Source organism: Ambystoma mexicanum, chromosome 8 (assembly GCF_040938575.1).
Source record: "Ambystoma mexicanum isolate Mex_15411 chromosome 8, UKY_AmexF1_1, whole genome shotgun sequence".
NCBI classification, from domain to species: domain Eukaryota; kingdom Metazoa; phylum Chordata; class Amphibia; order Caudata; family Ambystomatidae; genus Ambystoma; species Ambystoma mexicanum.
In genome coordinates, this window is record NC_090929.1 from 1,118,638,341 (window position 1) to 1,118,710,429 (window position 72,089).

Sequence of the window (72,089 nt, forward strand, 5' to 3'; positions counted from 1 at the left end):
TTTTTAATGATTATGCTTTTTGTACAAATGGCAGGAAATTGCCTAACAGGCCTGCAACATGGTGCAGACCCTGCTGTTGTTATTTTCCCCATGATTAGCTGAAGCAGAATGTGTACACACATATATATATATATATATATATATATATATATATATATATATATATATATATATATATATTCTTATTGCCTTTACTGTGGTACACAATGCCTACTAACAGCCGGTGCGTTGTTATAAGTTTAAAGGCTAACATTTGCATAGCAAAAAAATGTTTTGCTTATTGCCACTGTAGACTTAATCAATAAGCAGCTTTCTTTGCAAAATCAAACTTGCAAAGCAGTCAATCCAACTATTTCAGTTCAAATAGCTTCATTCAATTAAAAACATCATCATTAATATGTTGACCAGCATGGACTTAAAAAAATTACCATTTAGAAGTCAAACGCGTTCTACCCCTATGCAGGGACTTCCTTAGGTGAAGTGAATCAATTTGTTTAGTGCAATCCTTCTTCTATTTGTACTCTTATTGGAAACTGATGTGATCAAAGTCATGTGACTTATTTTGGCGGTAAATACTGAAACCGCAGCACTAATTCTTGACAATCCTATAGTTGTTTGATATCACGCAGTCACTTTAGGAGGTATGATCATTATATCTACTACTGAAAAGTCAATTAAGGTGACTTAATGAGCTAACTACATCAGGTATGCTGTAGTATGCACATACCACTTTAAATTTAACTGTGAATTAGCCTGGTATGGCCAGATTGTGATACTGTATGGGACATTTTGTAAAGAAGTGTTAAGAAATATTGTATTTCCATCAATGCACACAAGCACTTTAGATGTTAATGCAATATATGGATATATGGCTCAAATAAGGTAATTTGAGCTATTGCAATGTTTTGCACTACATAAAGCATATGTCACTTTAAACAGAAGGATTATTTAGCCCACTTGGGAGTGACTTTTGATTTTGAGGTTATATTATCTGGGGCAAAGTTGATGGAATAATATACAATCATCATCCTATGCATTCAGAGCATCACACATTACTTTAAATTAATGTTTACCCACTTGGGAAGACAGAATTAAAGTGCTAATAATGATTAGGGATTTAAATGGGTGCTGCCACACCACAGTTTAGATTTATGGCATTATAGACTCTAACACTCAGTACACGCAGTACTACACTGTAGTGAATTAAATAAATATTTGACATACAGGTAGAGCGAACCAATAAAGCAGTACAATATAGTACAATTATGTTTACTAAAATGGGAACCACAAATGGTAGCCGTATGTTAGAACAGACAGAGCTATGTGCTCTTTACATGATTTTGTCCATAGGTATTAGTATAACTATACAGGTCCAAGATGACCGCTAGCATTTCAGCTAGGTAGAGGCTTGCCTCCAAAATAAGTCACATGCCTTTGATTACATGAGTTCCAAAAAGAGTACAAATAGAAGAAGGCTCACACTAAACAAATTGATTCACCTCGCCTGAGGAAGTTCCTGCATAAGGATGACGTAAATTGTATGGAGTTTCTCTCCTGAGTACTCCAGTTTGTTTTCGGTACTGGAGGACCAGAATCATTATAAATGTTCCACCTATAAGGTAGTAATTTTAAAATATTCATCTTTCTAATCTTCTGGTTTCAGTACCAAGACCCTTATTCGCTCCCACTTTCTCTTCTTCCTTTGAGATTTGATTCCTTTTCCATTCCCTCTATTTTCCTCTCCATATGCCTTGTCTTTCTCCTGAATGTAATCCTTAACACATTTCTCCACTGAAATCCCACAGAATATCCTCATCCTCATCCTAGAAAGTTGCTTGCCGTAACCATCTTTTGACTCTTCATGATTCTCTTCTCCTCTTGATGGACTTGCTCTCTCCTGATCTTCTTTCTTTTCATCTATGCATTGCTCTCCCCTTTCACTCACCGGCTCCTCAAGCCTTTGCTCAATCTTTGCCACCCTCTCTGAAACATTGTCTGCCTCTGCTCACAAATCTGCCAGCCAGTGCATGTACAATGGCACGGGGGCCAGAAGACCGGGAACAAAAGACCGACTTTGCGGAATCCAGCTAATGAAAACCGCCCCCTCGAGATTCGTCTTTTGTTCCTGCTCCCTTCTCTTGGTCTGTTCCATCCCCTCTCTTCTGCAGAGGCACGCTGCCCAGCTCCCTACCACTGCCCCCTCCACTTACCTGCTGGGGTGTGTGTGTGGGCTTGTCCTGCTATTGGATAGTGGGAGTTTCAGCTCTCACCTGTCTTTTAGTATAAGAAGAGGGCCTCTGCATCCCTTCTTCAGAAATCCTGGAGAAACCTGAAGGAGCCAAGTATCCTAGTCAGCTGTGAGACCCGCTAAGAGACCTGAGACCCGACTGAAGGAGGCCTGGCAACGACCTTCTGCTGCTGTCCTGGAGGAGCCCTGTCTTTCTCTTGATCTTTAGTAGTCCTGCGAAGGAGCTACGACCCTTGGAGTGGAGGGGTCGTCCATTCCCGACGTCTGCTCAGCGCCTTGCCAAAGCAAGCCAATGGCAGTGCCATGGAACTGTCCTGTGGCTGACCAGCTTTGTTTTTGGACTACTGTACTGCCAGCGTCACTGTACCAAGTTTCGGCCTGAGACTTGGAGGATCCTCAGCAGGCCCTGCAAGACTATCTCCTGCGAAATATTGGCGTCATAGCATCAAGGGGACCAAGATAGAAGGGAAAGTCTGACTGCAGCTGCTGAGTACTTTTGTGTCGCTGTGCGCAGTGACCACCATCGAAAATTGCTTGCCTGACCCGAGTCCAGGCTTGAGAGGGGTGCCAGATCAAGCTTTTCTGCATTATTTGACGAAGAGTCCTTGCAACAGTAAAAGACACCAAACGGAGATCAGCTCGAACCTGCAACACCTGGGAATCAAGGACTGTGGCTTTCAGTGGGAAAGCAATGTTGGACACTCCTCCTTTGTTCTGCCAAGTGTGGGGAAGAATCGGAGTACGGGACGGTAAGTTACAGAGTTTCTAACCTACTCCGATACTCCCATTATAAGTCAATGGGCTTATAATAAAGCTTATTTCTAACAGTTTTGGCTTTGTCATTCCTTGCTTGCACAAGACATCTGACTGCTGGGGCTACTTTTGGGCATTTGTCTAACTTGAACCCTAACCCTAAGAACCCTTTACTGGACCCCAGAGACCCTACCTGCATTTTATCCTGCATCCTAAATTCTGTGGAACTGTATCCCGAACTATTGGACACAAGGCCCTAGGCAATTTAGGGCTGGACAATTTTAGATAGGGATCATCTCTGTGGACCTATTTGTGCATAATACCTGTCTAACCTTTATTTTGCAGGAGTTTCTGATTTGTATTATGCCTCATAACCAAGTCAATGTATACATGCATTCTATTTATTTATTTATTTATTTATTTATATATTTGTATATAGTTCATAGAACGTTTACAACATTACATATTAAGATAGTACTTCATACACATATGTCATAACATAGGTCACAATTCAAAATTCATAAATCAGACCGAGAACCAGATCAAGTAAAAGAAACGAACACAACTTACAAAATATGCCTGCCAAACGAATAGCAGTGCCACTGCCCTATAGATATTAACCAGAAGATCAACGCCCAAAAAGCAAAGAATAAGCAAGGGTATATGTTCAGAGTAAACCAAGTAAACCACCCCAACACTCTTAAAATCTAAAAGTCTCTATTAAATAGAAATAGAAATGTTATTAAAAATGGCGAGGACACCACCTTGTGTTCCCTCAATAAATACTTCAATATAAAACCAATGTGGGATGGGAACGTGGTAACACCCATTAAATTAAGAGGCAAAGACAAACAAAAATTAGTAGCTCATTGTGTACCATTCCAGTCACTACCATCCAAACCCTCAGGCTAAGTTTCCTTAACTGACTTTTCACCTCTAGCATCAACGAGGCGTTTGGCCACCAAACACCATATATGTATTTAGTTTGATAGTGTGGTGTGATACATCTACCTCCTGTAGTCATTTTTCTAGAGTGTGTTTTGGGCATAATTAAATAACCTTATTTCTATACATCTGGTCTAAGTTTAATCTGTGATTCCCATTGTGTGATCTCATTGTGGACCCTTCACAAGCTCACCCCTTCTGAAAACCTTAGCCTAGACCGCCTGTCACTGCTACCTAAACTGGTTTGGCTACAGCTTCCCAGAGTTTTTCCTGTCACAATATGGCCTTCTATACCTCTGTCCACCAGGTCACAGTATAGAAAATCAGTCCTACCACCTGGCGGCCATTTTGTTTCATTTTGGTTGCAATGCCATCTCTCAACTCGAGAAAAAAATGCTATTAGTATTCCAGTACAACATGCCGGGGTACTAATTGCAATAGAACCCTCAGATGGAGGGGCATTACCCGTCAGGTAATGCCCCCATGGCTATGCTAAAGCAATCACTTTGCTCGGGCTTCTAACTATCACCCCAGGGGCATCACCCCAACAGTGATGCCCCCCTCAAGTTGTATTGCTTCGTACAGCCTGAAGTCCTTGGAGAAAGCCTGTGCAAAAGACAGAAAGCGGTATGATGTTCTGAGCCCCTAGCCTCCGATTGACATCTGCTGGTCTGTGGGGAGTTATGATGACTATTGCAGCTTATACAGTTATGTTCCAAGAGAAATCATCTGCGTTTGCTTGTGTTCTGTATAAATCCACGGGCGTGAAGGGATAGAACATATGCATTTATCAAGAGGATGTTATGGATGAGAAAATATATCAACACACAAGTTAAAAAGACCTAACCTCCTGGCATGGACAAAGTTGCCCACATATTATGACAGCAAACTATACATTTCATATTGTGCAAGCCAAGAAGTCAGAAACAAACACCACATTTTTGATGTATGAATGTAAGCGCAACAATATATACAAAAGTATTTTAATTGAACACAGCCAGCTAATCAGCCAAACCTGACATTTACGTAGTTAGTGTACACATACAATCTAGCGAAGGAATTTCGTATGTAACACAGGAACATATCAAAAAGGATATCATTGGTTTAGGTGCAATGTCAAGATAAGTTTCAGCTGCATCTTAACAGCAAGCTGCATGGGACCTCTCCTGGATAATGGTGAACATCGGATGCCACCGTAAAACTTAAACGTACAGAAAAAAATGATATGTGCATTGATATTGTTTAGGGCTAATCTTAAACTAGGAAGCCATGATTTTAAATAATTTAGTATTGAAACCAATGATCTTTAAAGCTTCTACTTAAGCAACGCATCATGTTTGTTTATTTAGACAAAGGATACTTCGTGTAAGTTACACGATGCTGATGAACTGTTTTGTTTAATCAAAATGAGAGCACATGTATGAAAAGTGCAGACCACAGATTCAGCCTAATATGGGTATTAGCTAACAATTATTTGTGTTTGCCTAAATAAATAGATAACCACTTGTGCATTTATAAATAATCCTGATGTAATGGCTTTTCTAAGCAGGCCTATTGTCCTGATACACAAGTCCACTTGCCCGCTCTAACTAACAGGACCTCAGGGTTTCTGCACATTTAAAGGGCTTTTAAAGGGCTCTTGCACACTTCTTTCTTGTCCCCAGCTGCTGTTCCATTTGTCTTGTCCCTCTCCAGCAGTATGTAGTAGTTACAACAAACTCCAAGTGGGGCTCCTACTGGGCCATGACCTTGTGCTCCCACCCCATTGCCATGAGGACACCCACATCAGATATTTGGAATTCCCAGCCAAACACTGCCTAGGTGCTATTCAGGTTGTAGTTAATGTAGTGACTGTTGTAGTTACTGGTACCCACTAACCAAGGGTTCCTGTCTTTAGATTGATCCCACTTCAGGCTCTTCTCCAGTTCTTAAGGTCTCCAAGACCTGGAAGGCTCGGCTCGAGCAGGATAGCAAGGCTCCTCTTTCTCTCTGTCTTTCCCTCTTACACACTCTTTCGCTTTATGTGTCTCCTTTTGGATTTATCCTTCTCCTTTTTCGTTGGTGGCATCAGGACTACCACCAGAAGTGTGGCTATAGTCTCCAGTAGGCTACTCAAAAGGATGTTCCACCTCAATGACATCTGGCGCCTGTTAGCTTTTGAGTTATAGTCCCCAGCAGGCTCTTTGTCCACATTGATCTTTATACCTAATTTTCCACTTGAACACTGCTATCTAGCTCAGCTGCCTGCTTGACTCTCCTCCTGCTACTCTCCCAACCATCACACCACCTCCTTTTAACACCACCCAAAGTTGCCCTCTGATGGCTGCTTCTCCCTACCGTTATGCTATTCAAATAGCTTAATAATATCACAGATTGGTTGGTTACTTTCCTTGTAATCTCTGTGTTGCAGGATTGGCTGTCACTTAGTGGTCCTAGCTCCCCTACATGCATTTCCTCTCGCTCTGCCATCTGATTAAGGTGATGAGGGCTTCGCAATGACGTGTTCTCTCTGAGGGGTTGTTTGATGCTGTCTTAGGGAGCTAAGGGTGCAAATTACTTCGCTGCCATCTGCTCTCTGTCTGTAACTGGCCCCTCCCTGTAATGTGCTGCATGCTTATTCTGCACTCTCCTCCCTGCACTTAAGATGCTTTACGTTCTCCGCACTATTGTTCATGAGCATGCCGCATGCCTGGATTCCCCAGCACGCCATGACAATCTTTTGCTCCATGAGTGAATTGTCTGATGCCTTTCGGGCAGAGGTGGGAGTCTTGCCTGCAGTGAACTAGTTCTTCTCAATATCTCAAAGCATTGATGTCCCTGGCCTTTCTGTCTGCTGATCCCCAACAATGTGTGTGCTCCTTCTGAGGGGAACTCCTCTTTTTCGACTGTGTATACATTCCATGGTAGTTTATAGAGTTAGGGCATTCCAGGGTGGATGTCTTTGGGTCTCCTGGGAAGATTGGCACGCGTAGCATGGGTGGATTCATTGGCATATGCCACCTAAAAGAGTCACATCAGAGCAGTTGGCTTCCTCTGGCCCATAGTCTGCACTTGTCTCTTCCTTTCCCCCCTCAAAAACACTCAGTCACTCACCCACCATTTGAACTTCCTTGTACCATGGAGGGGGTTTAGGCAGCAAGTTTTCCTGATTGTAGTTCTGGTGTTTGATTTTAGTGAGGGTGTTAGTGCCAAAGATGCATTTATTTGTTTACTTATTGGTCATGTATCATGTTCTGTGTGCAGTGCCTCAGAGTGCAAAGTGAGTAGAGGGGGTTGGAAGGGAGAAGGTGATGGAAGGTTATGGAACTAGTATAAAGGAGCAGGAAAAAGAGGGATAGCTATAAACACACAAACACAAATAACAGTAAGCATAACATAACATGACAGTTATATCATATTCTAATAAACTAATTAATGAAGGTGTCTTCAAATGTCTAAGGAAAGGCCTGGCTGAAAATAAGCTTTTTAACGTGGTTTTCTGAATTTGAGAGCAACATCTGTTGTCTCCTGGTAAGGCAGCATTGGTCCCCTTATTCCAGGTGTGATAGTGTCAGTGCTGGCGCTAACTCCATATTATTTTGAAGCACAAAATGTAATATGGTGTTCCTCAGAAGGTGCAGTTGGTAATGACCATTGCAAGGTGAGAGGATTGAAGTTAGGAGTGAATGATTATGTCTAAGGTGATGGCCAAGCTTTATACATTGTTGAAAAAAACACAGAAGAGTACTCAGCGAGCTGGCCTTGAGGGACAAAGCTTCAGGGGCTTATGCCTTGTCACCATTGAAGAATTAGTCTGTTTTCAATGATTCCCGTGTGGATGTTGTTGAAGCTGATTGCAGTGTTGGAGTTGTCAATGGATGGAGACCCTGTTGCTTCCTCCATAGGTTTCTAGATGTTTGGTGGACACAACGTTGTTGGGGAGCTATCTGTGGGTCTCCGTAGGATTCTGCTAGTGGTGGTCTTACACCTGGATAGGTGAAGGCGGTGCTGTGGATAGCGAGCACAGTCCATCACCTGTTTGAATTGTCCACCTGGTGTGCACTTATAGTCCTTTTTTGGGACATGGGCCATTGTAGAAATACATGTCCCGAAAATGGTACCATGCACGTAGTTAGTTTGTGGTGGGGTGTTCTATGAGGTACACTGTTGTGTTTATTGCATGTAATTAGGGGTGATCTATGAGGTACACTGTTGTGTTTAGTCCATGCAATTAAGGGGTGAGGTTTGTCTTAGTGATGTGAGTGGATGGGCCGTTTTGCTGGATGCTTGAACCGCGTGTCCCAAATACATGATCTAAGCATGCCATTGTTCAGAATGTTTGCAAGCATGAAGGACAGATTTCATACAGTTTGGCGGTGCCGTGGTGGTAGTGTAAGCTTTGGACTTTTTTTAACCTTGAACATGTCGACATCTTATTTTGTCATAATGATTCCAGGTATCTCAGCTAGATGGGAAAAGTGTCCATTAACTTCTCTGTTCATCTGGCATGAGTTGTTGAAGTAGAAGTGCTCATGGTCAGCATTTGTTATCTGACGTGGGGGAGAGGGCATGTGATAATGTGTCATTGGTGGACATGTCTTGGACAGGGTCAAGAGATCAAGAAAACTAGTTTATCTCTGGACCAATGATGCATAGTAGCAACAGCAGTAAAGTAGTACTGGTAGTAGGAGGAGGAGGAGGAGACACAGGAGGAAGGGCAGGTGCTATTTCCTGGTGAGGTCAATCAAGTTTGAAGTGACAAAGTAATTTTAAAGGCTAGCCAGTCAGGAAATAAAGTGTGCTCTGATCATTCTAGGGTTTGAACTGTGGCTAACCTGCAGGTGATTTTAGGTCTGCCTTTGAAAGTTGCTGAGCCATCTAGAAATATCCCTCGTATAGTTTGCAAGAGACTCGGCATTAGTGGGTTCTGTTGCAAGGGTGTGGAATGGTTGCTGGTACTAGGTTGACAGTGGTACTATGTGGTGGGCGAATTTGATCATGTGTCTTCAGAGAGTAGCTTATGAAAGGGCCTGTGTGTGACATTTTCAGAACTATCCATAATAGATTTTAGGTTTGATTGGCTGGGCAAGACCTTGTTGCAAACTCACTGTGGCAGACCTACCTAATAAGGATGGGCACAAAGGGCTTAACTAGCAAAAAGGAAACTTTGGCCTTCCACACAAAAAAGCTTTGTTGGTCTTCTCAAAATCATTTTGCTGGGGAAATACTCATGTAGGGTGTTGTCAAAAAAATCACAACAGTAGTACTACTTATGAATGCAGGCACGCTTTTCAAGTTAACTTTGACTTTTTCACTATGTTACCCCATTGAACATGCTTCTCAATGGGCTGTTTTCATCCTTTTCATGCAAGAGCAGACTTCTGCCTGTTTGTTTGGTAGTTTGCACTCTTAGTGCAGCTGTGTTCAGCATAATCAAAGGGTGTTGCCACGTGATATCTGTGTTACAGTATGGGAATGGAGTCAGTCGCAACCATAATGAAGCACAACAGCATGTTTGGCTGTTAATGTTTCTTTTTTTGCTTTGTGAGAACTGTGGCAAGGGACAACTCTACTTCCTGCATGTCACAAATGTGGGATTTAGCTGCAAGAGTAAACAGGATAAGAATATAGCCTGAATCAACTCAGGTGTGGGACCTTGCGAGCACCTTAGTGAGTGTGAGGTGTAAGGCAAGTGCCAATAATTTGGGAATAGGTAAAGAGCCACAGATGGCACTCCCTAAAGTGTGGTATGTGGGTCCTAATGTGGCTCCAAAGGAGCTTAGCATGTCCGGTCATGCAATATGATCAGCTACAGATTCTAGAACATGGGTAATAGTTAGATGGACCCCTCACCTGTGGCAATGATTGCTGGTCACTGTGTAAACCTCTGCAGGGTTTGCAGCCTTTGCAGGGTTCTGGAGTCCAATAGAGCTTGGCAAGTGGCATTTGTCTCGACAAGCAGTTTAACACCAGTATAGTGTAGGCACAAGTGGCACAAAACACATACACGTGTGTGATGTTATGCAGCTCTGACCTGGCCAAAAATGACAAATTTCTACTTTTATTTAGGGCTCTAAGACGGAATTTGTATTTGTATTTGTGGCAGCAGCATCTGCAGTCTCAAAGATTAATGTTACCTGAATTACTGTTTAATATATTCAGGAGAATTGCCATGCAAGGACATGTGAGCTGGGATCAGAATGGTGAACTTAATCCTAACCTGGATCGGGAGTCAATGCAACTTTCTCAAAACAGGGTACATGGCTGCCCTCTTGTTGGTGTTTGTAACAACCCAAGCAATATCATTTTGCAGAATGTGTAGCTGGCTGATTAAATGGTTTGGCAAGCCTGTATATAGACTGCTGCAGGAGTCCAATTTAGTGCCTATTATGGCTCTCGCTAAAATGGCAAATTGTCTACAGATATCAGGCGCCTTGTATGTCTCAGCATCATGAGATGGTAGTGTACAGAGCTTGACAGACTCCTTATATGGGAAGCTAAATAGAGTGAAAAGTCAAATATCACATCTAAACCATTGCTTGATCAGGAACATGAATGATACATTCAGATTCTTGTAGGAATAGAAGAAACCTAGGAAGATCTTTGAATAACACATAGGAGGATGGAATGAATAGTATTTCTGTTTTTGATTGGTTGAGACCCAGCCTATTAGCTGATATCCATCTTGCGATGTCCTGAAAGGTCTCCTAAATAAATGCCATGTTATCAACATATGACCCTGTTAGCTTAATAACTATCTGGGTGTCATCAGCGTAATTCTGAAAGCTGAAACCCCAGTTAGTCAAGAGGTTGTAAAGAGGTTTGATGTATATATTAAAAATCAGTGGTGACATGCAGAAGTCCTGCTGTACTCCACACATCTGCACCTCTGGGCCCAAGCATTAATCCTTAACCATAGCTCTAGATGTTCTATCAGATAGAAAAGATTTAAACAAGTTTATTACCAAATCTTAGAGTGCAGTAAACCCTCATAGGTGGTTTAACAATATAGTATGATATAAAGCATCAAACACAATGGAGAGATCAAAGGCCATCGATATACGAATATGTGCTTGATCTGATATCTTAAGAGAGTATATTTGCCATTCATTAGGCATTTTCAGTGCATTTGAGTTGGACTCTAACCAGACTGCCCATCACCCGGTATCATTTTGTTTAATAAGTGATCTTGAAATTGAGTTTTGGTGACCCTATCAAATACTTTCAATAAAAAAGGAACATTTGAGATAGGTCTGTAGTTCCCTAGATTTTTCGGCATCCCGAGAAGACTTTTTAAGAATATGTGTTACCCTTAATGTATCAGGCAACGTGGATGAATGAAAAGAGCTGAATGTAGAGAGGCAGTTGTACAAGTCATCTCTAGTGCCGGCCCCCTCACCTCCATCATATTGGAACAGCAACAAAAAGGTACTTTGTCCGATAATGGGCTGCATTTTGTAAATGAGATGTTTGAGCAGATAGCTCTTCTATTAGACATAAAGCACAAGTATTCATCTGCCTATCACCCACAGGTGAATGGTATCTGTGAGAGATTAAACTGATTCCTTAAAGAGAGGATAGCCAAGATCTAAATTACTTTGAAGAAGGGGTGGATACATTCCCTACACCTTGCTCTGTTTGTCCTGAAAAATCAGCATGGCACAGATCACCACCTGACTCCTCATGAGTTGGTTACTGGATGCCGCATGAGAGTACCTCTTGCTCCCCCCACTTGATTAGTAATGGATGCCCACAGTGTAGCAATAACATGAGGTGATGAGATGTATGATTATTTAACAAATTTGACCACTGGTGTTTCTATTATTTCCCAACAGATCCGAAGTCAGAGGGAAGGGTCGAAGAAGATTGAAGAAGACAGCCAAACAACTGATCCTATAGACTTGCTAAAGCAACCTAGTTTGTATCCTGAGGACTGAGTCTTTGTTAGGAGCTTTGTACGCATTTGGAATAAGCCCTGTTTTGTGGGACCATACCGAGTAAAGGGGCTCATGCCTACTGCAGTAAAAATCAAGAAGAAGAGCTTGGTTACATTTGAATGATGTAAAACTCTACAAAGGAGAGACCATGACCCCTCCTGCACCCGTTAACAGTGAAGCAAGAGAAGAAGTTCCCTACATGCAGACTAGATCGGCTGCCAAGGGCCAACAAAGAATGGAAAAAGAAAAGACAATTTGAACTTTAAAAAATTCCCAAGTCTAAGGGGAAAATAAATGAACTATACAGGAATCCATTGAACAATTCCTGTTAGGCTAAAGAGACAATCAGCCTCATTATGAGCTTGCCGGTCCAGATACAACAGTACCAGTAAGCATGCCGGTACCGTTGGATCCAGACCGGCAAACTCTGAGTTTTGATCGCAGGTGCCTTTCATTCCACCAGGTCTAACCTGGCGGAATGAAAGGCACCTGCGAGCACACCTGGCGGAATGAAAGGCACCTGCGAGCACAGCATGCCGGATGCACCAGCACCATTATAAACAGTGCCAGTGCCTCCGACCTCCTCATTCCCATTGAGCTCTATGGGCTCAAATGGGAATAGTGAAGAATTTTGTCCAGCGCCCAGGAATGGGCAAGTACCATGTCCGGCAAGGCCGTAATAACCCGGTAATTGCCAATTTCTTGGCGCCAGAAAAAAATGAATACCGGGGGCTACCGCCAGCCTCCTAATGCGACCCAAAGCGTTGTAGAAAAAAACACCGAGCTTGCACATGACTCTTTATGTTGCCTATCACAATAACATGGCACGCATTTCTGTATGCTGTTTTTACTTACATTTTTCGGTCTAACCAAGCTTTGGTGAGACGGAAAGTTGATATCACATTTTTGGGAAATCCTAAGAACTGTTTTATTTTCAGGATCATTATTGCGATCATTTTACAATTTCTATTGTAAAACGTGTGGTTTATAAAAGTGGCAAAAATTATACATTGTATTAAAGAGAATGCACATTTTCCAAGTTATAAGAGATACACTGCCAGCAAGAAGATCGATACGTTTATTTGGAATACTTATGGTAACCTCATTCTGTACAATGATTTATCTTTTTTTCATTATTATCATGGCATTTTGCCAAATGTTGACCAATGAGACATCTATTTTTATCCCTAATGAAATCACGAGTGATATTTTCACTGATATTGCCAAACAAATTATTCGACTTAAGAGGGATGCTGGAGACAATCATGAGGCTATAAATACATACTTTGATTATTCAGCCAATTTAAAGAATAACATGTGGTATCAGCATATGAAGGAGGAGGGGAGAAGAATGTCAGATGAGAGATGTTATGTGTGTTCTCTCATCCCTTATACCATGAGCACAGCCAGAACATGAATCACAAGAGAAAAACCTGTAAATGCTGGAAAGCGTCTCAGCCATCTAGCATCATGAAGGAAGATGGGCAATCCTACGATGGAGGGTTGTCCATCGTAGGATTTCTGTCCTCATCCTCCTCGATCTCTCTTCTGCCTTCGACACGGTCAACCATATCATCCTGCTCAACCGTCTCTGTGAAAACCTGGGTATCACTGATCAGCTCTGGCCTGGCTGACCTCTTTCCTTTCAGATCAACCCTCCCAGGTCCAACTTGGGTCCTTCCTTTAATCTATCTTCCTCTCTACCTGTGGTGTTCCCCAGGGGTCTAACCTCATGCCCTGGCTTTTCAACCAATACCTGGAAACTCTCGCCCACTGCATTGCCATTTTCAGCTCAAATTTCCAGTGCTATGCTGATGACACTCAACTCATTTTCAGGCTGCCCTCTGCCACCTCCTCTCCCTCTCTCATTTCTGATTGCCTAACTGCCATTCAAGATTGGTGTGCCGCCAATGATCTTTGTCTGAATGCCAGCAAGACGGAGATCCTCCTCATCGGCACACCTTCACCATCCTTTCCCCTCACTCTCTGGCCGGCCTCCCTTGGCCCTCCTTTGACTCCACCCTTTCCTTCTCCGCCCACATCTCTGAGGTCTCTAAAAAGTCAAATTTCTGACTGCACCTCCTCAGAGGTACTCTGCCTTTCCTCTCCTTCACCCAGAAGCTAATGGTATCTCAAGCTCTGGTTCACTCTAGCTTGGACTATTGTAAAAGCCTCTTTCTAAATCTACCTGCCTCTACTCTCCGCCCTCTGCAACTAATCCAGAACAGGACTGCGAGACTTGTCCTTGGCCTCAAGCCCTGTGATCTTATCTCTCCAGCTCTGAAATCTCTTCACTGGCTCCCAGTGGGTGCAAGGATTAAATTCAAAACCCTCTGCATTGTCCACAAGGATTTCTGGGGCCTGGGTCCAAAATACCTTCAGCTATCCCTCCGCAAATACCTCCCCTCTCGAGCTCTTCGCTCCTCTACCTCCAACTCACTCAGGGTCAGTCGTTTTTCTAAGAAATGAGCTGGCGATAGATCTCTGTCTTTGGCTGGGGCCTCCCTCTGGAACAGCCTTCCTGCCACTCTAAAACTTGAGGAGAACCATCTCCGATTCCGGAAGCACCTCAAAACCTTCCTCTTTTCTTCTGCCTTCGCTCCCCCTCTCCACTGCTGATCTGTTCTCTCTTGGCACCGTGCACCTGGCCATCCTCTGTATTTTGGGCCCAGGTACCTGCTCATCCTGTCACCCTCCCGCACTGCCTCCGGGCCACCCCTTGTACTGGGGTCTGTATCTGTACCCATACAGCCCCCCCTTTTTCTTCCTGCACTTATCGGACCTACCCTGTCTGCTGCCTTAAACCTAGCACTTGCAAATTGATGGCTGCATTACCACTGTTTGTTGCCTTTATTATTTATTTATTGTTATTTATCTGTTTCTCCTCTGCTTCACACTTTCCACCTCTCCCCCCTTCCATGCACTTTTCCCCTCCCCCCTCTCCCATGCACTTGCGCGTTCTCAATGTCACTGGGCCTAGTAAGATCGCTGTTTTGTTCTCCGCTGTTCCCCTCCCTTGCCTTGTCGCGCTCTGAAACACTTGTGTACGAGCGCGATAGAAATAAAATATCAATCAATCAATCAATCAATCAAGACATTCCCATATGAAGATGAATATATAAAAACACAGAAAATGGAAAAGGACCCAAATTGGAAAACTAGAATGCTCATATACTCACTCACGGGTATGACTGAAGACCAGATAAGGATTGTTCAACAAAAGAGACTGGGTTGTGCAGACGCATGGGAAACACCAGGATTGCCCGGATGTTGGGGAGACGTCAGTAGTATATGGACGAGTAGCAACCAGCACAGGGTGGGAAGACAGAATGTTAGTATGCAGTGCACATTTATTGATGTCAGCACCAGTACAGATAGTGCAAATAGTGAGTTATTAACATGGTTTGAAAATGAAGCAAGACTGGTATCCATACTGCCAATGAAGAATACACATTTGTGTTTTAGAAACAAGGGCCTGACCAAAGTTGGAGGAAATACAGGATGCAAGCAAATAATGTATGTACCAGGAATGAATGGAAGAGCTGCTGTGTTAATGGACCACTATTGGGCCAGTGGATCCAAAGCCTAAATGCAGCTGCCTAAACATTTGGGAGGAATATGTTCTATAGTGATCATACATGTTCCTGCATTGGTGATTCACCAAAGTGATCTCCATATCAATGATTTTTCCGAAAATGGATACACACCAAAGAAAGAAGAGGTTGCTTAACCTCATTCAATTGAAGAGAGAGAACTATTTCTCAGCAAAATCAATAGAAGCCTATCAAGACATTCCAGCTGAACATAAGTTGTTCAGCAGAACGGCAGTGATTTTTACAGCCATATTCATGCCAGAAATTCAGACTGCGGTGAACGCCAAGTGGTTACAAGTAACCAGGTAAGAGATGTTACAAACAATAAATGTGACAATAAAAAGATTTGGTGTGGTTAGAGAATAATTGAGGGCCATTAGACTTATGACCCTCCAGAACAGACAGGCATATCCTGGACTTGATTACGGCAATGGGAGGTGTGCCATGATCGGGCCTTCTAGCTGTACATACAATGGAGAAAAAGGTACCCTGACAGAGGCAATAACTATGCTGTCAACCCTGCACACAAAAATGGAGGAAGAGTTAGATGAGTCTGAAAATGATGACTAGTTCTCGTGGGTTCAACCTGTCTAGCAAATGCCTTCAAACTGCTTGGAGATATACTAGTGTTAGTATTGCTTGGATTCTGTCTTGTAGGAATAATCATCAAACAGTGCAAGAAGACAGCAAAGAAAGCTATTGGGATGAAGATAATAATCAATGTGAATGCTGTGACCGACGAGCACACACAGACTGAAGGTACCACCCATGAGCACCTGAAAAGAAGTCCCCTGGAGCCCCCATGAGCAAAGTTTTATTACCCCGAGGATTATAAGAACTATGTGGGATGTTGGGTATTCTGTCAACTGATTGGGGAGTGTTGCCATATGACTTCGAGTGTGGACGAGCACATACAAAATGGAGGTGACCTGTGGGGGTGACAAAGATATGGATTTAGAAGAAACCAAAGTTTGAAGAAAAGGTGAAGAAGATTGTGGATGTGGTTGAGAACTCGACCAGAGTGTGGAATGTAGAGAGGCAGATGTACATGTCATCTCTAGTGCCCGCCCCCTCACCTCTGTCATATTGGAAGAACAACAAGAAGGTACTGTGCATGACACCAGGTATCATCCCAATACCCCAGCAAAGATATGAGATACGTTATGCTTTCAGACAACCGTATCAAATGTACCCTCACACTGACGTGGTAAAAGGATGCCTGCAGAAACCACTGAACATAGAAGAGCTATAAGTGAAATCTGACAATCGTAAAGTGATATCATGAAGAAAAGATACAAGGATACACTGAAACAATATGCAAATACTTAAAGAATAAAGATGTGACTGATGTAACAAAGTAAATATATATGCAGATACAAAGAAATCATACAAACTGCACAGATAAGTGTGAAGAGATGCAGTAGATGTACACATGCAGAAATGCAAAGTAGATGAGACATATAGAACCTTGCTGCAGTAGAAAATAAAACACGGGTAAAGAGGCAATGATAAAAAGATGGATGTCGGTTTTATATAATATTAAGCCAAAAAGCCTGAAGGAGAGAGACCAAGGCTGCAGAGCTAAAAGGCTCTGGAAAACAGCTTTGTGGAAGGAACAAATACTATATGTTTGGGTTGAGATCAAGGATGCCACAACAAGATGCAACTGAGGCACAAAAGGAGTGTAAGAGGACAAGCTACACGCACAACATATTTCTCTAAGATTAAAAAAAGGAGTGAACCTTGACAAATGACAAGTATTGAACAATCAAAGATGCATAAAGCACATGCAACATGAAGCAACCTAGCCTTTAGAGGCCAAGGGAAGTAATAATTATAATTGAATCAAATAGCACTAAATAAAATGTCAGAATGGACAAAATTGTGGTCTCCTCACATGTGGTGCAAAACTGGAAAACAACACCTATTCATGAAACTCCATACGAAGATAGTGATGTGCCCTCACTCCCTTAACAGTTCAGAGGAAGAGAACAGTCAGCAAGGTCAGCTAATAGGAGGGTCCTTGGCTCAGGGACTAACTGATGAGAAATGGTAGGCTAATTGTCCAAGTGTGCAGTGGTCTGACGTCGTTCCCCAAAACTGGGTTTTGTTTTGCTTACATGCTGTTAGAAAGCCAAATGTCCTAGGTTGGGAGAGAATGCCAAGAGAATGGCAACCAATCATAAGGGCCTATGTAGCAATGGACAATCCAAGCGTTTTTATTTTCGTATGGCTTGGAGTGGAGTTCTTTGTTATTTCACAGATCTTACCTGACACAGCCTGTCATTCAGTGAGAAATGCCCCCTTTTGCTGAAGCACCACCTGAATATGAATGGACATAGCTGGGTCTCACTGGATCAGAACTGTGTACTGTTGAACAGATGAAAAAGGGCATCAGGGCGAAATCATTTTAAAAGGCAGAATAATTTATTTTTCAGTGAAGTTTTGGGCTGGTAGCCTAGCAGCACTGCCTTTGAATTCTTTTCTTTTTGGTGCAAATAACCTTTTCTCTGGTGCCACTGAAGAAAATACTGGCAGCAATTCTCGGGGTATTTGGTGTTTTATCTTGCCCCATGTGTGGCTGGTCAGACAGCGCAGCCATTATTTTGGTGATTACCAAGCACAGTTTTAAGGCAATGCAATAGTGCTCAACAGTGCCAGCACAGCCATTCTGCTGGGGACTGCTGAGATGTGGTTTGGTGAAGTAGGGAGTTCTGCTGGGTGGTAGATGTATCCCACAGTATGTTTGGTTATTTGGGTCTGAGATCATTTATTGGTAATCTCATCTGGCACTTAGAACACTCCAGGTGCTACTGTACATTAACAATCTGTGTTATCAGGAGTGCTATTACATCTATGTATTGTTAAAGTATCAGTGAACTACATGGATCCCCTATACAGTATGTAGGGTTCTCGGTCAGAACTATAATCTTTGTCTCTGCCACTGAGAGATCTGTAAGTACCATCTTCTAGCATCAGAATATTGTCACCCCTCGCATTTTAGATGGTTGATTATCTAAAATCATATTCTTTGTGCATTCCTAAGAGAAATAAATAATTAAAACATGCATAGAACCCACTGGGAAAGCACGCAGAGTGCAGGAAGAAGAGAAAATATGATATACATGATTTTTAACTTAAGGCCGATTGTATCTGCTTACATCAATTATCAGAAAAAATCAATTTACCCTTGTCTTGGATTCCGCTCTGATCATGTACAAATTTAAAGTTTTCTCTTGTGGATTTAGAGGCACATAATATTTCCTCAAATAATATAGCTTTTTTATCCTGCATGAAAGCTGCCTTATATTTATCACAAGAGCACTTCAGATTTAACAAATTTAACTGGTTTGGGTGTTGTTTCCATTTATGCTCCAGACTTCTCACATACTTTTCCATACTTCCAGGCACTTCATTGTACCATTTGTCTCCATAATGCTTATCTCTGATTACTTTGTGTTTGATGTATGCTATCTTGTCTATGGTCTGGGGAATGGATGATATATACATTTACACAAGATCTGTTACCTCACTATCCGCCTATGGGTCTAGGAATATTTCAGACTTTGCAAAGATGGGTTGGAGTACCTTGCTGATGACATGTGTGTATTTCTATGACTAATAGTCATCTATTCTTCATTTTGTGATTGTGTAGCATGTTTCCAGTGACTGAGATGAATTAGGATGCCATGGGCTGTTCAGCCAATTCAGATCAGCTGACTGTCCCTAAATTGATGCTATCTGATAATCCCCAATCCAGTGATGTCACTCTGACAAGACTAGCGGGTAAATCTGAAAATGTACAACGCAACTCTACCAACTGTTGTTTGAGCTGTTTAGTAGTGGTAGTCCATATTGAAGTCCCCCATAATGATGAGCAGAACTGAAATTTTATACTTGGAGATTATCATTTCGACAAGACTTTTTCAGAAACCTAAATCAAAAAAATCAAAAAACATAAAATGAATTGCTCACAAGAGGCTTTTTAGAGAGAGATCTGTGCTGGTTATGCAGTTTTGCATGTATGTGTTTTCATTTTTGCTCAGATAAGCTGTAGAAAAAGACCACCTATGTGGCAGCAAAACACACATGCAGAAATTCCCGGTCATTTTCAAATGTTATGCATGCATGTAATGGATAAAAATATTCCCTTATACAAAGGTGTCGATTTCCAACTACTTTTCATTAAGTTCCATAGTTGTGCTTTGACCCTGTACCTATGCTCCACAGCAATCCACAACAGTGGGCCCAAACCCACTCCCTTCCTGTCACTAAAAATCATCTGTTGCTTTGACGAATCAACTTCGGGGCACCAGTGATCAAGGGATGAATATCGGTTTCTAGACCATCAATCAGCCCCACACCTTTAGTACACCAGAAGAAATCCATACGGATTGGAAACATGAGCAAATTATAAACCTGCGTGTCCAATTTTGGTAATGTGGATGGAACGGCAGGCTTATCTCCGAAAGGTCATGGATCATTTGTTAGTTGCAACACAGCAGAAATACAATGATAAAAGGGTCTGTCCTGTCAAGGTTGTATAAAAATATCAACTTTATTATTATCACATTAGACAGTTCTAGCACACTGCGAATTACAACCCACCCTGTAAAAGAATGCAGAGGAGAGACAGTTTCAAAGAATGAAAAGGGATGCACTCTGGATACTGACAAGAGCGTAGTCCGTATAGTAAATAATCGCAATAGTTCAAGGATACTTGGCTTCAGCACAAAGGGAGCAATGGGTCTTAAAATGTCTTTAGGGCCCTTCGGCAAGGGATTGGTGGACAGAACTGCAATGTACCTTGTGCCTGTAGGTGTTCTTGGTGCTCAAAGGGTGGAGTTGTTTTCAGGGTACTTTGCAACTTCTGCAACAGAATTCCAGATGGGTGACAGCTGTGGGTGTCAGGTGGCAAACAGTTCGGCCAGCAAAGCTGGATGGACAGCTACAGGCTGGCCTACATGGTGGCTGGAGATCAGGAATCATTGTCTCAGTGCTGGTCGGCAGATCTCAAGCACTGGTCAAGATGTCTCAGGTGGCTTTAAGCAGCTGCGGCATAGCAATGGCCAGTTTTGCAGTCAGTTGCAGCTCGAGGAACTCGTCTGGCTCTAAAATGTCCTTCAAGGCGGACATTGGTAAATGCTTGTCGATGCACTTCGCCTAGCTTCTTCGCTGGGCTTGTGTTGTCCTTTAAGGCGGACAGTCGAAGCTGAGGAGTCTGTTGCAGGCAGCTGCCTTTTCCTAGTTTAGGGTTCACGGTCTCTCTGTCACTTCCCACTTAGGAAGCTTGCTGCAGAGCATAGCAGGGCATGCTGTGTGCTGGCTGGGTATTGGTTCTGGAGCTGCTAGAGGGTCCTCTGGATTCAGTATCTCCCTTTGTTCCCTGCAAGATGTTTAGGGGAGGGATCTTGCTTCCCTCTTGAAGGTCCTGGCCTTCCTTCACTGGCAGAAGGTGTAAGGCAAACTGTACCTTCAGCCAATTATAAGTTATTTCTTCTGCTTCTGGTGAAGCCTTCAAATCAGCTGCCAAAATAGGGGCTCAGCCCTCTTTTAAAGCCAAATGGGCCACAGTGATTGGTGTAGGCTAGGCCTACCTTTATGAACCAATACTAGGGTCCCACCAACAATATCATGTATGCGTGAGGTCATAACCAGAGTGATTTGAAACAGGAAAGGTAAAGGGGTGAAAACATGTAATACTAAGTCCCACCCATCTTCCTGTCTGTTGTGAATCAAAGGGTCCCTCTGGTGAATGGAGCTCTCTGTGGATCCTGATTAAAGCAGCAGGTCTCCATTGATGCTGCAGCGAGACCGGACTTTCTGATTCTGTCAAACCAGACTACTGTAAACATGGCATTTCACTGTCAATTGATACTGAGGGCGGGAGCTTGCATCAGGTCGACACAGTTGCATATGAAAGGTTGTTGGGGTTTCCTGTCTCCTTTGTTAGCCTCTGTAGCCAGGCACCACGTGGGCCTGGTGAATTACTTTCTGATTAGGTATGCAACTTGCTGCCACCAGCTACAGGGCCCAACAAAAGGACAGGGCAGATCCATGGAACCTTTGTTAGTTAATTAGCCTGACCATGGCCGAGGGGAAGGTTTGGCCCTCCCCCTTCTAGAGTTGCATTGTACACTCCTCCTGTCATATCCCAACTAAATATGACAGGGCGGACTGCACCTGTGGGCTTTGTCCATCCAGAGTTCACAGCTCTATTTGTATGCCCTACAGTGAGCTTGAGAAAATGTGTGCAAATTAGCCCCACACATTTTTCAGAGGTCGATCTACCATCATTCAATTTAATTTAAAATTTCAATAAAGCCCAGTCGAGCCCACACTCACTGCGCAGATGGTCAAATTCCTCACAGTTGCTGCATGTGGATGCAACCTGCTGTCCTCAGTCTTCTGCCTGGGAAAACTGCCCTGTCAGGATTACCGGTACCTTCACCAGCAAGCCTACTGCTGTGCACCCAGAGTCCTGTACTGCACACTGATGCCAATCTTCTCTGTTTAGTGTGTCACAACTGCTGTCTCCTTTCTCCTGCATTGCTTCCCAACTGCCTGATGATGATTACTGGGTTTACCTGCAGCCACCACCCGCATCCGCATGCCATCTGGAATCCACCAGGACCATGTCTTGGAAAATAAGGAAGACAACGTTTATAAATGGAGGACTGAGCATCCTAGTGGGGGAAATTGTGAAGGGTGAGGCATGTCTCTTCCGTTCTTGGGAAGCCATATCTCAGCAAATGGTGGAATGGCCGGAAGAGGTGTGTTGGTAGCAAAGTCACATATCACAGCCGGGAGATCAATGATGCAGGACATGGCCCACCACGGAGACCGGTGCTATGGTTATGTGCAGAGAAGGCCTTTGCTATTACCGGATTGTTGGGCTTTCAGAGAGATTGGAGCTTGGTAACATGAGAAAAGGTTAAGTCCCTACATACACATGTACAATACAATAATGTCCGGTAATATCTGTATATTGAAAGACCACACATGTATTGTACATTAGTATATACATGTTTTTACATGTGTCATTCAAGGCACTGCAGCAGAGAGTAATGGAGAAGGGTGGCAGTGTAAGGGGGTAGAACCAGACAGACTGGTACCAAAACGATGCACATGAATGTGATCTCCCACCACCCACTCCACAGCCTCCGATACCTACATCTCACCCCAGAGCCTTGCAGCAGCATCTTCACTGTTGACCTGCGGGTGCATGGCCCTCTCTCTCCCACAAACCAGACTTCAGGAAGCCCAACCCTCCGCCATGCTGCTTTGCAAGGTTCAAGCCATGAAGTATTGGCAGCATCACTTCACATCAAATATGTGAGTCGTTTCGGGGGATTCAACAGCTGCGCCATCTTATAATGGGAAAAGCAAACCTAGAATGCAAAGTAAAAATAGGGAATGATGTGCTACTCGTGCCTGCCATGGGGCAGTTTGCGAGCTCTGCAGTGGCTTTACTAATGGGAATAAACGTGCACATGTGGAGTTCGTTCTATGAGGGGAAGTGTCACTCAAGTGTCACACATAAAACATGGGGAAACATAAATGAGCACACTGCAGGTGTGGAGATGTCACTCCTGAGCAAACTCAAAACTCAGCAGCCATGCAGCAGGGTCGATGGGAATTTGGACTGAGCCGCATTAGTAGCGCGGTTTCGTATGGCTCATTACTCGAACAGTAGGGGATGACATTGTTATCTGGTGACGGATCTGTCCTCAAATAAAGGGGTCTAGAGGTCGGCACGGAGTTGCATTTGAAGAGTTAGGGGCTGCACGCACGCTTTTCGACCCCATTATTTTGCAATTATAGAACAGAGCTGAAATCATACATAAATAAACAGAACACCCACGCGGCCTCTGTGGTGGGCAATCAGAAGCTTTGGTGGTGCCGCGTCAATCAGGAATAAAGTCAGTTCATTGAGGCTGGAAATGGCGGTCTCGTTTATCACTGTCACGCGCCATCAGTGTGCCAGAGGAGAGGCGGGCGCCAGGTTCTGCTAAGGAAGATGGAACTCCGCACACACGCTCCTTGTTGGTTTTCAGCGAGTCATTGCAGCCGTCACGGCCAGTCAGACGGCCCCGGGGACCTGGGAGCTCTACCTCGTCTCCGAAAATAAACATGCGCGTTCCCTAGTTGCAAGGGGCCGGCGCCGACTAGTGAGCACAGCAGCCAACCGAGCAGGGGACGGGAGCCTAACCACACTATGCCACAACTCCGGAGGTTACCATACCCAAGCCATATCGGATGCAAATGAGGCGTATTTGGGGTTGGTGGTTGATGGGTCGTTGTGAACTCCCTTTAGTTATGGTGCTACAAAAAAACAAGCTAAACAGCTGCCTAGGCGCCACCATCATAAGGGGTGCAGAGAGTCATGTTGGCCTTGAAAATATCACATGTGTACCAACTTGTATGGAGAATGGCTCTCTGTGTGTACCGGTCCTGATTCCCTATAGCACCATAACACGCCTTCTCCAATCAGACATGCTCATCAAGGCGTGTAGGGCCTGGCTGCTGGGCTGTTGCTTTGCAGTGTGTTTCTTTAGCCCTAATAGTTAACACTAGATCCACAATGGAGGAAATCAGGGCTGGCACTTCTAGTCAAGAACTGAACTGGAGAGAATGTGGACAACCCATGGCAGCCACCCGCTGCGGGGAAGTAGCGAGTACAGAGGAACAAGGACCGACACAATGGACACAATGGACTATATTAAAAAGGTACTGTATAAGGGGTTATTATATTTACAACATGACGGACGAGTGGGGAATTTTGGACTGACAGTTAAGGGCAGACTGCAGCTGCCAATGTTATTAAAATGAATACAATGTAAACTGTAGGGGAAGAGAGGGGAAATATTGGATTGAGGGTATGGGGAGCCCAGGGGAAGAGTTAGCAGGAACTTGTTCCAACTTCATATGGAGTGGGGTGCATTTAGAAGGGTATCTCTTACGAATGCAATACCGAACAATAATTGGGGGCAACTGAACGAGGCAGGTAGAGAGAGACGAAGAATGCCTAGGTACTTTTTAAGTTTTTATAATATAGTCGCAAACCCCCTAAACTGAACACATATCTGTATCTACCGTCGTGCCTCTCGTTTCTTGAGTTACCAATTATGCCCCAGGCTGCCCCACACATCATGCACGCATACAGTGGAATGACTCACATACACGTCTGCTTGGTGTTGGGCCCCGGCAGCAACTGCCATCTCGGTCGTCGTTTATTGAACAGTGCTTGCGTATAAACACATAACGTTACATAACATCCCTCCTTTTCTTTAAACAAGAAAACCAATAACATATTAACAGTGTAACAACTCAACATGAGTTAACTTGTGCTGCTCTGGACCGCTCTAGGATTCGGGGTCCATGACATAGTCTTGAAATCGAGCAGGACGATGTCGCCCTTCTCGGACCGGGTACCTCCTGCTACTCCCTGGGGTCAGCAGTGGTGTTTCCCTTGATGTCAGGCCCTCTCCACTGTCTGGCGCCTCCATTGGTGGGAGCTCCTCAGATACTGACTGCTCGAGCGTCTCTGGAGGGGCACTTGGTGGATTGACCTTGAGTTCCTTAAAGTACAATATGTTTCTGGTCAAAGTCCCTCGTCCGTTGGCTGCCGTGACCATGGACCCTTTTACATGGGTTACCCCAAGGGGTTAGGGTTCATAGGTGAGGGACATCTTCCCTTCCGGATGTCTGTTCCTGATCAACACTGTGTCTCCTACTATGATGTCCTTTTCCTGGAAGTTTCTTCCTCACTTTCTTTGTCATTCCTGGCGTGTCTCTCTTGCCGGATGCGTTTGTTGTCAATGACCCCAGGTGCTCTTCCTTCCACCTCCCGTATCAGCCCTCTCGGGCACCGTTTGAATAAGGCCTCCGCTGGTGCAACACCTGTGGATTGATGCAGGGTCATCCTGTACTCTCTCAGAAATTCAAACAGGTTCTGCCGTAACTCCCCTCCCCCATTCAAAGAGATCCGGAATATTTTGTTCAGGGTTCATATTAACCTTTCCGCTTCTCCATTTGCTCTCGGCCAGAGTGGTGTTACTTTCCGGTGTTTGATACCCTTGTCTTCAAGGTATTTAGCAAATTGGTGTCCTTGAAACAGCAGGCCATTGTCTGAGCAAAGTTCCAGTGGGAACCCATGTGTAGCAAAGACCTTTTCCAGTGCCAAGATGGTGTGGTCACAGGCAGTTGATTCCACCAATTCTACCTCGGAGTATCGGGAGCATAGGTCCACTATGGCAAAAAAATACATTCCTCTTCCTGTGGACCCAAAGTCTGCATGAACAGTGCCCCATGGCTGCTTGCTTCTCTCCATGGATCTGATTGGGGGACCTCTTTCAGCCGTGCTCGCCGCTTGGCACGGGATACCCATACAAACTCATCCACTCGAATCCCCAGATCAGTGAACCATACTTTGGGCCTTAGGCGTGCTTTCATTTTTCGCTGCACCTTGGTGCCCTTTGTGAGCCAGTTCTAGCACCCTTGCCACGAGAGACCTTAGGATTACTATCTGCCATCCACGTAGGATGCGTCCATCCTCTGACACTGAGAGCCCCTTCCAGGCTTTCCACAAGGCTTGCATGTCTCTTTGGGCCCCTGCCTTGCGTCTGGAATTGGTGACTAGAACGTCTTTCCATTCTCTGCTGCTTATGGCTGATCGGATGACCTGAAATACCCCATCGTTGTCAGACGCCACAACTATTTCCTGCTGTGCCAGAGCCACGGGTACGGCAGCTTCCGCAATGCTGTGGACCATTTCAAGGCTCTCAACCACTTCCACTTTGTCCTGATCGTGGCCTGTTCCCGGGTGTCGAGACAGGTAGTCTGCCGGGTTATTGGTGCGAGGCCGGTATTGCAGTTTCACCCCATACTCGATCAGTGACAGCATCCAACGTTCAATTTGCGGTGGCGGTTTCGATGAGGCTCCTGCCATGATTGGTATTGGTGGTTTGTGGTCTGTGATGACCACCACCGGTTTGCCCAGTATGTATAATCTGAAATGTTTACATCCCCACAATATTGCCAGCACCTCCCGTTCGATCTGGGAATACCTCCTCTCTGTGTCGGAGAGGGCCTTGCTGGCATAGGCAATGGGACGCATTTGCCCTTGGGCATCCGCTTGCAATAGCACTACGCCCAGGCCAACCGGACTTGCGTCCCCAACAATTTCAGAATCCTTATCTGGGTTGAAGTATGCCATCATTTCTTAGCCCGACAGCTCTGCCTTGATGTCCGTGAATGCCTTTTGCTCTCTCGCAGTCCATGTCCATGCCACGTCACATTTGGTTAACGCCCTCAGCGGCTTCGATAGGGAAGCCAGGTCTCTAATGAATCTACCACAATAGTTCACCATGCCCAGAAAGCTTCTAATTTCTGCAGGTGACTCCAGGCGGCAGCCTCCTGAATGTCGCGCACCTTTTCAGGATCTGGAGATATGCCTCCGGCATGAAAGACAAAGCTGAAGAACTCAATGCGTTCCTTGAAGAATTCACACTTCTTTTTGTGCAGGGTGAGGCCCAAGTTCTTTAGTCTGTCTAGCGCACGTTCCAGCCTCTTCATATGGTCTGCTGCCAAGGATGCAAAGACGAGAATGTCATTGCTCATGTTAATTACCCCTTTTAGTCCGGCCAGGGCTCCCCTGATGACATTTTGGAACACCTCCGCCGCTGACGACATGCCAAAGCTCAACCGCTTGAACTGGTATAGCCCTTCGTGGGTGGTAAAAGTCGTAATGTAGCGTGACTCTGGATGTAACTCTAATTGATGGTATCCCGACCTTAGGTCCAATTTGGAGAACACTTTGGCCCCTTGTTGCTCACCTATGATGTCATCCAAAGTTGGCGTGATGTGTCGTTCTCTTTTAATGGCGGCGTTGGGAAGACGCATGTCAACGTAAATGCGTACTGCACCCGGCTGTTTGAGTTTGGGTGCAACCACAATTGGGGACACCCATGGGGTGGGGCCCTCCACTCTTTCTTTAATGTCCATGTCAATCAGCACTTGTAGTTCTTTCTCTACTTGGGCCCTCAGATGAAATGGTATTCTTCTGTATTTCAGGGCTGTCGGCCTCACTGTCTCATCGATGTGTAATCTGATTGGGTCACCCTTCAGTTTGCCCCTGCCTTTGAAGAGGTTCTCATACCATTCTAGGAGGCGTTCAATGTCAGATTGGTACACCGACATAGTGAACTGGACAATGTCAAGTGCCTCTGAAGCTGCACAGATTAATAGGGAGAATAGGGAGTGAGAACTAACATCTGTCACAAAGAATCTAGCTTTGATCGTGTTTTGTCCATGGGTGACTGGTGCTGTAAATACGCCTTGGATGGGTAGTGGTGGGTTCCCCGAAAGGTGAAGATCTTTTCTCTGGATGTCTCGAGTTCGGGCGGTCCAGGAAGGGCCTCGTAATGGTCTGTCGCTAGAATACACACTGACGCACCGGTGTCAATCAAGACTGGTGTCGGGATGTCCCCAATTCTAACCACGCACGTGGGCTGCCTCCTTTTCTTAGCACCTGTGGCAATGTTGGAGATGAAGAATACCTCCTCCTCATCCTCATCCTCTTCTTCTTCCGCTAGGTCAAGTTCTTGAATGCCTTGTTTGATAGCTGCAACATTCCTGGATCTCCTGTAGTTTCCCCCACCTGTTCCTGCAGGTCCTCTAGAGGTGGCTACCGGAGCTCCAGCCCTATGAGGATGATCGTATCCACAGTATTGGCAGGATTGTGGAATGCTGGTGTTGGGAGGGCCGTCAGTCCTTTTCTGGCCCCATCGTGTTAAGGGAGGGGTTGTCTTACTCACTGTGAAAGCCTCCTCACTCCTTCCTGGTCAGACAGCAGCGTCCATCTTTGATCCTCTGCTCTCTGCAAGCTCATAGGCCCGGCCAGTGTCCAAGATCTGTGCTAGCGTTAGGCCAGGCTCCCGAAGAACTTGTCTCCTCAATTTCCCAGAGCTGCACCCTTCAATGAGTTGGTTTCGAACCATTCCTTCCTCATTCTCCCACCGGCAGGTGCTGGCTAACTGCCTCAGTCTTGCACAGAATTGATCCAGGGATTTGTCACTCAGCTGCTTTTCCGCACACATAACAAATCTATCATAGTCCATGTTTGCCATGGGTAAGAAGTGATTCTGCAGAGCTAGTTTGACAGCTGCGTAGGTGGTAACCTGCAGGTTTAATGACTCAAATATGCGGTGTACTTCTGTTCCTGCTGAGTATAACAACGTTGCCACCTTTGCATCGTCCTCCGTCTCGCCGGTGGCTCTAAAAAACATTTCGAGTTTCTTAACCCACAGCAGCCATTTAGGCCGAAGCTTGGACGGGGGCCCTGATGTGTCAAATTCTGGCATGGGCACCAGAGTGCCCTGCTGTCGGCGTGGTACTTGCGCCGGGGCGATGGCTGCTCCATCTTGCTCACCCTTCTCAGCAGACCACACGAGCACCCCACGTAGTGCTGTGAGGCCGCAAGTCTGACTCCTCTTAGGTCTTGTATGGCACCCCAGTCACTTGGAATGATGACTGGATCGGCACCTCACGCTGGCAGGGACTTCTTATCCGTGGGTCTGTGATATCCCGGCTGCTTGAGGGTCACACTGACCTGTATAGTGTCAAATCCGAGGAGATGGGTCCTGCGCCCAGGTTTCCTGTGGATTACTGCAACAAAATGTCCTCCTTCTGCAAATTCTTCCCTGCTCTTTAATACAGGCTGTGCAACACACCAAAAACACTTTCAAAGTGTTAAATTCACGGCCAGCGGGTAACCGGCAGTCATGAAAGTTCCCAAAATTGTGCAAATGATACACACGGACAGCGCATGAGCACCCTCACGGGCCACAATTGTCGCGTGTGTAAATTGAAAATGGCCACCAACTTGCCGCGTAGGATTCAGAGCTGCGTTGTCTGTCAGAGCGCCCCATCCGGCGAACATATCGTGTAGAGGCCCACGCCCAAACATCCACAGCACTTCCTCGTCGCCAATGTTGAGTTACCAATTATGCCCCAGGCCACCCCACACAGCATGCACGCATACAGTGGAATGACTCACATACACGTCTGCCCGGTATGGGGTCCCGGCGGCAACTGCCATCTCGGTCCTCGTTTATTGAACAGCGCATGCGCAAGCCTCATTCAGGTAACACATAACGCTACGTAACATCGTTCACTCCATCCCTCCAACGCAAACACCCTAGGTGGCGTCCTGCCTCTGCTCTGCTCCTCCCTCTTGCAGCACAGACCCCCAACCTGGTGTCCCGCTGGTTTCCCTCTCCAACCCCAACACCAACCTTCTTTTGTCATGTGTGCAAAGTAACCTCCTTTTTACATTATCAAGACTGAAAAAGACACAGTGAAGGAAAGTGCATCGGGTGATCACTTGCCATTGCTTCTCTCAGCATGCAGCTTTATGCACCCCTTCTTTCTAATCAATCACCCGCCGTTCCCACCTCTTAAGGACATGACAAGGACCACAGCCACGCCCGTTTCCCTCACACAGCTGTGCCTGCAGCACTCTAACGTACTAGGAAGATAAGTCTTCCATCGCTGGACGAAGCATATTACCGGGTGCAGTGCTGCAAGATGGTCTGGGATGTGTTGGCAAGGCAGATAATCAAGCTACGGCATAGGTACATTACATACAGAAAACATATTGAAATTCCCAGGCCAGAAAGAAACATGTTTTTGCCGACTGTAGGCACGACTTTTATACACAGGTGAACAAAGTAAAGCAACAATGGGTACCCAGTAGTTACTGTCCACTTCGACCACAGTTCTGACGAGGGCATGGGCAGACTGTAACTGCCAATCAAGTATAACTAGCTTGAGGCACAGATAGATAAAGATAGAGACAGCACAGTGGTCGGATCAACCAATGTACAAGGATGTTGCTGAGATGGCACAATGCACATAGCACCATGCAGCCAGTATCATGAAAATAAAGCAAAAGATGCACATAAGCACAATCGTGTAAACAAACAATTGTATTGCAGTGAGAGAAATCCACATACAACATAAGCAAAATGGGCCGCATAGGGTATAAAACAACACACATGCCCCATCAAGGCTCCCTGCTTACTTTGCACCACCACAAAGGGCATGACATCCTAATATCTAATTGAATAGAGTGCAGAGCATTGGCAATCAGCCTCTAAACATGAGAAACCATGAAGACTAGAAAATACAAAGACCGTCCCTTAATGGAGGTGTTAATACGTCAACCCACACACGCTGAGCAAAACACAGGACGATCACATGCCCCAATACCTCCCGCAGCACGTGTATCATGATGGTATCTGGGTAACAACCTTTGTCAACTGCACTCCTTGCACAATTATTGGGAGCATTATTGTCCATCACATTACACTATTGAATATTCCCTCAACTTAAGCCACTCTTATCTGTAAAGGCGACTTTCTCAACTTCCACAACTTAGATCCCATCGACTGCACGCTTTACATTTGTGCCACCTGCTCGCATGACACATACATAGGGGAAACAGTATACAGACCTATTCATTCAACCTGCACATCATATGTGATGCACAGCAATGTTTCACAAAAGCGGTATCCTGCAAGTACCCTTGGCTCAGTCATCTTTCAACACAGTGCAATGTCTCCCCAGTTACTCATTGGACAACATGAACGTAATCTAATGATAGGTATGTGTTGGTTACATGCAAGCCATGTGGCATCAATGAACAGGATTAGACTAGGTGAAAGGGAAACACACTCACAATCCTCAGATGTTAGGGGAACACAGGGTGAGAGAATGTTGGGTCAAGCGATACGTAATAACAAGTCCCCTTAATACAATAGGGTAATGTGGCATTCACAGCTCACCTCATTAACATAAACCCTGCACCATTCATCTAAGGCCGGCTTTTCAGCCAGCCAAGATAGTGTGGGCAGTTACTTCATGAAATCTACTATCACCTATACTTACATTTGAACACAACAACAGATAAAAGAAAACAATCATCCTTTAACAATGTCGTGGCACAGATTATCTCTGGCACAGCAGCCGACAGTGGTTTTTGATCAGAGAGATTCTGCGTCCGTCACGAGGTGGATGCAGTTCTGGCTCACCATGCATAGACATCATATCACTTCCTGCTGACATCTGACTTCCGTTCGGAGGAGGGACCTGCTTACATGGAGAGGGCCAATGAAATCATACATATAATAGTGTCTGTACTATGCCAGCGAGTGGAACTTCATGAGGGAGGGGCAGATCACAATAAAAGTCAGAGTGAAATGGCCGCCAGACTTTGGAAGAGAGGGTTTGCACCTCTGAGAAGTTAAACATTTGCGAGCCTGTGAACCACACAGGCATCGATTTGAGACCCTGATAGTGAAGGAGGATTATTCAGGAAACTCTGGGAAGTAAGAGAGGCATTGTGACCAGTATCAAAGTGAGCAGGAACAGCCGGGAGCGGTGTCCCACTACTTTTATTTTTATATTGTTAACAGATCCACTACTTTTTGCAACCATTTTCACCATTCCAGAACCGTTCTTTATGAAGATAAAGCGCACGTCTGCACTTTACCACCGGAAATCAGTTACAGCTAAACTGAAATCTATTTCAACTCAATTGGCTGTCAACCAGCATGACTGCAACCTTTGAAAATGTGTAGCACATTGCTCCTTTCCTTCCTACGCTGTCCCCCGCCGGAGTCACAGTTCCTCTACTTTTTTTGTTACACTTCTATCACTGATTGAGACCCACACTCTAATGGAGACTGTGAATCGGAAAGTGATAAGAGGTCAAACCAAAATGGTGCAGAAACCCTAAGAGAAATTGAGAGGTGACAATATGCACAGGGTAACAATATGTCCCACTATAAGGGTGAGGAATGTCTAAGACAACCTGAGGAGTGATAAAACACTGAACCAGAGGGGGATAGGCCATAGAACAAGAAAGATTAAGAAACACTAAGGGAACTCGAGAGGTGAGTTAGAGGGTGGTCAGGTGTGGAACCAGAAGGCATTCTAAGAGTACCCAAGGTGTGATTAGACTCTGAAGCAGATGGCATTGCAACAGTGAATCAGAAGGCTGACAGAATTCCTAATAGTACCTGTGAGGTGAGGATACGCTGAAACAGTGGTTGTTAATACTTTGGACCAAAAGGCTGAGGAAACCATAGTAAAGCTTGGGAGGTGTTGATACCCATAGAGTGATGATATGTGGAACAAGAAAGGTGGGGAATGCCTGAGAGAATCTGATCAATTATGAAACCCTGATCATAAGGTTACGAGACATTTAACAAGAAAGGTCCGGACACCTGAGAGGTGATGATGTCCTAAATCTGACAGGGATGAAATGTTGAATGAGAAGGATGAAGAATTCCTAGAGAGCCTGCAAGATGTCAAGATCCTGAAGCAGAAGGTGATAGGATTTAGAACCTGAAGGATGTATGACCTCAAATAAATGCAGTGAGATCATAAGACACTGAATCAGTGGGTGATGAGATGTTGAGCCAGAAGGCTGACAGAATTCCTAATAGTACCTGTGAGGTGAGGATACGCTGAAACAGTGGGAGTCGCATCATTGAACCTGAGGTGTGAGATGACTTTAAGAGAATCTTAATTGTCATTGCAATGCATCCCAAAGCTGAGAGGGAATGTCTGTACTGAAAAGCAGATTGTGTGAAGTAAAACAAGAATATTTATTCAGTCATTATTACAAAAATTGGGAACACCAGCACCATAGCATCACTGATTACACTGATGCACACTTCCCCAGCAAGGCTTTCTCAAGGGCCTCAGAGGTCATGAGACCATAAACCAGAGTGTGATATGTCAGATGGCGACCAGGAACGAAGACAAAACCCTGAGAGTTGGCAAGACCATGAATGAGATTGTCATGAGACATTGAACCAGAAGGATCAGAAAAACCTGATAGAACCTGAGCGGTGACTAGCCCCTGAACCAGGGAGTGACTAAATGTTGAACCAAGTGGCTAAGGAATTAGATGATAAGTACTAAGCCCTCACCTGAGAGGTGGGGGAAATCTTGGAGCTGAGAGGAGTGGAGATGAACCCAAAACTGTCGAAGGTTGAAGAAGGTGAAACGAGTAGCCTGATGAAATGTAGTAAGAAACACATGTAAATGGAAGATAAGTAAGGTGATAACCCAAGTTGAGAGTTATGGGATTCAAAAGCCATATGTAATAAACGGGGAACCCAGAGAAAGTCTGGGGCCCAAGCTAAGCCTTCAAACAGAGAGAAAAGCTCCAGCACTATAAACTACTCTTTTGATAAGCATGACAAGGGAAATGAAAACCCCACACTCTTATGTGGGCAACTCTGCGACAAAGAGAAATGATCCAGAAAGAGCTAAAAGAACATATAAACAATAAGTCCCACAATTTGAGTAATTTAAGAAAGAAGATTTATTTTTATTAAAAGTGCAGTTGAAGGAAATTAGGAAATGAAAAAGAAATGTTAGAGAAAGACTTTGAAATTGAAGAGTGGATTACATTTACCACTGCCAAGAGTAAAGATCATGCACATTACTGAAACTAGATATATAAATACAACTAATGACAGTTTAAGAAAATCTGTGACGCTGATCTGATGAACAGATTTTAAATCTTGAAGACCAACGACCACAGTGAAAATCCTGACACCCACGGCAAACAAACATATAAACAAAACTATCTTAACTGAAACCTAGTGCGCGCGTGTGAGTTTAATACCACTCTGCCACAGCATACAGTTGGAAGAGCTGTCCATTTGTTAGAGTTATGGACAACCCTTGTATGCTGTGGTTACTTTGACATGTTGCTCTTTAGAAAAATTAAATGTGCATTATTTTTCAAGATCATATATGACCTTAATAACGCTTTCACCTTGCAACAATTGATTTTGATTGGCTTAGACATGTTGAGAAATATTTTGAAATTGATTTGTTCATGACAGATTCATGAAATCTTCTTTCCATCACTACGAAGACCAGCTCAAGAGGTGACAAAAATCTCGACGGGGGTTGTTTCTTTTTAGATTTAACGGTACTGTAAAGAGATTTCATTGCATTTGTGCTTTTGTATTCATGATAATATCTCTTATTGTGTATAGATTTGGTTGACACATGTAATACGAAGGATCCTTGGAGGACTCTGAGTCTTATACATATTGTATCACTAATATATTACTTTATTTGGTCCAATACAAGCTTCCCTCACCTCTATAAGGTCTACTTCCTATTAGCACCTAGGAGGTGCTATATTTGAAGTTGTCAGCTAGTTAGTATTAGCACATGGAGATTGTTATTGATCTCCTCTTAGCCAATCAGACATTTAGATTCCAGTCAATAACTACTGGTATTGACTGAATTCTGAACATTCTGTCTTCAAAAGCAAACAGGGAAACAGCAATGCAATTTCCATGGAAGGTTTCTTTCAACAAGAGACTTAATTTGTGGGAGGACCTTTTTTCATGGCAACATACGATTTAACACACCAGAGAGAAAACTAAAACTTGTGAATATGCTATCACTTACTTAGATAAACAATGTACCTTTACACGATGATTAATGCATTCTCTCGTTAAACCCACTCCTGTTTATCTAGGTTTGTAATTAAAATCCTACAAAATAAAACCACATTTAATTTACTGAGTTTGCCATTTACTTTACTCACTATTAAAGTAACGTTTCTACTTCACCACCAAAACTAAAAAACGTATATTGCTACTATGACTATGTGCTAATAGCCTTATAGACCTTTGGAGGGGTCATTATCACTTGGGATAGTGACCCTTCTCCAATGTATGACCTGAGGCATAATTACCCCTCCAACGGCCTATAAGGCTATATTAGGTGCTTGTGGTAATAGACGAGGACAGCTAGGAGTGTGTCCAGGGATTCAACATCAATGATGGGCAAAGGAATACGTAAGTCAAACAAGGCAAACATTTCCACGACATATGGTCTTTATTTTGATTTCTGACATGTGTGCTGAATGAGTCCCCCAGAAGCTGGGTAGGAAATGAAGGATGTTGAGGAACACCTCTTTCGGCCATCCCCTAGGTCCTTGTGAAGCTAGCTGTTACTCAGTAAGAGGCAGAAGATGTGGTCGGTATCCAAGCTGGAAACGTCCCACTTGTCCCCACATCTGGCTGTAGATCGGTGGAGAATTTCAGCAGCTGTTTTTTCAGAATGGCTACTTTTTCTGGGCAGTTTCCGACACTGCATAAGACTAAAAACTGCAGCATGCTGGTGCAGAAGAGGGTCCTACCTGTTCCCATATTGAAGAGGCAGCAGTTCAAGCAAATACTCAAAGACCTCAATGTTGTTGACATCATGCAGGCAGGAGGTGTAGTGCTCTGAATGGCTGTCTCCCATAATCTTGTATGTAGAGCTGGAAAAGCGCAGCTTGAACTCAAATATAGTAATGGATGCACACCCCCTTCAAAATATATATTTGCGTAGCTCAGCCAAATGGGAGGGGCTAGTGTGCGAACAGCTTTAAACATCTGTTCAGCATGGCAAAAGATCCCACTGAGCAAGGATTCAAGGGAGCACACCAGCTTCATCATCCCAGATGACAGAAACGGGGTTTACCAAATACTTGTTGGCTAGAACATATGCACCATGACATCGTAGAGTGGTGCACTCATTATTCGGGAAGTCACAGGGGTGGTATGCTTCCAAAATGATATTGTCGTGTTTTTTCCGACACAAAAGATGAAAATAAGGAGGGAATGTGTAGGGTTTTGATCCTAAAACAAAAGAGTGTGATGTCTCTTAAAAAGATAAAGTATACATTCCTCCAAAATGGAGTTTGATTACCGGGGTCACACTATATCAGCCGTAGGGATTAACTCCATGTAGAAACATCTTGAGGCTATTGATCAGGGTCCTGTACCAAGCATGGATCCAGCTGTGCTCCCTTGTTGGGCTATTTGAATGGTACTTAAAATGAGTACTGAGATGTGTGATCATAATGATTCCCCTTCTTCTGTTGATGTGAGGAAGTAGGAAGATGTTGCACCCTGCTGCTCTGCCTTGCAACAGGAAGGTTGAAAGGTGTTTTATCCAAGCGTCCTTCTGCCCTTCTCAATAGCTATGCCAATAGAGCATATGCAATAGTCCCAAATGTATGCTCTGTATTGTTAATGTTAATGTTAAAGGATATTTGTACCGTGCACTATCACCACCGGAGTGGTTCCCTGGTCTAGCAGACCCATTTCCAGAGTTCCCTGGTTATAAGTTGGACCTGGGAATTCAGTGCTTTTCTCTTTAGCTGCTTGATGAATGAAGCAGATTCTTCTTGCCCTTTCCTCTGGTTTCCATGCCTTCCTGTGACACACTACAAAGCATTGTTGGATCTTTAATGGGAATCAATCAAGCTGTAGCATCTAACAGCCCATGAACTTAGTACTCTTACCTTGGCTAAAAGGGCAGGGCAAATAGTTCAGGCAACAACCATAACTAGAAAGGTGCGCTCCTCTCGTGCCTAATCTATCACCCAGTGTTTTCACTCTAGTGAAGGTGCTTCTACAGCACCAATGTTTAAACCCAGCACCGGTCCCCACTTGGCAGGTTTAGAAGAGTCAGCAAGTGGTGGTGAAGATCAACCTTGTCCTCAAGGAGATTTGCATCAGAGGAATGTGGTAAAAGTGAACTCTTTTGTTAGCAAGTTTCATATAATTTACAAATGCATGTACAAGCGTTTCGGGGAGGTTTAAATGTTTAGGTGATCATGGTAACATGCTTCACTGTTATGTCACTTATGGGTGCTTTATTACCAATGGTCACTCCTGAGAATGCATCATAAACAAGTGTGACTTTAATGCTATAGTAAAGTGTACTGTGAAAATGCAGGGTTTTAATTTAAAATGTCTAATGTTGTTCTGGGTCTCGCAGCATTGAGGACAATGCTAATAATAACCTCCTGCAATATTTGCTGAAATGTCCTGTCATATGCTGCACAATTTGAAATTTGAGTTCTTTTGCGTCTGGAGCAATTACAAAAGACTGACAACATCTTGCAATTGCTTCATGTTGATTTTCAGCTTGTGCTGGAACTGATGGCTCTACTGCCCCTTCCAAGCCATGGTCAAGATTGCCAGTAATTTTGGAGTGCTATGTTTAGTCTAGTAAATGTGTTGTTATGGAAAATACAACATACCTCACCTTGGTGGCAAACTTTTCTGCAGAGTATAACACCTCTGCTAAAATGTAGGCACCTAATTCTAGATTCCAAAAGGTTCGCTATATGAGTTTCGAGTACATATGTGGACAATTGTATATCTTTCCTCTGCTTGATTATAGAAGTGCACAATAGGGCTGTGTAGTCAGGATTTCAAGGGGTAAGCATTGGCTCTTAAAATCTAAGAACAAACTCACAATTATAATTGTGTGCCATGGACATTTTCATTTAGATAAATGTAGCACACATGTGTACTAGCATCTCCTAAGAGGTTTTAACACTTACCTTGTAACCAGCTGAGATATGTCTACAAGTGCATCATAGCTCAGAGTACGAACCTGCTTTGTAGAATGAACAAGTCATGGGCTGAGGCAGGGCAATTGCCATAGCCTGTTGTAAATCTCAGACCAGTTAAACAAATCCTCAGTATGTTGATTGATTTATGAATTGTCCTGCTCTGACAAATGTGCTAACCATCCTGTGGCAAGTCAAGCGTACATATGTACAGGCTATATCGGAAATGAGCCAGCCTGTAGAAAACTGCCTTCACTGTACTCTGCGAAGGAATGTCATTTAGCTTCACATTTAACAACTGTTGTAGCACATTTGAAAATGCAGGTTGCGACGGGACAGCCACCATGGCTATAGTACCGTGAAGGGAGCCAGCGACACTGAAGTGCAACACAGCAATTAGTTTCACCAAAGGTGGGATAGCTTTGTGGATGGTACTGTTTCCAGCCAAGTTCTCCTAAACTCAATCCAACATATCTGCACTGCCTTTCTGGAGTGCTAACCTATCCACTAGGGGCCAACATATGACTCTCCCAGGGACCAGCACAGGTCTCTCCCAGGTCCTGCACCTTAACAAGCAGACCACTTGGTACAGAGCACTGTCTAGTCTTCTGAAAGCAGTCTGCTCATGAAAGCTCAGGTTACGCCTGCTGTAACTCCACCGTGTGCTGCTCTTTCCTTGGGCCCTGGGTCTTGCACATAAATCTACCAAGCAGATCTGAAGCTGCATTATCAAACAAACACACACAAGTAACCAACTCTTCAACGTGCTTTCAGATGTCTCGGCCCTGGAAACTGCCAAAGCCTCACAAACAGTGTTTCAGCTGTCCCAAATGATATATATGTCCTTCAATTTACAGACATCTCTTTATTGGGGTGAATATTGTGACCAATCAAAACAGAAGAGTCCATTATTCACTTAAAAGGGCTTCTTACTAAATCAACATAAGATGTATTTCACATTTAAAATTGTGGACATTATGATGTCCCCATAATGCTATTTTCTTTTATGCAAATCACTGGGATAGGGATCAATGAAGATATACTGTGTCATTACACCCCTTGGCCCCGCCCCCACCTTCCCATACCCGCCCCTCGAAATAGGTGACAGTTCCACCAAAAATGGTTTCCATGTCCAGCACTGTGCACAGCCACTACTTGTAGCATGACAGTGGTGGCATCATCTAGTCAAATTTCCTACTGCACCTCCTCAGAGGTACTCTGCCTTTCCTCACCTTCCCCCAGAAGCTCATGGTATCCCAAGCTCTGGTTCTCTCTAGTTTGGACTATTGTAACAGCCTCTTTCTAAATCTACCTTCCTCTACTCTCCGCCCTCTGCAACTAATCCAGAACAGGACTGCAAGACTTGGCCTTGGCCTCAAGCCCTGGGATCGTATTTCTCCAGCTCTGAAATCTCCCTATTGGCTCCCAGTGGATGCAAGGATTACATTCAAAACCCTCTGCATTGTCCACAAGGCTTTCTGGGGCCTGGGTCCAAAATACCTTCAGCTATCCCTCCGCAAATACCTCCCCTCTCGAGCCCTTTGCTCCTTTACCTCCAACACCCTCAGGGTCAGTCTTTTTTCAAAGAAACGAGCTGGGGGTAGATCTCTGTCTTCGGCTGGGGCCTCCCTCTGGAACAGCCTCCCTGCCACTCTAAAACTTGAGGACAACCATCTCTGGTTCCGGAAGCACCTCAAGACCTTCCTCTTTTCCTTCTGCCTTCACTCCCCCTCTCCCCTGCTGATCTGTTCTCTTTTGGCACTGTGGCACCTGGCCACCCTCTGTCCTCCGGGCCCAGGTACCTTCTCACCCTGCCACCCTCTAGCACTGCCTCCGGGCCACCCCTTGCACTGGGGTCTGTATCTGCACCCATACACCCCCCCTCTTTTTCTTACTGCACTTATCAGACCTACTTTGTCTGCGGCCTTAAACTAGCACTTGCAAATTGCTGGCTGCACTACCACTGTTTGTTGCCTTTATTATGTATTTATTGTTATTTATCTGTTTCTCCTCTGCTTCGCACTTTCCACTTCTCCCCCCTTCCTTGCACTTTTCCCCTCCCCCTAGCCCATGCACTTGCACGTTCTCAATGTCACTGGGCCTAGTGAGATCGCTGTTTTGTTCTCCCCTCTTCCCCTCCCTTGCCTTGTCGCGCTCTGAAACACTTGTGTACGAGCGCGATAGAAATAAAATATCAATATCAATATCTACTGTATAGTTATAATAATCTATTGCTGGTCATTCAATTGCTTACGTCTACTCAAACAGATACATGGTATTGACACTATGTGTGTTGTGTAGTGCCTAACTTGGCGCTTTTAGCAGTGCCCAGGAAACGAGGTGTATTCAGCAATCAACAATCATGAAACTGGCATACAACACATGCTTGGACTTTTGCACGTTTCTACAGCACACTTGTGCTGTGTATATGAACACTTTCATTTACACCAAAGCGAGCAGCTTCAACGTTGCAGGATGCAACGTTGCAGCTGCTTGCTTTGGTGTAAATGAAAGTGTTCATATACACCCGTGTGTTGTATATGGACATTTCATTTACACCAAAGAAAGCAGCTTCAAAGTTGCAGCAACGTTGAAGCTGCTTGCTTTGGTATACATGAAAGTGTCCATATACAACACGGGTGTATGGACACTTTTACACTGGTGGCACTCCTCCAGTTTAACGGCACCAAAAGGGTACTGGTTTAGCGCACATATTAAACTGGAGGAGTGCCACAAGAATAGGCTTCCAAAAAGCCAGTTTACGAATGTGGCGGTTGCTAGGTTGGTTTCCAACCCATCCTAGCAACCGCCTCATGTATTCCGAAAGTGGCACATTCATTCTGACTTCGGAAGAATGCGGCACCTTCAGAATAGGTCTTAAGTACCGAAAAGGCCGTTAAGCCTTTTAACGTCCTTTTCCATACTTAACACCTACATGAGAATCGGGCCCTGAGAGCATAAGGACACTTTTGTAAATTAGAAAAGCAACAGTCTTTTAAGAAATGCGTGCGGTGTTACCACTGCACAAGCTGCCTCCACAACCAGGCATTCTATCAGATTTTCCCACCCAAGCTCAGAATCGGGCCCTAGCAAGGTCCCTTAGGTGTGCTCCAGAAATTGCGCTAGAAAAGTGTTGCAAAACATACTGAAAACACACCATAAACAACTTTCACGAGGCAAAAAACGTTTCCGAGTTACATTGTCATAGCAGTGGTTAAAAAACAAATAAATGCACTTAGTACACGTCAACACAAAAGTGGAGTTAGAGCCTGATCAGCAAAGTATTTTTTTATGCTAAAAAAACGGGGAAACTATATGTTTTGCTCTACTATTTGTGGATACACGTGCCCAACGAGCCTTCCTCAGAATTGAGCACTAAGTGCCTCTGTCTCCTCACCACTAACTGATTAGTGATAGTCCTGCTGCTTCGCCTGGAGCCACTGGATTGCTTTTATCCTTAATTTTGCCTTTACAACATTCGGCCCCTTACATTTCGAGGTTATTCACACAGTACTCCTGAATTAGTCATCATTTTATGGTTGTTCAGTATTGGCGGTGGAACGTGGCCAAAATGTTACATTCTGCGATTAATAGCAGGTACCAAAAATGCACTTTCCCTCAGCTACCAAAAATGCACTTTCCCTCAGCTAGACCTATGTGAATTTAAGGAACTCTGAAGGAATTATGTTCACCATTGCTGCCTGGAGCGTACCTGCTGATACATACCTGCTAGGAGCCCCCTTTTGGATAGCGTCATGATTGGGTCATTACTCCCAAAGCGCCTCACCAGCATCTGGGAAGCATTGGACTAATGACTCCATGATTTTATTGGACTCCGCATTTGTCAGGTACTCTTTGATCAATGTTTGGCGCATTACCCGTTTAAGCCTTTGGCCTGTCAATGTGGCACTGCAAAAATGCCGTTCGCTCCAAGGAATGTGGCTGTTGATGGCATGAAACTGGATCCCCCTGTTTCAAAGGAAAAGTCAACTGCTGGCAGAGGATGTTACTTTTGAAAGGAAATCCCAGTTTACATGTATCCAAGCTGGCATGTCTCGCTGCTTACACTCACCAGGGAGCACACCATGATGTATCCACACGGACTGGTGTAAGCAGCTGCACACACGGCTTTGAATAGATCGACAATGGGCAAAATCTACTTTTTGTAATTGCTAAATATATGGGATAAAGCACCCCGCCAGTGAGTAATAGGGGCATTTTAAGTCACAGAGGAGTTCCGTGACCAAATAGATGTACGAAACCAAAGCCCGAGTTCCTTTATAAGGTCATGGAACTCCGAGGTGACTTGCAAGATCATTTTTTACATATGGTAGTGAGTATTTTATTACTTATAATACATGGCCACACACTGTTTTTCCCTTTAATACTTGGTCGCTTGATTAATATAATGTCAGATTTATTCCATTTGCTGATCCAGATAGTCAATAGAATATGGATTTAAAAAAGCTAATATGCAGCGTTGAATGTGTTGCAAAAACAGTTGGAATATTTTAATATAATGCACTGAAAAAACGCTTTCATTTTGTACTTTAAGATAAGGAATACCATGCACCATCTTGATCACGTGTGTAAAACTTCAGCAGTACATGAGTTAAACATTCTACCGTAAACAATTCCTTAGCAATTAATCGCTGTACAGTGTCACAGAAATTATTCAACAAGCAAGGAATTTGAAAAATGTGTAATGGCTTTACATAGCTGCTGCAGTGACAGCTGGAAGCAGCAAGCATTGTGATGTCACAACTGAAGCGTAACATTAACACCTACAGCTGATATTGTGTGACCCAAATAGTCTATTTCTTTTGTATTAAACTTATAATTTTCCTCACTCCAGATGAGGCCCCTTTACCCAATGCTTCTATCAATTTGCTTCACCTCTCATCGTGTGTTTTATAGTCTTCTCCGAATACTAATATATCACCTTGAAAGCATGTAACACCTGGTTCATTTCTGAATATTTCATATATGATTCTTTAAAATACAGAATCAGCTTGTACAAGTCTGAATGGCATGCGTATGAATTGGAAAAGACCTTCAGGCATGAATGCAGTCACATTTTTTGGACAAGGGTGGAGTATTATCTGATGATATGCTGATATGAAGTCTAATGATGAGAAAACACATGCATTTCCTAGGATCGATAATGTTTCTGCAATTTTAGGCAGCGGGTGACTATCAGGTCTAACACACTTACTAAGGGACCTCAGATCGACACAAAGTTTCAAATTTCCATTTGGTTTTGTCACTACGACTGAAGGTGAGACCAATTCAGATGCCTCTATCCTTTCGATTATGCCATCCCTTGATGCTTTTGTAGTTCTTTGTTCACTTTGTCCCTAACTGCCATCAGGAGATTTCTGACTTGTGCACCACTGATTCTGATCCTCTTTTTAATTTTATCTGATGAATTATTCCTTTCAGACAGCCTGCTTTCTTGCTGAACAATTATTGCACTTTGTCACTGCTGCAGTGCATAACTGCTTCACAAACATTGGAATTGACTTGGATTTCCAATTTCTTCAGTTGAAGCCGGCTTAAAAGCAGAACAGATCCTCTCTTCCTAACGTACACTTTTCCAGTGGCTTTCCTTCCCTTGAATTAGAAACTTCCCTCAAACCATCCTACAATCACTATTTTTGATCGGCCATAGGCCACTGCTCTAATGTCCACATCGATCAGTTCCTTCTCGGAAATATTTAATTAAATATAGTCTTTGGTAACAAAATGTAATTTGCACCTGAGTCAATCAACATCTCAACTAGGTGTCCATCAATCTTCACCATGTCCCTGTGACCATCTAGATCTTCCTCCTCATCTCCAACAGCAAAGACTGCGTCATTAGCGTACTCATACATATCGTCTATTATATTGACTGTCTGTGACCTACAACATTTTGTTATATGACCTTTCCTTTTGCACGTGGTGGATTTTGCTTCCAGAGCTGGACAGTTGGGACTGTTTGCAAAATGACCTATAGCGTTACATCTGAAGCATATTTTCTGCACTGGTACTGCGGTTTCTGGATTAATGTATGTTTCCTGCCTTGTCTACAAATAGGTGCCAGAGTTGCACCAAAGGCTTTGTTGCTGGTGGAGATTGCAGCCACTTAGTTGACCTTCCCCACTTTTTCTTTCTTTGTTTTGATTTGAAGAATACTTCTTCTTGAGGGGTTTGACATACCTATTAATGTGTTCAACTTCCTTTGCTATTCGTAGAATCTCATCTAGTGATCGGTCTCCTTTCGACCACAGTTGCTCCCTAATTTTGCGGTCTCTGCTCTCAAGCATAAATTGGTCTTGTAACCTTTCGTCTGATTGTTGACCAAAATTGCAAGTTCTTGCAAGCCCTCTGAGAGCTGTGTTGAATTGCTCTACAGATGTACCCTCCCCTTGTGTCCTTTTTCAAAACAAACATTTCCAAGATTAGACTTACTTTAGTTTCATAGTGTTTATCCATTTTAGCTATGTAATTTTCATATTCGTTCAGATCTTGTGATTCTTCTGGTGAAAGATCAGGAAGGTCATCATATTGCTCTTGGACTGGAGTGCCTAGGCAATGCATGAGAAAGGATTTTTTTTCTTTCTACTCCATAGTTGGTGCCACACATGGCTGCAGAATAATGCTAAAATGATTTCTTCCAGCGCTTCCACTGGTGGTTCTCCGGGATTTGGAAGAAATATAATTGGAGGTGAAATGTTCTGTAACATTGTTGCACCTGGATTGGTGTCTACTGTAACGTCTCATGCACCTGCTATCCTGATTGTGGTCATGTGCAATTCAAGGCAATTATTATAGTGTGTTGTGACTCTTTTCCATTGTAAAATGGGATTCCTGTTTCCTACTGTTCACTGTATGCAGCACAGTGTGACATTCTATCTTTATTATTCAGTGTTCTATGATGGAGGGTTGGAAAGCACCAGCTCTAGACTAGTGGAAATCCCACGTCCAAATAACGGAAATAGTCAAGGTAAATGGCAAAGACCTGTTTTATTAACAATTCATATAAAACAGGGACAGGAGTAAGTTAGTAATTTCTCAAGGCTCTCTCGCTTCAATTCAAGACAACAGATTATAAACGATAAACATGTCATTATTGACATTACATGACATTCATTTGCAAAAAGGGATTGGTTAAGGGGAATAGGCTAAATATACAATACATTCTGGTCAATCTCTTGATTGGACAAAAGCTTAACTGATGGCTCCTCCTGAGACCATCCCTAAATAGATAAGATACGCAAAACATCATCATACTACCATGCTATTGGCCGTTGGAACAGTTACAAACTGCATCATTTTGAGAATTGCAATTGGTTGGCATTGGCTTTGCCAACCTTGGACACTTGGTGGGTCACCAGCACATGAGAAACAATGGTGAGAGGGGGAGAGACATTGAGGGTCCGCATCTCCTTAATTAATAAGTCACCATCTCAGATTCCTTAGGCAGCAAGCCAGGATTTGACTTTGAACTTAGCCCTGTCTGGTATCATTTTGTCTGGGAAATAAAAGGGAGTGTAGGCATTGCTCTATGTGTATCTAGAATGACTGAATAGGTAGAGTTCTCCAACCATAGGCCAGGTGTGCGAAGACCACATTTAGAAGTATTCTGCTTGGATTTAAGTTCCTTTTATTACAGGTGTCTTTACCCTCTCCGACCTCTGGAAACTTCTTTGAGCTACTTTCCTTACAATGTTAAGCCTTAATTAATGGGCGCCTGGCTCTCCAAGGTTGTTTGTTTCTTTGTTTAATCTAAGAAATCTTTGCACCTTGAAACACACATTGCGTATAAGCGCATTATAAAAACCCAATAAATAAATAAATAAGAGACACATGCCTTATGCCTGGGAACTGGTATCTTCTGTCCTTCTTTGGAGCTATGAAAGCCTCCTTTTTCTACAATAACCTTGACAGGAGTTGTCCATCTCTTATTCAGTCTGCACGAATCTGTACTTTCAGCTACTTCATGAAGCCGAATGTCTTCTGTAACTCAGAGTCTCTTCAATGCTTCCCATTCACTCTAACATGGCAGCGCCGTCCATTTTATCCAAAATGGCTGCTCATTACTGTTGCACTTCTACGTTAAGCAAGATTTGGGTGTCATTTTGCTGCGCGCTTCAGCGTATACATTGATTCTGATATGTTTTCTAGTGTCTATTGAATGCAGTAATATTCTTCATGCCTATGTGCATGTTTGACCTAGTATCTGCATATCTGATTTTTGTCTAATGCGTCTGCATTTATCAGTTTGCTAGCTGTATCGTTTGCTCTAATCATCTTCAATTTACAGCAGGTCCATTTCTTCTTCAGCTTGCAAATTCATCTCTTCTTCGAGCGCTCTAGGATAAAGTCAGTAGGGCTATTTTAGTGAGTAGCATCTCTCATACCTGCGGTACATCGGCAGGGATGGGGCCAATGCCATGCATGACGTGCTCTTCTCATTTATATGATATGGAGGTGGGGGAGGGGCTTATTCTATGAATTACGTATTCATCTGCCTCTGTACAGCGCTCATAAGTTATTGCTTATTCTAAGCGTAATGTCTGTATGTTGTATTTTGTTATTATGAACGGAGCATCTTTTCACTGCTGTGCTTAACCATTGCTATTTAACGTTGTGTCATGTGTCCTCCAGCATCCTCTGGTGTTGATTGTCTGTTGGCGGGCAATAGAATGAAAGAGCGGTGTGCAATATGCACGTACAAGGGCGTGAGCAGGTCCTTTTTTCTAATCTCAGCAATGGTTCACAGTGGTGCCAGCTACACAGCATTAGCGGGGCACTATTTGGAGGTCCTACCTTTTTTTTGTTGACGCTCCACTGCCTACAGCGATTGCTTGTTGCTGCCCACTCAAACGATCCAAGTGGAACCGGACTCAACACCATTTGCAGTGCATGGTAGGTTGGAGGGGCGCCTCATCACCAATATTGTAACGATTACCTCCAGGCAGAATGTGTTCGAAAAAGGTATTCATTTGTTTTAAGTTAATTCACTGGAAAAATCCCACCAGCAGCCAGCGACGTCATTTAGGCATCACCAGGGGCCGCAGTTGCAACCCCTGACGTCTCCCTCGCTACCCATGTGGTCTCCCTTGCTACCCCTAAAATACATGTACCAAAACGTTTATTTTTATGTTATGTGGCTCTTTGTTTCTAGAGTGGCTGGATTTCTTGTTCAGGCTTCTTAAAACAAACAAAGGGTTCAACAAGTATATCACTTTGAGCAATGACCCAAAACAGAAAGAATAGGAATAACAAATAATTTGTCTGTCTGGAATTGTATACAATAACTGCAAGACATATTAATCGTTTATTTCATGCACACATCAGGGGTGATTCACTGATTTTGTCTGTTCTTAAACACCTCAAATTCAAAATCCTCCAAAAAGCATTTAGACTAGAATGGCCCAGACCCCGGGCCACATGAAATGCGGGATGATAGAGGGTCTGGGAGTTTAGGCGCGGGGTGGGGGAAAACGGCACGAAAGCTTATGGAGGGGCGTACGAACGGCGCCACAAGAAACAAAAGCCCAGGAAAGGGCAGGAAGCAGCACCTGGGAAGGTGCGAAATATAACAGCAAGGGGTCAGGGGGTAACCCGGCCGCCCCCAGGAAGGAACAAAAGGCCGGGAGGGTATAAGTAAGCCAGGAAAAGGAGAGGCGGCACAAACCAGGTAAGAGCTCACCTCTCTCGGGTAGGCTCTTAGTGCCTGGATAAGGGGAAGGAAAATGTTTACCACCCAACCCACCCTACAAGAATAACGGAAGAAGAGGGGTGCAGGCAGGAGCCGGTACGCTGAGTACTCTTTCGGTACACGTCCAAAAAATAAGGAGCAGGCAGAAGTGGGAACGCCGAATACTCTTTCGGTACACGGTCCAAGAGAAGAAGGAGCAAGCAGAAGTGGGAACGCCGAGTACTCTTTCTGTACTCGGTCCAAGACATGTCGTAGGCGGCATGTGCCCAGGAACGAAGGCCCAGGGATAACAAGGACTCAGCAAGAGCCTTGGGCAACTTCGGGACTGGACACAAGGTGCCCAAAAGCATATGGCAATGTATTATGTTTCTTGTGTTGTATTTTCTGTAAGAAAATAAAATGCCTACGGCCTACAACTTTTCCATACACATAACTTGTCTGTGATTTATTACTTAGGTAGGGATCTGGTAAGAGGAGCAAAGCAAGCCCACACTACGCAGCCTATAAGCATCCATTTCAGACTATGTATTTTGCTTTTTACAGGTTGCAGTTATAGCATGGTTTTCTTCTGCCGATACATATGGTGATCCTTTCTTCAAGGAAATGTATATCAAGTTACAGTGATATTGTAACCATATTTTTCATAATGTACTTAGGGACAATGCTATGTGATGACACTTCCTGTTTGGTTTTTTCAAGGGGTAAAAGGTCGTGTTCCATTGCTTCCTGTGATGTTACTTCGGGGTGGAGTCAAATGACATCACTTCCTGTGATGTCCTCAGAGGTCAAGGGTCATGTGATGTCACTTCCGCTACCACTGGCATGTTGGTGAAATGACGTCCCTGCCAGCAGCACAGGAATCTGCATCCTATCAGTCCATCTTCCAACCTCTTCCCCTTCACTCTACATTCTCGTTACACACCCAACACTCCATTCCAATCCTGAATTCTATTCTGTCCTCTGTTGCCAGTATACTACAAAAACAAATTAGCAGCCTCCTTTTGAGTGGAGTGCAGAATCTACCACAAATTGAAGGTCTTGTTTCGCCTACGGTTGTGAACAGTGTTTCAGAGAAATCTTGTTTTCCTTACGTGTGACAAGAACTTAGCACACAGAGCGATGTTACCATGTGCAAAACCTGTGTCACATGTTCAAATTGCACATTCTCTTCGGGCATAAAATGCCTCATTTCAGGAACTTTCATTTCCACCATTTTTGTGACAGGGTAACAATACAAAGGAAATCAAACACATGCATGTAGTCCACCAGAGGAGGCTGACCCTATCCAGTGCCTGAAAATGTCTGTAAGTGATACAGAGGGACCCTGAACGGCCAGATTGCTCCCCAGCCACCAAGACCATGACCAAGGACACTGCAGGCATCCTACTAATAACCTTTGTCATTTTTATTTTGTAATCCCCTTCTGCTCCTAGCTCTGGCATCTTTTTCCTGCCACCATCAACATATCACATTTGCACCTATTGCCCCCATAACCTTTCTTTGTCCTACCCTGACACCTCCAACAGCGAAAGCTTCCAGAAATACCTGAAGAGAAGCAGACCTGCATGTCACTGATAGGCCCACCCCCTCACCTGTTGGATGAATAACAAGAAGACACTGTGCATGACACCTGGTATAATTCCAATACGGAATGTATGAGAGAAGTTACGCTGTTAGACACCCGCACCGAATGTACCCTCAAACTGAAGTGGTAGTAGGATATTTGCATCCACCACTGAATATCGAGGAGCTGTAAAGAGATCCTGATGGGTGCAAGGTGATGTCATAAGGAGAAGATATAATGACACACTGAAACTATATAAGAATATTTAAAGAGTGAGGATATAACTGAAGAAACAAGAGTAAACATGCATACAAGTGAAAAGAAACCATATACACAAAGAAGATAAGTAACCAGATGTGTGGTGAATGTATATATGCAGAACCGCAGGGTAGATGAGCCACATTGAAGCTTACTGCAGTTGAAAATATAACATGTGTGTTCAAAACACTCCAAGTGAACTAGAGATGAGATATGTTTATCACGAAGATAAAACAAGACAATTTTAGAAAAAGTGTGCTCATGTGTTTTGGGGGTGTTGAAAAAAATAGGAGGAAAGTATAAAAAATATAAGAACGATTTCAATAAAATATGAAAAAAAGGTTAGGCCCGAGAAGAGCAAGCTATTGGCGCCAATCAAATGGAGGAGGGATAATATTTTAGGAAAAATAGAATAAAATAAGATCCATAAAGCTATGAATAATAATAACAGGATAGTATGAATTGATAAAAACTTTAAACAAAGAGATAAAATGGTTGTCTTTGTATACATTTGAAAATTGATATGTTGGAGATGGACAGCGATTGATGGTGCTGGCCAAAGTGATTGTTGAAGTGTGATTAATTAATTAAATACAACACGAGAAAACCTGGTAAGTATTGACAGTTAAAAACTACTTGTCATTATGGGGGATACTCCCCTTTTACATCTGCAGGACATTACCAAGATTCACACCTAAGATCAGGAAGTACTACGCTAAGTAGGTAAAAGGCACGACTAATAAAACACTCATGCCGTGGCCTCAAGAAGGGTCATTATCAAAGGCAGTGCTGTGATACATGACAACATACTTGCATGCCATATAAACGGGGAAGAAGCTTCAGAAAAGTTTAGCTGGTTTAGAACTATGGAAGATGTACCAAAGTGAGATAGAAGATCTACCCGAGAAGAAGTGGATGTTTAATCCGCATAAAGAGGAGGACGTAATGCCCTCAGCTTCTCTTTCTCCTCCTTAAAAAGACAGCACAACAGAAGAAAAAACTGGTGATCTAGCTTCTGAAGGAGTTAAAAGCAGCAGGGTATGGAGGGTAATGTTGTCCCAACATAATAGCGAAGACAGCATGGAAAAAAGTAAGATTAAAGAACAAAAATATATGTCCATGCGCGATGAACATAAAGAGCACGATGAACGAAAGGACAGACAGATAGAAATAGAGGAGCACACCAGAAGACAGAAAAGAGAGAAAGACGAAGCAAGTGGAATGACAATAGTACAGAACAAGTGGATGGGAGGACAGATATTGTTTAAATTAGATGGAAAAGGCATTAACGATGTTAAAGAGAGAGACGAATTAGAGGAAAGAGATAAGAAGGAAATGGCTCTAGAAAGGGATACAAGAAAAAGGAAGAAAAAGGATGAACACAGAAAAGAGAAAGAGAGAATAGAAGAGAAGAAACGTGAATAAATACAAACCCAAAGATTGGAAAAACATAGAGTGCAAAGAAGGCGAGAGGAAGAAGAGAACAGGGAAATGAGAAAAAGGGGAGAAGAAATGAGAAAGAGTACGGGACACAGAGAGGATGAAATAGATCATATTATCAATAGAAATGTGATACCCATTGAAGCACAAGAGCGATGGGAGGAAGAAAGAGGATCACAACAGCCCCGCAGTGAGTTGCAAGGGATACTGAGAGTACAGATATGGGCCGATAAGCATGAGTCAGAAGGCATAGGGAAAAGGATTGGGGATCGATCTAGACAGATGAGAGAGAGCAGTGTCTATGAGGCTTTGGGGAGCATTGCAGGATCTCCACCAAAGGAAACAGGAGATAGAGTGCATAATCCACTGATGAGCATAGAGTGCTGTCCCTAAGTAGAAAAGATCTTGATGACAAGAAAGAGATAATACTAGGTAAAAAGGTGGGCCCTACAAAAATACTGTTAATTAAATTTAGTCCACGGTAGATTTTAGTTAATAAACTTTAACCTGGGGCATCTGGTTATAAAGAGGTCCTATGTCATAGGGACCAAATAAAATTTACAAGCAAAAAGATAGAGTTGAACTGCTCTATCAAAAAAACAGTGCTCTCAGTTGGCCATAAAATAGGGCTGCACATTAGGTATGGACCAATTTCCAAAAAATAAATAAATAAATTGTGAACATTAACTTAATGTATCAAAGAAATGTTTATTCACATCTCCTGGTAGTTCTTAGTTAGAAAATCACTGAAATGAATATTTTGATATCATATTCCATGAGGCTGTGCCAAAATAAGGCTAGGATTATATGTACATATGCCAATGCATTTCGGTTGCAAAAAAACCTTCATCAGGGCGGTACATTCAATCAATATTCTGTTCACATATATCAATAAATCAACAGTAATAGTGACGATTATCACAATAGCAATTCCAAACACATACCAGATCCAAGTGTTCCATAATGAGGATGATATGAAAAAAAGAGAGAAATTCTAAGTCAATAACTAAGCATAAAAACGCGTTAGTTGCTATCACAGCGTAAGTCAGGCAGAACTGAATAAAAAAGTAATGTTGTTCATACCTATGTATCCAAATGGTTCGTGTTCGTATTACCATCAAGTGGAAAAGACAACAACTTGTAGTTCAAGTTCCTGCAAAACCACTAGAGGGTTAATCAGTAACAAGTAGTTAACAATTAAGGCCATGTCTACCAAGAAGGGAGTGAAGCAAAGTCAGCCTTACCGTGCAGCAATGCTGAGTCAGTGTCAGCCGCATTCGCACAGGTGCACGCGCGAATGTCAGTCTGGGAATTTAAACGTTCCCATGGTGACCAAAAGTTCTGCCTGACTTACGCTGTGATAGCAACTAACGCATTTTTATGCTTAGTGATATGACTATGTACATATAATCCTAGCCTTATTTTGGCACAGCTTCATGGAATATGATATCAAAATATTCATTTGAGTGATTTTCTAACTAAGAACTACCACGAGATGTGAATAAACATTTCTTTGATACATTAAGTTAATGTTCACAATTTATTTATTTATTTTTAGGGCCAACTGAGAGCACCGTTTTTTTGATAGAGCAGTTCAACTCTATCTTTTTGCTTGTAAAGAAAGAGATAATAGTCATACCAGTTGTAATATAATGATGTCAGATGAAGAGAGGAAGAACAATGAAAAAGCGTGAGGAGAAGTTGCATGTGGCTTTTCAATAGACCTATTCACCAATAGATGTGTAGCCCTGTCTATATCTCAAAATGGAAAAACCTATATCGCGACTATCCACACTCTTTTGGATGTCTAATTGTCTAATTTGTTGATCATTTGTCCAGACACCTTATTTATAACAATTTATGGACAATCCTTCTGAAGGAAGCAACTCACATAACTCATGTGTATACAGCATTAATGAATGAAAATGAAAAAAGCAATGAAATATCATATGATTTTTAGTTTTTCATATAGTTGACAAATGGTTTTTGTTTAAAAGGGTAAGACAAACAAAATACATCTGTGCTGTGAATAAAGTGTCAGAAGTCAAATCAACAGAAATCAATCGAAATCAAAATCAAATGTGAAACAATTATCATTGCTTAACACAACATAAATCAATGTAGAAATATCCCATAAATTAAAATTCATTGATGTCATTAGTGCTTAAAAAAGAGGAGAAAATCAAAAAGTAGAAAATTGTGAGTGACTGGGTGATAGATATCTATAATGTTATTTGATTCTTACATCCCATGTATATCAATTTAATGCATAGAAATGACATAAACTCAATAGTTGAACAATTAATGTGTCAATTTCAAAGTATGAAATACTTGATAATGGTTAGATGATTGCCCAAGTTATCCTTCTAGTCCTGTGGCTATATGAATCCTATGTCTGGGTCTTTGGGGTAAAAGATATCTTTGCCAATGTGAATGATGGCTGACAGGCCCACTTCGAGAAAATACAGGGAGCCCAAACTGCTGGATACTGATTCACTGCTCTCTTCACGTTTCGGCGGATGCAGAAGTATTTAAAGCCGCCTTCATCAGGGCATCCATTTTCAATAGTCCTGAACATAGACAAAAGGGGTAAAATGGTCAGATTTAGAAGACCCGAAAGAAAAAACGCCAGAACCAACACCATATTCGGAGCGACCACCAGCACTGTTGCTTAGTGCAGGGCATATGTCCGTGCCTTATGTAAGCAGGCTAAGGTCACTACCAGGAAGAAGATGAATGGGCGAGACTAGCCATTCATGGAAGTTGTGAAGTATAGGGGGTATGATTTTAGACCAGTATTTATACAATTCCTGTTATTAGTGTAAGGGGGGGGATGACCACAATATATTCTGTGGCCACAAATGGACAAGGAAAATCTGAAATGTAAATTACCTAGTTTGACAGCAGGTGCAGGAAAATGGATTCATGAGTTAGAGAGAATGACAGCGGGAATGACGTTAGCAGTGGGTGATGTAAAAGGCCTACTGGCAGCTATTCTAGGGGAGAGAACTGACGACATTTGGAGACAAGCAGGATATGTGAGTGTAACTGTACAGAGCATGACACATGATGGAGCGCCATTTAATAATTGTAGAGCAGACATATGGAGAGCGCTTAGAGTACAGTATCCTGACACATCAGACATGGGTCCAATTATGCGATGATGAAGATCCTGTTGCTTCTATTCAGGAGATTCAGGGACTGCCTGAGCCAGTGCAATGGCAGATGAAGAAACAGGTAGTGATGGAAGCAAAGCCATGTTCAGAAATACAGTTGACTATGGTACATCATTGTCGATTGTCACAAGACAAAAATAAAAAGAAAGCTGAGAATAGAAAGCAGGAGGAAGCGATGTTAGTTCAGAAAAAAATGGACAAGATTTGCTTTAGGAGTAGCAGTATTGACGAGTGGTGAAGTTGTACCTACACAAGAGTTACAGCCAGTGCAGCAAAGCAATGTAGTGCACCCTATGGATCAGAGTGGGTACAGCATTTGGCTAAGAGATAGAGGGAATGCACCTAAATAACGAGGAGGAGGAGGATTTCAAAACCCTCAAGGGGGAGAATGATTTAATGGGGGACAACCACAACAATGCTGGAATGGTGGGAGAACAGGACAAATAGACAGAACATGTAAAAGTGCAGTAGAAGGCATGGAACAGAACTGGCAAGCTCCAAAAGGGGGTTGGACTATTCTCCGCAGTACAATACAGAACCACAGGAATATTATGCCCAAGATCACACACAGTATCAGACAAATGTGCCACAAATACAGCAAGCACAGCAGATCCCACAGCAAATGCAGTCAACACAAGGGCAAGCACAGCAAGTACCCATGAAAGCACAAGCACAGCAGCCACAGTACACACTGGTCCAACAAGCAATGGTGCCACAATGGAAAGCAAACACAGGAGCATCACAGACTTCCACACCCAGGATAGGCATAACAGTAATGTGAGGGAATACTTTTATGGTTATAGGGATGAATTTATATCACAATAGGAAGATCCAGAGAGCGACTTGGTGTGCTCAGTACTATCTTTGACACCAGACCCACAAGAGGAACCAAAGGTCAGGGTGACGATAGGAGGTAAGGCATTTTTGCTTCTTGTGGACACAGGAGCAACTCGTTCCTGTGTTCAAGAGGGAAATACCCAATGTCTGAAATTGCCATGAATGTGCAGGGGTTCTTCGAGGTCACAAGTTTGGTTCCTTTTACTGGTGAATTACCACTTTCAATGGGTGAACATGACTTGTCAAAGCCACTATTTTATTGTCGGCAGACACCAGTTAACATATTAGGACGTGACTTGATGAAAAAAGTAAACATGACAATATCCTTTACTGACAAAGGGATAGTGTGGGTCATTACGACCCAGGCGGTAAGTACGCCAACTTTACCACCATGGTGTAAACTACGTTTACACCATGGTGGATGGCGGATTTACTGCCCCATTCCAAGGTGAGTGGGCCGGTAAATCCCCATTTCCCATTTTACCCTTCCCCATTCCCATTTTTGCCCCATAGGGCATAATGGGAGTGGGGAAGGTGCTAATTACGCCACCGTAAATTACGGTGGCGTAATTAGCACCAAGGCGGTTTAGCGCCATGGATTTTAACGGCTGCTAAAAGCAGCTGTTAAAATCAGAATCAGGCGTTAAGGGTTAACGACGGCGTTAACCCTTAACGCCTGAGTTGGAATGAGGCCCAGTGTGTTTCGACTCCAGGCTTACATTATATGAACCTAACAGCTACTTGAAACTTACTCCGCAGCACTTCCCTCTCTGGTACTCCTAGCACATAACCCCCCTTCCTCATCACTGCTCACTCTCTGCACTTGTACTTTCTGAATGCTCACACGGCCTAGTAGGACCACCTTGCTCTTTCATTGTTATATCTGCCTTTCATGTCCATGTTCGCGCCATGTTGCCCTGTGAACACAATTTACTCTATGTATAAGCGCCTTTCCAATGCATAAGAAATAAAGAAATAAATGTGAGAGAGTTTATATTATCTTTTACAGGCCAAAAGGCATTGCGAGGGGTACCTTTAGAACCAGAAATATTTTTGTATGGAGTAAATATGTTGTTTACATGGCTTCCTGGACTGACAGGGAAAATATTGAGGATTCCTGATGAATTTTAATTTAGACCAGAAATACTTATTGATGATTAGAAAGGGCAGGTTAATCCCATAGAGCTAAAGGCAGCAGCAGTAAATCGAGAAAGGGTGGTTGTTCATTGGACAGATGATGAAGAGCATGAAGAATGGTGATAGCCCTCACGGAAGAATACTGATTGACAGATTTGACTAACGAAGATTTATTTAGAGATGAATATTCAGACGATGAATTAATATTTTTCTTAAGTCTAATTTATTGGATGAAAATTGAGAATGAAGAAACACCATAGAGAATGGCATTGGTAAAAAATAAACCATCATTCTTCCAGGAAGATTTAGGCGGTGCCAAGCATCTTATGGACCAACAGTCCATATGATGAGAGTGGAGCAAGAACAGTGAGGATCGAGCTTAAACCAGGAACAATATTGCCATGTGCAAAACAGTATGCTATGTGCAGAGAAGCAGATGAAGGCATATTTGATACAATTTCTGCTTTAATAAATCAGGGCGTATTTGTGCTATCACAGTCCCCTTTATAACACGGCTGTGTACCAAGTGAAGAAATCAACTGAGGGGCCGTGGAGATTCATTCAGGATTTCTGTCCTTTCAACAATATTGTTGAAGCAAAGTTTTCTCCGTTTACAAACTCCACTACAATATTATGCAACATCCCAGCTACTTTACAGTTATAGTTTTAAAGAATGCCTTCTTTGCAATTCCCCTTCAAGAAAACTCACAGGATTTGACTTCCTTTTTGTATAGAAATCAGCGACTAAAACACACAAGACTGCCCCAGGGGTACTGTGAGTCCACATCAATCTTTATTAAGGTCCTTCAAAGGATTTGGGTAACATACAACCTGACAGCATGATAATTCAGTATGAAGATGATATATTAGTGTGCAGTGAGACAGAGGAAAGATGCAAGGAAGACTCAGTTCGACTAATGACAAGAATAGAAAGGATACAAAGTAGACAAAGGAAAACTACAATATTGTACATAGGACAGCTTATCTCTCAAGAGGGGAGGAAAGTGACACCCGAAAGAGCAGAAGCAATCATGAGAACTCCAAAACCTGAGACAGTAAGGGAAATGCAGCAGTTTCTAGGCCTATGTATTTATTGTAGGGCCTGGGTTTTTGACTAAAGTACACATATTCGACGACTATTAAAAGAACTCAAGGAAGCACAGATAAGCAGAAGTAAGAGTTTTACTTATTCTCACATTCAAATGAAGAAGTGATGACAGCAGGACTTACACAGAAGATGGCATTAGGACATGGAAACAACCCATAAGCCTATTATAATGAGATTTTGGACCCAGTAATGAAAGAACATTTTCATTGCGAAGAAGTGCTAGCTGCTGCTGCTTTCACTTTTGACAAAGCCAACAGTATTACAATGAGACGCTCAATAACATCATTTGTCGAGCACTCCCTATTTACCATTCTGAAGAAACCTCAAAGTACATTGAGTATGCATAGAATGTCTGGATATGAAGTGATTATTTTGAATCCAGCAATGTATGTTTGTTTGTTTTATTCACTTATAATGCGCACTAAACCCGAAAGGTAGCCTGGCGCAGCAGTACAGAATATGCGAGGCTTGAGGTTACAGGTTACTGATTACAAAATAAAAGCAAAATAAATACAGGCAATAGACAGAATATAGTCAGTGGCAGATTAAACTCGAAGCAAAATATATACAGGTACAGATTTGTCATGGGTTTTGACCCATGTTGAATCAATAGACTGGGTAGATGTGGGGATGAGCTGTCGCCACCCATTATTCTATCCCAGAACAAACTAAATCAATAGACTGGGTGGATGTGGGGATGAGCTATCGCTGCCCACATTCACGCCAGAATAGGAGAACTGCGCAGTTGGCACGAGACCACTCCAAAGATACAACCTTCTTGTGGGGAATTCATTTTCTTAATCCCAAAAAATGGTTGCATTACCAGTACTCACCACTGTCAGAAAGCCGGCGTTTTAAAACCACCAGACTTTTGTGTAAAACTGAACAAATGAAACAAAACCAGACCAAGGAAAGACTTGCTAAGAGGTGGATACAATGTAAAACTATATTCTGAAATGACTTGAAGGAAGTAATTATTTAATGTATATGTAAAAATTGGAAGTGATTTAAACTGGAAACAAAAAGTGACATTTAGCTGAAACCTGGCTTAATGAAACTGGATTCTGCCTGATAACTACCCCCGACAGTAGTTAAAACCTGCCCAGCCACTCTTCCCCTTGCCAAAAGGAGTTGTCACCTCTCTGATTAGATTAGGGGTGGAGCAGCTGGGGACTACAGGGAGTTGAACAAAGGCCTGTCCTGGACTCAGGCAAATGTTATATTGGGGGGCCGTAAAGTGGCTTCCTCTTAGGGGAAACTAGGAGGGACAGTGCCTCTGCTAGCAGCTGAGCTTGGGGGAAGTGGATAAACCAGTTATTCCACCCTGTGATGTGGGAAGCCACACCCCTTTTTGACCAGGGCATAATTTTAAAAAGATAGATAACTCATAGTGCAGACTTGTCAGAATTATATAAGTAATATCATTATTTTTGTGATTTTTCTGTGAACATTTTCAGAGGCGTTAGGACCCTGTGGTGTATTCTGGGGGGTTGCTAGTGGAAAATAGGGTCTCACTCCAAATGTCTGCATGTTAAAAATCTGACACTTCATCAATTAATGTCCATACTCCTTGCGCACATGTGTGTAATTTTGGGTAAATGTCCGATATTGCAAAACCAGTTAAAAAGCGCAAAATGTTGTCATTTTTTAATGCAAGCCCCCAGGAAGATCAGAGGCGGACAAGCATGGACCATACAGAATATATAATGTGCACATGTAATTTCAACAAATTGTATATCTGGGAAGGATGTATTTGAATCAAATAGAGATTTGTGGGCAAACTGACCAGGGGAGGTTCCTCTGACCATAAAACCTACAGCATCACTCTGACTCACATTTCCTTCCCCCAATCATGGGAGAGGGGAGAATTGGGCCAATGACAAGTAGAGAGGGGCAGGCTTAGCTAGGGCCAGGCACACACCCATTTTCAAAACACATAAAAAGAGATTGCTGGGACAGGTAGAGAGATTCAATTCCATTTGCTGCGGAGCATGCTGACCGACGACTTCACATCCAGAGATCCAGACTTCAAATCATCAATCTCCAAAGACCAGAACTTTACTTCAGAACTTAAAGCAAGGGCCTAAACCCACAAACTGAGAACTCTTCTCAGCAGGCCTCAGCAACCTTAAAATCATTTGCAACTATTCCACAGCCGGGCGAGCTGTTTGAATTCTTTTGCCAAGAACAATTGCCAGAGACCAGACCAGAGATCCAGAGTGACCCAGATCGCTGTGAGCAGAACCAGAGAGCTGACCCAGATCACTGTGAAGTGCTGAGACCAGAACCGGAGTCCAGTCCAAAACCTGACCAGATCCGTGGTGAGGCCTATTTCAAATTTATATTGTGAGTACCTAGCAGAACTGTGCAGAACCAATCTCTTAGTTAAAATAATCTAATCCAAACTATTTTAACCTAAGTAGAACAGCCTCCTAGAAATCGTGTCACCTGTCAATTCTGAAGCTGCAAGCTGTCACCTGTCATTTTGAGTTTACTTTAAATCCGAAAAACTACCTTTATTTAATCGTCCGTATCTCTGGAACCGTTAGGGTTAGGAACGAAATTTAACTTTCCTCCGAAGGCTTAGAATCTAGGCTTTCCAACGAACCTAGAACCGACTTCCTACTCCTTATACTTTTTCCGTAATCGGGATTCACGCACTCGCGAATTTTGCCGCAATTTGCGATTTGGCCTGATTTCTTTACCTGTAAAAAGATAGCAGCTTTTTGCTTTCCTGTGCTAAACATTCGTTTCTCTCTTAATAACCATCCCTGAATCATTGCTAAAGTGAGCCTGAGCTCATCCCAAGTATCTCTCACTCACCCTGAACCTCCTAAAGGGAATTAAAAGCATTTTTAGCACATTTCTCACTTCACTGCCACCACATTCAAAGCACTTGGGCCTGTGTTTTCAAACTCCTACCTGTTTTCTCTAAGCGTGCTGGGGTGGGAATTGAATTTTGTATTGTATTTGATTGCATTCCTAAGAACTGTGTGTGTTACTTCCATCTCCTTCCATTTCTTACATTGCATAGGGGAGGGGGGTGAATTGCCAGAGAAAAAGTGATTATCTTATCTTTTGCTAAAATCATATCAAGTATTTCTGTACTGCATTTTATTCCTCATTGCTTTTCCCTTGAAATCATAAAAGTATTTTCGCTGCCTTATCCATCCTACACCAACTCCTCATTGATTATAAAGAAGTGTGCTAGTGTCAGATTACCCATTGTTGATTAACATTATATTTATAAGGGCGATATCGATTATTAATTATTATAAAATCGTGGTATCTATATTTTGTTTTATTTCACAAATAAACCTTTTAAACTTGCAAAACAGAACTACTTCTTGGCTCAGTGGGGTCAGGGGGATTCTAAGAGAGGGGTGTTATATAGGGGTAGTCATCCAGAACTCATGAACTGGGCATAAAGATATATCAATAAGGGTTTCCATTCAGTATCCCAGACTAGGCATTGACTTAGCTGTAGTGTTGAATTGAATCCTCTTACAAATTGGGGGCTCGTAGCCGGGGATTCCGGATTAGATCTATCACTTGTGCAGATTAATACAGTGTGCTAACTGACAAGATACATACATCCGGTCGGATCACCACGCTGTGTTACGCTGTAAAGCACTCCTCAAAAGAACGCTCTAAGGAAACGGTCTGTTTTGCAAAAATAAAATACAAACTTCTGTAAGTCAGGAAGGAACTCAAATTCCAGAATGACGACACTGGTAGACATCAAAATAGCCAGAGAGCACTTCTTACATAAGCTATTTGTGAGAGGTGAGTGGACTCATCAGGACCAAACGGTCTGGTTGCAGGCAATCGCGCAACAGGTCACTGAAACAGGGTCAGATACATGGAGAGATCAGGGTCCCCTACATGTGGCCCTGAGCGAACTATATATGGCCCCTAAAGCCAAAGATGAACATAATAAGATTGCCAGGATAGCGGCATATTTGTATCTATATATGGGAGCCATGCAGGACAAATGTGCTGAAGGCCAAGATCTGGCAAATAGACAACAGATGGCGTTAGAGAAGGCCCAATCTGATCTGGACTCTTCTGAGCAGAGGCTGCTCAGGAGCCAGGAGTCAGAAAATGATAGAAGACAGTACATCACTAAAATAAAGGAGGATATGGATGTGCTGCAACAGGAAAAGGCTGACCAGGATACCAGATTTCTGGCCTTGCAGAAGGAGTACCAAGAAGGTTTGGACTCCCTACTGCAGACCCAAAAAAAGTTGGAGCAACAATTAGATTTCAATAGGGCATGTGCCGAGCAGGTAGTCACCCTGCAAAGCCACCTAGATAGGGAGAAGGCAGAGAGCAATAAACTGATTTTGAAAGACCTGGATACCCAGGCAGAGTTTGACCAGGAGCGCCAGAAAGCTGGTTCCTTCCAAAGGCAAAGGGACGACCTGGTGGCACAGATGCAGGCTCTTAGTCAGGAAAGGGATACCTTAGGCCAGGAAGTCTGCCACTTAAAAAGGAAAATGGAAGAAAATCACCTGGCCCTCCAGGGACTGGGTGACCTCCAAAAAGAACACCAGAACTTGTTAGAGTACACCAGGAGGGTGGAGGATGCTCTGGCAAGAAAGGAGTAGGCCAATAGGGACACAGCTCAGGAGGTAACCCTCCTGCAGCAGAGACTGGCCCAGTACTCCAGGACCAATCAGGAGGCACAGAGAGAAAATGAGGCTCTCTGTCAGCACAATGATAGGCTCCAGCAACAGGTAGCGATGCAGGAGAGACTGATAGAGTCTAGTAAGGCCTTAACTGAGGAACTGAAAGCGCAGGCTCTTGCATTGCAACAGGGAGCAGGGGCGGATAGAGACCAGGTTCGCTGGGAGAGGGAGACTCCTGAGCATAACCTCTGGAGCCCTAGTACCAGAGGCCTTCATATCTCTCAGTCCCTGGACTCTGCCAACCCCATGTCCCCTGGCGCACATGAGCACCGGGCCACAGGGATGGCAGATTACTATCCAACCAGAAGTATGGGGCTCATAGGCCAGTACCTCCCAGGAATGGAGGGGCGGGCATCCGGGTATGGGCACCCAAGCACAGTGCAATTTAGTGGGGAACCCCAGGAGAGTAGGCCCATTAAGGGCATCCTGAAAACTTCTGCCCAGTTAGGTCAGTGGGGGGGGTACCCATCAAATCCTGGCAGCAAGGAGGAATCTGAAGACTCCTCTGAACGGCGCAGGACACAGGAGACCAGGTCCCCACATTCTGCCAGCCATTCCCAGGCTCGCAGAATCCGGGAAAACCTGGAAGATCAGACAGGAACCTCTGGGAGCAGTGCCTCTGAGTCAGAGGATGAATGGACCAGGGTTACCCAAACCAAAAAGGCCAATAAGGCAAAAAGGGCCTTGCTTAAGGACCCATTGAAGCAAATAAAGGCAATAAGGAGTGTTATCATGCCTTATCATAAGAACGCCAAGTATTCTGTTTGGGAGCACTTAGAGCTGTTTGAGCAAATGATGGAGACTTTTCATTTGAAGGACAGCCAAAGCTGTATTCAATATGTAAAGTGGTCCTTCTCACCAGAGTACTCCAGTTTCTTTGCGGGGCTGGAGGACCAAAATTATTCAAGGTGGTCCACATACAGGGCGGCCATCTTGAAACATTTTTCTGTGCACAGAAATCCCCAAGAGGCTCGCAAGGCAGCCTACAATTTGCAATGTGGGGAGGATTAGGCCCCACAAGAGTTTGTGCAAGAATTAAAGCGTGCTTTTGCGCAGACCACCAGAAGGGTGCGCACAGAAAGCAAAGAGTTTGTCAATACATGTTTCCATGCTCTCTCTAAATATATAATGACCCAGCTCGTGAGAGATTTTCATGAGAAAAGATCTTTAGACTGGGTCATTGAACAGGCTACCCGGATCTATGAGGTGCAGAAGCCTATCGAAAATAAAAATAACGCGCCGAAAAACCCCAAAACAAACAGCACCCCTGCTGCTGCCAAGGTGGCAGAGGTACAGATTGACCCCGTTTTAGATTTGGAGATGGGAGGGCCTAAAAACCTGCCTGCACCAAATAATTCACAGCCCAGAAGGCCCTCGGGCCAGTCACAGACAGGGAGTCGAGGAGGTAGTCCCACAAATGGGGTCCCCCGCTCCCCTGACTATGCAAGTCCCCGCTACAAGGGAAACCGACCAGTCCTGGGTTATGTGTGGACTCCTCCAGCCCAAGGGGGAGGATCCGGCCAAGCACCTAACCCAGGGAACTTCCCTCCCAACTTCCCACAGGAGGGCAGAAATTCTCCAAATCCTGGGCAGAACTTTTTCCCCAGGTATCCACCCAATTTCCAGCCCCAAAATCATCCATCCTTCTTTCCCCAATTCCCTGAGGCCAGACAACCTAATCCGGGAGAGGGGAGGCCAAGGGTGGAGGGGTACCAAAATCTTCCCAACCAGGGGTACTACCAGAGAAGGGATAGCTACCCTTCCCGGGATCAGCCCAGGGGTGAAAATAGAGCCCCGTATCAGCCTGAGCGGGTTTCACAACTTGAGCGCCAGGTCCAAAATATGGCACGGGATCTGGGTTACATACTGAGGGCTCAACAGAACCCTCAGATGAGCATGCCACCACAGAATGCCCCAAACTCTGGACCTGGTGCTCCAGAACAATGACGGGGCAGCACCCTGATAACCCACCGGCTCCCAGGGAGGAGGCACAAGGGGAAGGAGGGTGTAAAGCCTTGGAGGAAGCTTCCTTCCCAACTTGTAAACAGCCCCTGGAAAACCAGGAACCGGAAACAAAATCTCCTACCCCTGAAAGTCTGCCACCCAAGGAGCAGAGAGGAGGTAGGAGAAACAAAGTACCCAAACAGACCCAGTTTGTGGAGGAGGTACAGATCTTCCAATTTGAGCGAGAGGGATCCACAGAGGATCCTGGGGAAAGGATCTTCTCCTTTAGAGATGGGGGAACTCCTCCCAAGGAACGCCAATTCAGACTGGGGAGATGTGGAGACTGAGCTACCGCCGACCATCATCTCATCCCAGAACCCACAATACCGAAATCCCCTGGTTCAAACCCATCCTGGTGACTGCCTCCAAAAAGGGGGGGGTGGCCCAGAACCGGAACCAGGGGAACCCACAATGGCTCTGATCTCCAGTTGCCAACTTTTTCTTTCAGATTCCCAAGACTCTCCACAGAATTCTGCCCAAATCTCTTCTCTCGCCATGTCCAAAACCAGAAAGTTAGCCCACCAGTTGTCCAAAAATGTGCATTATCTGTGCCCCCTTGAGGAGAAGGAGGGAAGATATTATGCCCTGGTACAAGTACAGGGGCAGGGTACAATTTTGGCACTGGTGGACACTGGATCCCAAGCTACCCTTCTGTCCAAAAGGGCCTTACAACACCAGACAGGATTTTCACCCGGCATGGGGGGAACTTCCTGGTGTACACGTCTTGCCCTTATGGTAAGGAAGATGTGCCTTGTGACTTCAGGAGGGATGAGGTGATTTTCCAGGTCCATGAGGGCTGCCTTCCCCACCTGAGCCTCCAGTCCAAATCAGCATTCTGACCAGGGACTTCTCCACCCAGCTGGAGGAGGCCGCTGAGATAGCCAAACCGGAAGTCTTTCCAGGCTTCAGACAGATGGTGGAAGAGAGAGTCAACCTAGCTGATGCCTGTGTGACTCTGGAACAGAAGCAAAAGTTGAAACAAGTTTTCTTGGATTTCCAAGATCTCTTTGCGGTAGACTCATATGATTGTGGTCGCACCGACATCCACACAACAACAATTCCCACAGACCCTGGAATGACTCCAGTGTTTGTGAAGCAATATCGTTTGCCTCTCGCATCCATGGAGTCCCTTACTGAAATAATTAAGAACCTTGAGTCCCGGGGAATAATACGTCCAGTACACAGCACCTTCAATAATCCGGTGCTGGGAATATTGAAGCCAAACGGCCAGTGGAGACTCTGCGCCGACCTTAGGGAGCTCAAAAAACAGGTCCATACGTCCCGATGGCCTCTGCCCTACATTGACCAAGGGCTGGCCCAGATTCAAGGGTCACAAGTATTCACTGCAATATATCTGACCAATGGATACTGGACCGTGCCTGTCAGTAGGGAGGACCAATACAAACTGGCTTTTACCTTTGGGGGCCAGCAGTACACATGGACCCGGACTCCCTTCGGATACCTCAACTCCGGCAATGAATTCAACATTTTCCTACACAAGGCCATGCCCGACCTGGGTGCAAGGGGTAACCTGGCTTATGTAGATGATGTCCTCATCAAAAGTTAATCTGTGGAGGAACACATAGCGGAGATCTGTTATGTTCTGACACAGTTGAGGGCCGCCGGAGCAAACCTTTCCTTTCAGAAAGCACAGTGGTGTAGAACCCGTGTTAATTTCTTGGGGCATGAGATTACTCCTCAGGGTCTCTGTCCCCAAGAAAAGAAAGTGGAAGCACTCCAGAAACTGAAAGACCCCACAACTCTGCGGGAACTAAGGAGCCTCCTTGGACTGACTAATTACAGCAGAAAGTTCATTGAAGGCTACGCAGAGATCACTAGACCCCTGATTCATCTCTTGAAGGGGGGGTCAAGTGGGAATGGGGTCCAGAACAATCCGAGGCGGTAAGACAACTCAAAAGAAGCCTCTCACAAGCTCCTTGCCTAGCTTACCCTGTCAGAAACAAGGAGTTCTTCCTGGAGACGGGGTTCTCTAATACGTGCTTGACGGCAGTATTATACCAAAAGCATGACAAGGTCAATAAAGTAATCTCCTATGCGAGCAAAACTTTATCCTCCGTGGAGGAAAAATTCAACGATTGTGAGAAGGCACTCCTGGCAACGGTGTGGGCATTGAAGAATTACCGCCCGTTTATCCAGGGGGAACACATCATAGTGGAGACTCCACACCAGCCTCTGCAATATCTCCAAAGTGACAGAATCTGGGCCGGAAATGTGAGTAATTCCCGAATTACTTCCTGGATTCTGTCAATGCAAGGCTTTCCTGTAGATGTCAGATATGGCCAAAACAAGAAGAGTCCCCTCGCGCAAGGTCTGGCTGACTTGCATGATTGTGCCAGAGAAAACTGTCTCGAGGACGAAAGTCTAAAAATCAAGGACAACATGGAGGCATACCTTAATTCCCCACACAAAGTCTTTGAAGAAGACAAGTGTGAGGGAATGCCCAATTTCTAAGTGGATGGATGCTCTTACCATGTTGACAACGACGGGGAGAAAGAACTGGTGGCTGGCGTAGGGAATGCATGGGTGAAGGAGTTCCCAGAACCCTCCGCTGGATACAAAATTGGTCCCCGAAGTAGTCAGGTGGCAGAATTGATGGCTGTGCATCAGGCCATCCTCACTGCTGTCCAGCATCAACTCCACGAACTGGTCATAATCACAGATTCGTATTATGTACGGAACGGGTTAGTGGAGCACCTGGTCAACTGGAAAACCAGAGGCATGTTATGCGCTAATAACAAACCCCTGAAACATGGGAAGTTAATCCAAAATATTGATGATCTGGTCACATCGAATGGGATGACCATCGACTGGAAAAAGATCAAGGGTCATTCCAAAGTAGAGGGACCAGACAAAACTGGAAATGACTTAGCTGATCAGCTGGCCAAAACCGGGGCCATCCAAGGGGATCTAATCGAAATAGAGTCCCTGTTGGGGGAAATCCAGGTCACTGCTATCACTAGGTCCCAGACAAATGCTCACAATGATCTTTCAACTGCCCAATGGAGCAAGGAGACCCCTGATGCTGATTTGATTACAGCTCAGAAGGGGGATCCAATTATTGGTAAGTTTTACCAACACCTTGAGGACCCTGAGAACTTTCCCCTGACGGATACCGATTACATTGGGAAAGAGGACCTAAGAGTGTTGATGAAATGTCCAAAAATGTTCTGAATCCAAGACGGTTTGTTGGTAAAGAAATCCCAAGCTGGCCATGATCAGTGGGTGGTTCCTACCTCATTCCGAAGCCTGATGTTAAGTCACGCCCATGATGCGGCCACCGCTGGTCATAGGGGGTTTCACACAACACTGGAAATCTTAAGAGAGGTTGCATACTGGCCACACATGGGCCAGGACCTCAACCAATATTTGAAGGGTTGTCTTGTGTGTGCACAATTTCAGCCAACATCCCTCACACACCGGGCACCTCTCCAAAAGAGGGGAATGACACTCCCATGGTCAGATTTGCAAATTGACTTTGTAGGCCCCGTGATTCGCTCTGCTAGGGGGAATAAGTACATGTTGATGGTGACATGCTTGTTTACCAAGTGGGTGGAATGTCTCCCAGCCCCAAATTGCAAGGCAGAAACTGCAGCTGCCCTGATGATTAACCACATCTTTCCCCGTTTTGGTCTATCTCAAAGGATTGAATCAGACAGAGGTAGCCACTTCACCAGTGAAGTAATGACAAAGATGTGGGAGATACTGGGGGTCAAAAGAAAGCTACATATTGCTTATAGGCCAGCTTCTTTTGGAGCAGTGGAACGTTACAACCGGACAATTGTGAGCATCTTAAAAAAGTTTGTGGCAGATTCTGGGCCAAGTTGGGATATCCGATTACCTCTGGTCCTAATGGCCATCAGATCTACCCCTTCATCTGCAACCAAAATGTCACCATTTGAGTTGATGACCGGGTGCAAGATGGTGCTTCCCCAGCATTTGCTCTACAGGACCCAAGAGCAGACACTGATAAATGCCTCCACAACTCATGAGTATGTGGAGAATTTAAGGAAACACCTTCAACATGCTTTTGCCTATGCTCAGCGGAATCTAGAAAGATCAGCCGAGAGTATGAAGACCCACTATGACCTGAAAACTTCCAGGAAGGAACATCAGGTGGGGGACTGGGTCTATTTATACAACTTCCAAAGAAACCAGGCAAGACAGCGCACATTTTTGCCTACATGGAAGGGACCCTTTGAGATTATAGACAAGATCTCCCCTGTGGCCTACAAGATCCGAATCCCCAAAGGTGGTTTGGCAGAGGGGGAAGACAAGTGGGTCCAGATAAACCAGTTGAAGTGTTGCCATCCCAGGCACACTTTGCAGCAACTGGAGGAGTCCTCTGCAATCCCAGAGGGTACCGCTCCAGAGTAATTCAATTCCAACCCTAAAATATCCTACATATAGCCTATCAAATTCTGTGCTTCTCAAGTTTATATGTTCCTGTCTCTTAATTTAAAAAAATGTGCATGTTCATATCTGTTGAGTTCTAAAATATATATGCCACCCCACTATATCAATGGTGGGGGAGAAATGTCCATGAATAGGTATTGCCGCTTTTCCTTTGTCGTCCTAGGAGAAAGAAAACCTGGAGACTGACCAAGGAGGACAACCGGGGACTGGGAGCAGAGACCCGAGGGGCCCAGGGTACCGCCCAATCCTCCCATCAGGACCAGCAAGGAGAACTGATTGATCGATTGGAGGGAGGAAAAGATGCTGAACTGTGCCACCTACAGGATTGGAAGAAGATAATGGGGACATACCAGCGCAAGGGCTCAAAACCTCCTTGCACCCGACTTCCCCTCGACTTGAATCAAAGCGCAGTCGGGCGGGGGTATTTGTCATGGGTTTTGACCCATGTTGAATCAATAGACTGGGTAGATGTGGGGATGAGCTATCGCCGCCCACATTCACGCCAGAATAGGAGAACTGCGCAGTTGGCACGAGACCACTCCAAAGATACAACCTTCTTGTGGGGAATTAATTTTCTTAATCCCAAAAAATGGTTGCATTACCAGTACTCACCACTGTCAGAAAGCCGGCATTTTAAAACTACCAGACTTTTGTGTAAAACTGAACAAATGAAACAAAACCAGACCAAGGAAAGACTTGCTAAGAGGTGGATACAATGTAAAACTATATTCTGAAATGACTTGAAGGAAGTAATTATTTAATGTATATGTAAAAATTATAAGTGATTTAAACTGGGAACAAAAAGTGACATTTAGCTGAAACCTGGCTTAATGAAACTGGATTCTGCCTGACAACTACCCCCGACAGGAGTTAAAACCTGCCAGCCACTCTTCCCCTTGCCAAAAGGAGTTGTCACCTCTCTGATTAGATTAGGGGTGGAGCAGCTGGGGACTACAGGGAGTTGAACAAAGGCCTGTCCTGGACTCAGGCAAATGTTATATTGGGGGGCCGTAAAGTGGCTTCCTCTTAGGGGAAACTGGGAGGGGCAGTGCCTCTGCTAGCAGCTGAGCTTGGGGGAAGTGGATAAACCAGTTATTCCACCCTGTGATGTGGGAAGCCACACCCCTTTTTGGCCAGGGCATAATTTTAAAAAGATAGATAACTCATAGTGCGGACTTGTCAGAATTATATAAGTAATATCATTATTTTTGTGATTTTTCTGTGAACATTTTGAGATGTGTTAGGACCCTGTGGTGTATTCTGGGGGGTTGCTAGCGGAAAATAGGGTCTCACTCCAAATGTCTGCATGTTAAAAATCTGACACTTCATCAATTAATGTCCATACTCCTTGCGCACATGTGTGTAATTTTGGGTAAATGTCCGATATTGCAAAACCAGTTAAAAAGCGCAAAATGTTGTCATTTTTTAATGCAAGCCCCCAGGAAGATCAGAGGCGGACAAGCATGGACTATAAGGAATATATAATGTGCACATGTAATTTCAACAAATTGTATGTCTGGGAAGGATGTATTTGAATCAAATATAGATTTGTGGGCAAACTGACCAGGGGAGGTTCCTCTGACCATAAAACCTACAGCATCACTCTGACTCACATTTCCTTCCCCCAATCATGGGAGAGGGGAGAATTGGGCCAATGACAAGTAGAGAGGGGCAGGCTTAGCTAGGCCCAGGCACACACCCATTTTCAAAACACATAAAAAGAGACTGCTGGGACAGGTAGAGAGATTCAATTCCATTTGCTGCGGAGCATGCTGACCGACGACTTCACATCCAGAGATCCAGACTTCAAATCATCAATCTCCAAAGACCAGAACTTTACTTCAGAATTTAAAGCAAGGGCCTAAACCCACAAACTGAGAACTCTTCTCAGCAGGCCTCAGCAACCTTAAAATCATTTGCAACTATTCCACAGCCGGGCGAGCTGTTTGAATTCTTTTGCCAAGAACAATTGCCAGAGACCAGACCAGAGATCCAGAGTGACCCAGACCGCTGTGAGCAGAACCAGAGAGCTGACCCAGATCACTGTGAAGTGCCGAGACCAGAACCGGAGTCCAGTCCAAAACCTGACCAGATCCGTGGCGAGGCCTATTTCAAATTTATATTGTGAGTACCTAGCAGAACTGTGCAGAACCAATCTCTTAGTTAAAATAATCTAATCCAAACTATTTTAACCTCAGTAGAACAGCCTCCTATAAATCGTGTCACCTGTCAATTCTGAAGCTGCAAGCTGTCACCTGTCATTTTGAGTTTACTTTAAATCCGAAAAACTACCTTTATTTAATCGTCTGTATCTCTGGAACCGTTTGGGTTAGGAACGAAATTTAACTTTCCTCCGAAGGCTTAGAATCTAGGCTTTCCAACGAACCTAGAACCGACTTCCTACTCCTTATACTTTTTCCGTAATCGGGATTCACGCACTCGCGAATTTTGCCGCAATTTGCGATTTGGCCTGATTTCTTTACCTGTAAAAAGATAGCAGCTTTTTGCTTTCCTGTGCTAAACATTCGTTTCTCTCTTAATAACCATCCCTGAATCATTGCTAAAGTGAGCCTGAGCTCATCCCAAGTATCTCTCACTCACCCTGAACCTCCTAAAGGGAATTAAAAGCATTTTTAGCACATTTCTCACTTCACTGCCACCACATTCAAAGCACTTGGGCCTGTGTTTTCAAACTCCTACCTGTTTTCTCTAAGCGTGCTGGGGTGGGAATTGAATTTTGTATTGTATTTGATTGCATTCCTAAGAACTGTGTGTGTTACTTCCATCTCCTTCCATTTCTTACATTGCATAGGGGAGGGGGGTGAATTGCCAGAGAAAAAGTGATTATCTTATCTTTTGCTAAAATCATATCAAGTATTTCTGTACTGCATTTTATTCCTCATTGCTTTTCCCTTGAAATCATAAAAGTATTTTCGCTGCCTTATCCATCCTACACCAACTCCTCATTGATTATAAAGAAGTGTGCTAGTGTCAGATTACCCATTGTTGATTAACATTATATTTATAAGGGCGATATCGATTATTAATTATTATAAAAGCGTGGTATCTATATTTTGTTTTATTTCTCAAATAAACCTTTTAAACTTGCAAAACAGAACTACTTCTTGGCTCAGTGGGGACAGGGGGATTCTAAGAGAGGGGTGTTATATAGGGGTAGTCATCCAGAACTCATGAACTGGACATAAAGATATATCAATAAGGGTTTCCATTCAGTATCCCAGACTAGGCATTGACTTAGCTGTAGTGTTGAATTGAATCCTCTTACAGATTACAAGCAAGACAGAGTATATAAAAGCAATAGCAAGATGTCAGATCGCTAGCCAGAGAAGGGAGAATGTGCAGATAGGCTGCATATTGGTGAGTTAGTATATATACAGACAGGGAGGTTTCAGGAAATTTGTAAGAACTGGATAGTAGCTAGTCATCGGCAGACTTCAGCAGCTTAATATAATTGGATCTAAATTTCAAGAACGGCTGCTCCTCACGTAATGGGTGTGGCAGTACATTCCAGAATTGGGCAGCTCGGACCTGGAAACTGCATCCCCCAGCCTGATCCAGCCTGAATCTCGGTATGATAAGACTATTGGCATTGGAGGCTCTTGCCGGTCGGGTGGAGCTTCCTTTTAGGAATTTGTCCGTGAGGTAACTAGGTGTGGCATTGTTCAAAGCTTTGTGAACAAGGGATGCAACTTTTTAATGGATTTTCTTTTGGGTAGACAGCCAGTTGTTTTGGCACCTAATCTTAGATATATGCAATCTTTCGGGTACACCTAGGGCTGCTCTCAATGCATTGTTTTGT